This window comes from Heterocephalus glaber, unplaced genomic scaffold (assembly GCF_053883595.1).
Source record: "Heterocephalus glaber isolate CG9 unplaced genomic scaffold, H.glaber_assembly_v1.0 deba00001461, whole genome shotgun sequence".
NCBI classification, from domain to species: domain Eukaryota; kingdom Metazoa; phylum Chordata; class Mammalia; order Rodentia; family Bathyergidae; genus Heterocephalus; species Heterocephalus glaber.
The window spans coordinates 20928415-21000503 of record NW_028258308.1 but is presented as its reverse complement, the minus strand read 5'-3'; positions in this window follow the sequence as shown (position 1 = coordinate 21000503).

Below are 72089 nucleotides of genomic sequence, written 5' to 3'. Positions count from 1 at the left end.
ACACTTCCATCTCTATTTCCATATCTGTCCATTCATGTTCCTATTTATCTTCTAGTCTATAGGCATAGTTATAAATCCATTTATTTTATGGGCATATAGATTTTAACATAATGAAAATATTACACAGTCTTGAAACCTTTTTTGTTTTAAAAGTTGATCATATATTTGGACATTTTCACATTAGCAAATATTTTACTTCATTTTTTTTCAGTTCAAATTATTTCACTATATGATCACATAGTTTTTAAAATTTATGGCTTCCTTAATGATAGACATTTAGGTTATTTCAAAACTTGTCACAATTATCTCCCCTGGACATTTACCTCTGTGTTAGTTTCTAACACAGAATCAGGTGAGATCCAGCGGATTCAGGGTGGTATGAAAGCTCCTAATAGGAAAATTGAAGAGACATTTCAAAAAAAAGCACGTAGCTAGAGAAAAAAATGAGGAAACATGATTTTAACTAGATAAAATATTTAATGTAATCAAAGTCACAACCACACTGCATGGTAATATACATATGTGAAAAACCTTCATATCCAAATTCTATTCAAAATCCAGATAGTGAAATTTGCCATATTTTAAAATCAATTTAACCTTGATTATATAATTCAAGTAATCATTCTAGATGTTGGTAGTTGCTATGCTTAAGCTCAAATGAAGATGGGTTTATAAAACAGGCAGCATTTTTGTCTCAGCAAGAATTTTTTCTATATTTTTTATTAAATTCTTTTATAGGTACAATGTAGGTATACAACACAATTACATTTCTCATTGGGAATTGGACCTTTACATAATGCATCTTGGTTCTTATGTTTTCCCCATTCCTAGCCCTCCCTTCATGCCCTCCACCCTTCCCTATTTACAAAGACTTTATTTCCATTTTTTCCATTTCTCATCATTTTTTCCTTTCCCTTCTTTCCTTTCCCCTGCCCATCCCACTACCCCTACCCCTTTGGACCTTTTCTTCCTATTTTGCATTATTGATTATTCATTCTAATCATTGGTACATTTTAGATATACAATATAATGACATTCATCATTGGAAATTTGCACCTTTACATAGTCTCTCTTGGTTCTTATTTTTCACCCTTGTCCAGCCCTCCCTTCAACCCCTCCAGTCCTCCCTATTTACAAAGATTTTGTTCCTATTTTTTCATTTTTTCATACTACTACCATTCCCTTCTATCCTTTCCCCTAGCCCTCCCACTTCCTTCCCCTTTGCCCCTTTTCTTCCTATTTCACATTACCCATTATATATTTTAGTCCTTATTTACACTTTCAGTTTCTCACACCAGAGAAATTATTTGATATTTATACATGTGTGTCCTATTTATTTCACTTAAGAGTATCGCCTCAATGTGCATCTACTTAGCTATAAATGTCTCTAATTTCTCATTTTTATGGCTGAGTAGTACTCCATTTTATAAAAAAACCACATTTTCTTTATCCAGTCTCCAGTTGATGGACATTTGGGCTGTTTCTAAGTTTTACCTATCACAAACTGTGCTGCTATGAACATAGGTGTACATATATCACTGTGGTATGATTCTTTTAATTCTTTGGGGAAGATCCACAGAAGTGGAATAGTGGGGTCAAATGGGACTTCCAGTCCTAGTTCTTTGAGGTATCTCCATACTGATTTCCACAGTGCTTGCACCAGTCTACACTCCCACCAGCAGTGGTGCAGGGTTCCTCTTTCCCCACAGCCCCACTAGCATTTTTGATTGGTGGACTTCATGATAGCAGCCATTCTTTCTGGAGTGAAGTGGATCTCAGCATTGTTTTCATTTGCATCTCTCGAATGACCAGTGATATTGAACATTTTTTCATGTATTTATTTGCTATTTCTACTTCTTTGTCTGAGAAATGTCTGTTCATTTCAATGCCGATTTTCGGATTGGGTCTTTACATTTGGGAGGTTTGATCTTTTAAAGTTCTTTATAGATTCCAGATAGTACACATTTGTCTGAGGAAGAGCAGTTGAAGATATTTTCCTACATTGTGGGTTGTCTCTTCACACTGCTGGTGGTTTCTCTTGCTGGGCAGAAGCCTTTTAATAAGAAGAGATCCCACTTGTTGATTGTTTGTGCTACTTCATGGGCAACTGAGGTTTTGTTCATAAAATCTTTTCTTACACTGATGTCTTCAAGGGTTCTACCTTACCACTGTTCCAACTGGTTCAGAGTTTCTATTTTAATATTTAGGTCTTTAATCCATTTTGATTTTAGTTTAGTGTATGGTGAGAGATATAGGTCTAGTTTTCATCTCTGGCAATTTGAAGCCCAATTTTTCCAGCACCATTTATTAAAGAGGCTATGTTTCCTCCAGTGAGGGTGTTTGGCTCCTTTGTCAAAGATGAGATGGCTGAGTGTGTCTGGCATTTTTTCTGCATCTTCTAATCTGTTCCACTGGTCCTCAGGTCTGTTTCTTTGCCAGTACCATGCTGTTTTATCACAGTAGCTTTGTAGTAGAGTTGCAGGTTGGGGATTGTGATACCCCCTGCCATGTCTCTGTTACCTAGAATTGCTTTTGCTATTCTGGGTCTCTTTTTGCTCCAAATGAATTTTTGGATTGTTTTTTTGAGGTCCATGAAGTGTGCTGCTGGGATCTCAATTGGAATTGCATTAAATCTATATAGCAGTTTGGGAAGTATGGCCATTTTCACTATATTAATCCTTCCTACCCAGAAGCAGGGGATGCCTGTCCATTTTCTGATATCATCTTCAATCTCTCTTTTCAGAGTGCCATAGTTTTCAGAGAAGAGGTCTTTGATTTCTTTCATTTGGATGATTCCTAGGTATTTCAGTTTTTTGGATGCTATTGTGAAAGGAATTATTTGCCCTATTTCTCTCTCAGGGAGTCTGTCATTTGTGTAGAGGAAAGCTATTGATATTTGTGTGTTGACCTTGTAACCAGCTACTTGACTGAATTTGGTTATTAAGTCTAGAAGCCTTTTGGTGGAGTTCTTGGGGTCTTCTATATAGAGTATCATGTCATCTGCAAATAATGACAATTTGACTTCTTCATTTCCTATCTTTATTCCTTTTATTTCTTTCTCTTGTCTAATTGCCGTGGCTAATGTTTTCAGAACTATATTGAACAAGAGTAGTGATAGTGGACATCCTTGTCTTGTTCCTGATTTGAGTGTGAAGGATTTCAGTTTTTGACCATTTAGTATGATATTGGCTGTTGGTTTTTCATAGATGGCTTCTATCAGTTTGAGGTAGAGACCATCTATTCCAATTTTTTGTAGGGTTTTTATCATAAATGCATGTTGGATTATGTCAAATGTTTTTTCTGTGTCTATGGAGATAATCATATGGTTTTTGTCCTTGGCTCTATTGATATAGCATAGTACATTGATTGATTTGCATATATTGAACCATCCCTGCATCCCTGGGATGAATCCCAATTGATCAGGGTGTATGATCTTCTTGATGACCTTCTGCATTCTATTTGCCATTATCTTATAAAGGATTTTTGCATCTATGTTGATTAGTGAGATTGGCCTATGGTTCTCCTTTTCAGTTGGGTCTTTCTCTGCTTTGGGGATCAAGGTGATGCTTGCTTCCAGGAATGAATTTGGGAGTATTGCTTCCCTTTCAATTTCACTGAAGAGTTTAAACAGTAGTGGCAGCAGTTCCTCTCTAAATGTCTTGTAGAATTCAGCAGTGAAGCCATCAGGGCCCTGGCTTTTCTTAGTTGATAAGTTTTTAATTACATTTTCAATTTCATTGCTTGATATTGGGTTGTTTAGAATTTTTAGGTCTTCTTCATTCAACTTTGGTAATTCATATGTATCTAGCAATCTGTCCATTTCTTCTGTGTTGTCCATCTTATTGGCATATAGATTCTGGAAGTAGGTATTGATGATCCTCTGGATTTCTGCTGGGTCTGTTGAGTGAAATTTCACCCTTTTCATTCCTAATTGCATGGATTTGGGCCTTTTCTTTCCTTTTTCTGACAAGGTTGGCCAAGGGTTTGTTAATTTTGTTGATTCTTTTGAAGAACCAACTCTTGACTTCATTGATCTTTTGTATCATTCTCTTAGTCTCCATTGCATTGATTTCTCCTCTGATCTTTATAATTTCCTCCCTTGTATGAGCTCTGGGGTTGTCCTGTTCTTCTTTTTCTAGAAACTTGAGGTGCACATCAGGTTGTTTAATTGGGCTCATTCTGTTTTCCTAATATGCATATTCACTGCTATGAATTTCCCTTGTAAGATTGCTTTCATTGTGTCCCATAGATACTGATATGTTGTATTGTCATTGTCATTTAAATGAAGGAACTGTCTGATTTCTTCTTTAATTTTCTCTGTGACCCATTGGTTATTCAGAAGTGTGTTGTTCAATTTCCACATGTTTATGAGATTTGAGTTTCTTTTGCTATGGATCTCCAATTTCATTGCACTATGGTCTGATAATATACAGGGGATAACTTCAATTCCTTTGCACTCATTTAAACATGTTCTATGTGTGAGTATGTGGTCTATTTTGGAGAATGACCCATGTGCAGCTGAGAAGAATGTGTACTCTGATTTTGTGGGGTGGAAAACTCTGTAAACATCTGTTAAGTTCATTTGTTCAAGAGTTCAATTGAGTTCTAGTATTTCATTACTTAGTTTTAGTTTAGTTGATCTGTCTATTTGTGACTGTGGGGTGTTGAGGTCCCCCACTACAATTGTATTAGTGCATATATGACTTTTCATGTCCATTAGTATTTGTTTTATATAGTTGGGTGCACTAGTGTTTGGTGCATAGATATTTATGGTTGTCATCTCTTCCTCTTTGATTGTTTCCTTTACAAGGATGTAGTGTCCTTCTTCATCTCTCTTAATCAGTGTTGGTTTGAAATCTACTTGATCTGTAAAGAGGATAGCTACTTCTTCTTTTTTTTGGGTTCCTGTCACATGGAGTATTGTTTTCCACCCTTTAACTTTCAATCTGTGAATCTCCTTTTGAATTAAATGTGTTTCTTGTATGCAGCATATTGTTGGATTTTGCTTCTTGACCCATTCTGCCAGTCTATTTCTTTTCATTGGTGAATTGAGACCATTAACTTTGATGGTTATAACTGAAACGTATTGACTTGTCAATGGCATGACTTTTTCTTTTTGTTGTGTTCTCCCCCTTTCCATTTAATTTCTTGTCATGCCAGATGGGTTCATTCTGCTTTGCTTCCTGGGGTTGTAATCCTCAATGTCTGTTCCTAGGATATTGTGTAAAATTCTTTGGAGTGCTGGTTTGGTATTCACGAAGTTCCTAAAGTGCTCTTTGTCATGAAAGTATCTTATATCCCCATCAATTTTGAAAGATAGTTTTTCAGGGTACATCAATCTGTGTTGGAGGCTGTTTTCTTTTAGGACTTGGAATATGTCACTCCAAGCTCTTCTTGCCTTGATGGTTTGTGTTGAGAAGTCTGCTGTGATTCGGATGGGCTTTCCTTTTTATGTGATTTTTTTTCTTTTCTCTAACTGCTTGTAGAACTTTGTGTTTCTGGAATCTTAACAATTATATGCCTATGTGTAGATTTTTTTTGATCAAGGCTATTTGGAGTCCTATATGCCTCACTTATCTGTATGTCACGTTCTTTTCCCCTCCTTGGGAAGTTTTCTGCCTTTATTTCTGTGAAGAGTTTTTTAGGTCATCTGCACTCTCTCCTGCTTCTTCATTGACTCCAATCAGTCTTATGTTATTCTTCTTTGCACAATCTAGCAGCTGCTGGATTGATTTCTGATGTTCCCTTATAATTTTGAAGCAATTTTTCTTTTCCTGGTCATTAATTGCAATCTTATCTTCTATATCTGAAATTCTGACCTCACATTGGCTCATTCTGCTGTGTAGACTTTCAATGGAGTTTTTCATGTCCTGGAAATCTATTTGCATCTGTTTTATGGATTCCATTTTTTTCCTATATTGGGATTCCATCATGTTCCTGAGCTCCTCTCTAGATTTATTAATCATGTCTTGCAGAAGGGGCACAATTTCTCCTGTTATCTGAGAAATTATTTCTGATTTCATTTTTTCCAGATCCCCTTTTGTTGCCAGTTCAGTGGGTCCAGGGGGTTGCGTATCAGAGTGTTCCATGTCATTTCCCTTTGTGGTTGCTGTAGGTGATCTGGAAGTCTGGTTTCGAGACTTATTTACGTGTTTTCTCATTTCAACTGGGGTTGGGGGTCTGTTAGCATCTGCACAGATTACCTCCTCTGAGCTGGGAGAGGTGGGACAGGGGCCAGGAGCAGCGGTAGGGATGGTGGCCCAAAAGCCCTTTCCTGTGGGTTGGGAGCAGCGGGAGGGATGGTGGCCTGGAAGCCCCTTCCTCTGGTCCAGGAGCAGTGGGATGATGGCTCAGAAGCCCCTACCTCTGGGCCAGGAGCGACAGGACAGAAGCCAACCCAAAAGCCCTTTCCTCTGGGCTGGGAGCACCAGTAGTGATGGTGGCCAGGAAGCCCCTTCCTCTGGACCAGGAGCAGTGGGACAGTGGCTCAGGAGCCCCTACCTCTGGGCCGGGAGCAGTGGGACTCAGTACCATGGTCTGGTGGTCCAGTGTCCTCTGCATCTTTGTAGTGTGGAACTAGGTGGCTCTACAGAGGAGCGAAGGAGGATTCCAGTGGATTGTTGCCGGGGCATGGGCCGCGGGACTCAGGACCTCAATAGGGTGTCCTCAGACCTGCCTGTCTGCAGCGCGTTGTTTTGGCATGTTTCGCGTGACTCAGGACCTCGGTAAGGCGTGCACAGACCTACCTGTCTGCAGTGAGCTGATTCCAAGAACTTTTTCTTTCCCAGAGTCAACAATGAGTCTGTCCAGGAACTGAGACCTGCCCTAAATCATTCTCTGCTTAATTGTTTTTTCAAACTTCCCAACTTGCCAATGATACTTTTATTTTTCCATTAAGTTTATTGGTACAATTTAGGTATACAATACAATTACATTCATCATTGGGATTTTGTACCTTTACATGATGTATCTTGGTTCTTATTTTTTCCCTATTCCCCTGCCCTCCCTTCATCCCCTCCACCCTTCCCTATTTACAAAGACTTTGTTTCCATTTTTTCCTTTTCTTATATTTTTTTCTTTTCCCTTCTTTCCCCAATGATTCTTTTTCTGAAGTCTTAAAATTCCTGTAGACCTTTGGTCAGGACAATAATTCCAGTTTGGAAAAGCTAATTTACAATACCTTCAAAATCCATTTGGAGTACATACCAAATTTGTAAACCAGTATAAAAATAGTATTGTGGGGATTTTTTCTTTGTTTATTTTTTTTTTGGTACCGGGAATCAAACTCAGGATCTTGTGCTTGTGAGGCAGGTGGCAGCACCACTGAGCTAAATCCCCAGCCTCAAAAGTAATGTTTTTCATAAGAAAGGCAAGAAAACAACTGCTAAATTTTTGTAATATTGACAAAAATCTTTCATATTAAACATATTTAACAGAAAATTTCAAACATTTTAGTTATATAATCAATGATGAGGGTCAAAATGGGAAAAAAGATAATATCTATTTTCCTTTTGGGATTTTTAAAGTACTTATTCAGTCTTTAGTGTTGTGAATAAGGTACCCTTTAGGGCGGTACCTGGGACTGAGGAAAGTGTGTCTCTGTGGTTATAGGGTATGTAACTGGCCTCTTTTCCTTCCCTGGTGGAAGAGTAGAAAGTAACTGAGAAGGTGTAAATTAGCCATTCCAAGGAAGACAAGCACTAGCAAGACAGCTAAAAGAAAGCAATGCTTTATTTTTGAAGATGGTGGGTATAACTAGGTGATTAGTTTTTAATTTTTCACTTACACATGAATCACATATGGGTCTTATTAAAATGCAGATTCTGATTAAGCAGTTGTACATTTCTAATAAATTCCTAGTGATACCAATATGATCATGCTTTGAGGAGCAGAATAGTATAGAAATGAGTGGCAAAGCTGGTAGAAACTGTCAATTTATAGTGAGAGTTAATAATTTCATGAAAAGCTAATGCTAATCTGTGACAGTAAACATTTTTTAAGACTGTTATTCAATTATTCATTTTAATCATTTTCATCCTTATTTGCACTTTCAGTTGATAATTTGAAATAGGAAAAGGTCCAAAGGGGTAGGGGTGGTGGAAGAGGAAGGGGAAAGGGAAGAAAGGAAAGGAAAAATTATGAGAAAGAGAAAAAAATGGAAACAAAGTCTATGTAAATAGGGAAGGGTGGTGGAGGTGAGGGGCACACAGGTAATGGGGGAAAAAATAAGAGCTAAGATGCATCATGTTCAGGTACAAACACCCAATGATAAATGTAAATGTATTGTATGCCTAAAATGTACCAATTAATATATAAATTTAAAAAATAATGTTATTCAATGTTTAGGAATTTCAGACTCTGAAGAAAAAGTTTTTGGCAAACAATAAGGGAAAAATGAAGTGTAAGTGTGCATCCAGTTCTCAGAACACTACTTGGACCTAGAGTTATGATTCCTCTTCATTAGACTCCTGAGTATGCATGCAAAGTGGATTGAAGGAAACCAAAAGAATGAGATAAAGGAATAGTGAAAGTTGAAAGAAAGTGACCCCCAAATGTCAACAATACCCCATTCAGACGTAACAGAAATGTTAATGGCTTTCATAAATAAAGATTTATAACTTGCTATCAAATAGGTATTTACTACATCTACATACATAAATCAATTTTATTGGATCAAAATATAATTTATGTTTATTCCTCTCAAGTGCAATGCCAGATTAATGATTTAATGCAATCTTTCAGTTTTAAAGCAGTTTTTCACATCATTTTGGCAAAGGCATATACTTTTTAGTTTGGGTATTTTTAAGCAAGGAAAATGACAGAAATTGTGCCCCACGTAGCTGTAATTCTTTCATATATTGTCATGTGTTCTGCTAGAGCTACAACTAAATATGTCATGAACATTGCATCTAAATATTCATTAATACCTAATATTTTGCAGTTGTTGAGAAAGCATTTTTAAATTACTTCAGTAGTATTCAAGAGATTTCAGAATGTTTGTATTTGTTGAAGAGAGTATAAAAATAAGCACATTGACTTCAAAATGTTCTATTTTAAGCCCTTCATATTTAAACATTTTTATTCCTATATATTTTACAATTAACATTCACATTTTGATCAAAAAATGGTGAGCCCTGCAGCTTAATCTTGTTATTATCAGAAATATCTATGCTTGGAACTTTCCATTTGCAATCAAATTTTAAAAACTAGAAGTAATGCCCTAAAATTAGATCAACATGTTCACAGAGAAACATCATATGATTTGACTTTTTATAGTAATATAATTCCTCTTATTTTTCTCTATCTCTAAATAAGTTTACTGTTCTCAGACTCTTCTGGTAGCATAATTGAAACATCTTATATGGTTTCCAACTAACTTAGCTCTGAGATGTCAAAATATTGAAGCTGGGAAATGTACCAAACACGTCTTCAGTTTTTTCCCTATTTTCAAAGTGGGTAGGAAGCAGTCAATCAACCACATTTATTGAGCTCTTACTGGATGTTGTAAGTAGATTATATAGAAACATGTTCTAAAACCCTGAGGCATGTCTAGAAAAGATGATTTGCTAATAGTCCTACAAAAGAAAATGCTTTTGATATCAGTGAAAATTCAGAAGAATTACAGGTGAGAAATTGACACAGATGCATAGTTAATAAAAATATAAGTAGATTAACACCAAAAATGTGGTGATAATAGTGTTGAATAATTTAAAAATTTGTCTCTCTGTATCTGGAAATCCTAGTCAAGAAAGAAATAAAGATGTAGCTATATAAAACCAGTTATCTATCTACTATCTATCTACTAATTTTCGTTGATTCAGAAATGGAATTTAAGTAGAATGAAAATTTCCTCCCAGCTTGATTCTTGTTTGGTGATTTATCTTGATAGGATTACTATATAATTATAAAGAGGATAATCTAGTCTTCAGTGGCACAGAAAGGAAAGAACAGTTCCATAAAGCTGTATCAGATCACCATACACTAATGTTGGTATTGTTTGAAAGTTATCATATTATATATGGCTTCTTTAAAACAGAATATTTGCATTTTTATTGTGCATCATTCAAATCAAGGTTTCCATAGTTGTATTTAACTTAGTTTATTTTATACAGTTAAATCAGTAAATAAAAATTAACTAAAATACAATTTTTTTAAATTTTAAAACCACATTTAAAAAGTTGTTGGTACTCTACTAAGTCAAACCAGGAAATACACAAATAAAAAAAGAACACTCAATCAAAATTCTACATATTGTTTGACTTATGAGCTTGACTTCTCAAGTGATGTCATTGCAATGTTAAAGAGCAAAGTCTTTATGCATTGTCTCCCATCTAGCAAGTGGGAGAGTTTCTCAATTTGCCATCACATTAGTATTCTAACTATTACCATTAGTAGGTGATTAAAGTAACACTAAATGGAATGCATAGACGTGGTATTAACTACTAAAATTCTGTGCCACATTCTTCAGGTTAACACATACAAAGTAGCGCTATCAAAATTTTTAAAGCAGAAATGGTGTGCACATAGGCATGATGTCTACATGCACACTGGAAATCTTTCTTTCTTTGAAATAAGTATTCATTATAGGTACTGTTTATTGCTAAATTCGCTGGAAAACATTGTCAAACCAAACAGTACAGTTAATTTCAAGCTCTGCTATGCTTGTTTTATAATATTATCTCTATTTGCTTAAAACACAATATACAAACACTTAAAATTTTTGAGGAATAATTATTCATGTTTTTAAAATTTACATCTTTGAATTTGTACCATGTATCTGTGAAAGCAACAAAATACAGTTTAAAATATATCTTTCTTCTACTTCCAGGGTCATGATACACTATTCATTTCACTTCTCTTACTCTCAGTATCTTTGTTTTTATATTTTTATGAATTCATATAAAAATGAGATTCCCCCCTTTCTCTTTAGAGATGAGCAAGGACTAAACTCAAAAGTTACAATGAAAATTTGCTTTATTTATTTATCTGCTTCGGGAAGGAATGGGAGAAGACTCCAAAGTGATCCACATTTTTTTTCTTTTAAACATGATGAACAAAGGCATTTTGATTTATTATTTTCTTTCAAAGGACAGGTGACATTTCCTGCAACATTGACTTTAGTTTATAATCCCCTCTTGGCAAGCCAAAGAAAATTACAATTGGAAAGATTTTCACAGTCAGATGCTCCACTAAAATGAAATGCTATAGAGCGCTACACTTCATCCAAACCAGCACAATCCTTCCTTTGCCAAATTTTCTTTTATATTTTTAAGTTGGTCTCTCAGCACAGTTTTGATTCACACTATTTAAAAATAAATCTGATGCCTGCAAAGCAGAAAATTCAGGCTCTGTTGTCATAGTATCAGTATTTCCATTTCTATGCTTGGAGAAAACCTAGACTTCTAAAGAGAGCTACAGTTCTTAATTCTATGGTAAAGACTAATTTTATTTAAAATCTATATATGTTATATGAACAAAGGAAAAAATATTGCATTTATTACATGGCACATTAAGCATTTTTATAAGTGATTTACTTCCATAATAAATGTGTACTTCTAGTAAGAAGAGGTGTACTTCATGGCAACAATTGGTTTTGAGATACACAACGGAAATAAGAATTGAGTTCAGTACCAATGTATTATTTTGTTCTTACTGTTCATAATGATTTTACCATTACCTACTTAAATATCAAGTTCACTATTGGATGTATTTTCCTGGCATTTTTTCAACTTTAAAGACTATCCTTAACAATTCAACAATTCTGCTTATGCTCCCTGTGCACGCATGACTCTCTGCCCATCAACAGGTGACTTCTAGGCTGGGCCTGTGACTGTTTTGATCAAGAGGAAGTGCTGTCCTGGAGTGTGATAGATTTTACTTCCTCTGTCTTAGAACTTTTGGCCACGACATGTGTTAACAACTGGTGAGGGGTGCAGATTATAAAGAGAGGTCTTACAGGCTAAGAAAACACTTAAAAAGTAAGGCCCCAGGGACTGGAGATTTAGTTCAGTGGTTCTGCCACCTGCCTTGCAAGCCCAAGGTCCCAAGTTCAATCCCCAGTACCAAAAAAAAAAAAAAAAAAGTAGGGCCCCAGCTGTCACAGACAAGAGAAGCTTAAAGATACATGACAACTAAATATAAAATGGCCTCTGGAATGAGAATCTACAACAGAACAGAAAAGGGCGTTCAGCAAAAACTAAAGAAATCTGAAAAAACTATGATCTTCAGTGAATAATACTGAATCTATTAGGTTCATGTACAAACACTAATAAAGGTTCTGATAATATGGGGAAATTTGTGTGGAATATGTATAAACTTTCCATACTCTCAAGTTTTCTGTAAATCTAAAACAGTGCTGAAGATAAAGCTTATTGAAAATAAATAAAGCCACAAGAAGGAGCATCAGAGAGTTAGACATTGGATGCACAGTGGCTCCAGCCAACCTTTGACTTAACCTGTATGGAAACTCCACTGGGGAGCAGCAGATGAAGCACCCAGGTGAGCCCCAGCCCCAAGATCTCATGAAACAGCTGTCTATGCTTCCGATTTGGGGTGTTGTTGTTCTGTAATAGATAAAATAAACAGTATGCTACATTAACTTGATTATATCTATGAGATATACATATTTTATTATGTTAATTTGAAAAGAAGAAATCATTAAGTTTTATTCCATTGAATAGAAATGTCTGGAGAAGAGGGTGCTTTCTGGGAAACATGGTAGTTTAGTATGAAATATAAATGTATAGGTTCTGGGGGTTCAGAGTTTTGAGTTACCTCCAACCAACAGTGTGTAGTAGGAAAAATTGTTTTATCTCTTATTAAATAGGAGCTTTTAGAGCCGGGGATTTAGCTCAGTGGTTTTGTCGCCTGCTGTGCAAGCGCAAGGACCTGAGTTCAATCCCCGGGACCAAAAAGAAAAAAAAAAGGAGCTTTTCATCTTTTGCCAAATATGCTACAGTGTTGTAAACACAGGCTGATGATTAAAAATGATACTGCATTTAGACGCCCAACACAATTTTGGGCACAGAGAACTTGCTGATTGAATGATCACTGTAGCAGATGTGATAACTAGGACATGATGTCAAGCTTTGTCTCTAACCTATCCATAAGGCAACACAATAGGCCTCCTTTCCACTGCTCAGTGAATTGCAGAGTAGGCCTAGTTCTACAAAATCTATGAGCAAATATTAAACTCTCAGTTTAATTTAACATTAGTGTATGACAAGTATTTTATATACAATATTTCTTCATAACTACTATTTAAAATGGATATTTTAGTCATCTTTCATCCTTCAAAATTTTTTGCTTTGGAGTATTTAAGTTACCTATCCAAGATCAAATGGTAATCAGTGGGATCTAAATCCAGCCATTTGATTTGCAAGCCCATTAACTGAAATGAACCATTCTTTATGATTTCTATTTGTAAGACTTAGTCTTTTCTTTCCTTATTAATTAAGTCCTCCTCTATAATGTACCCTTTTACCTTGGAAATATTGGGATTATTTTGTATAATGATAAAAAAATGCTTCACATCTTTAGGTTATAAAGTTAACATATCACAAGGCATTAAAATTGTTTTGCCCATATAAAATCAATGAGCTAGTTTAGCCTAAGTCAAAATTTCCTTTAAATGCTTGGCTGTGACACTCCATCAGAAAAGAACACATGAAAATGTATACATTACTTAAATTGGGAATACCTAGAAATAGAATACTCAAGTAGTGGAAGAAAATATTTTTATATTTAAAGAAATACTCTGCAGAGCTAGATAAAGGTTAAAGGAATTATAACTCAAAGTTCTGAAATGATTGAGTTGAGGAATAGAGTTAGATTGTGATGAAGGGAAACACATGATAATGATAAAAATATGAAAGGAAAGAAACAGTAGGAGTGATTCAATGGTCTGCTAAAATTAGCACTGTATTCAAGAATTCAACTACAGAAAGAGAACAAAAGTACATAACTAATTTCTGATCATAATCTTAAAGAATAAATAAAGAAGCTACAGGAGAACTTCTACACAAATATTTCACAATATAGCATTTTTAAAAACACTCACACTTTATTATCCACACAAGTAGCAGAGTGCCCATGTCCATCAGACTAGGAGATATATTTCTTGAATATAAGAAATGACCTGATGTCTATAAAATAGAATTTCCATTTCATTTTTGCTGCTCTATAAACTGCTGCAAAAACATGAATAAATGAACAAAGGGAGATCAAGGCACAGGAGAACAGTCCATTTTAAGAAGAAAAACATTTCTTTTCTAAAAGCTTTTTATTCATGAAAAGAGGAATTTATATTATTTTCTTCTAATTAAATATTCCTCATTGAATTTGTAGTTTCTTATAGCAAAATGTACCTTCTGCTTTATGTGGCTGTTATTTATATACTTGCTTTATTTACTTTCCTATATATTAAAAAAACTTAGTTGAAGTTTCCATAGGCAGAATTATGCCTCTTTACAAATTGCCCACACCCCAGTGCCTGGAACTTCATACACCATGTCACATCCAAAAGGGACTTGTAGATGTGGTTGAGGTATGGACCTTTGGACCTGCAGAGTGTCCTAGATTGTCACAGGAGGATCCAACATAATCATAGCAATTCTTGAAACCTGAGAACCTTATTGATGGATCAGAGAAATTTGATGTGAGAGAGTCTCAACCTGCTAGCCCAGCTATGATGATGGAAAACAGCACAGGAGGCAAGGAATTTGGAGGCCTCTGGAAACTGAGAATGACCTTGAATTTACAGCCAGTACAGAAACAGGAAACAGAGTCCTACAATAAGAAATGAAGTCTGCCAACAACCTCTATGAGCAAGAAAATGGATTCTTCACTAGAGACTCCAGTTAACCTAGTCATGTGGACCTTGACTTGGAATAAGCAACAGACTTTTGACCTAAAGAACTTCAAAACAATATTGTTTTAAACAGTTAAATTTGTTATAACAAAGGAAACTTATATAAGGTTAATTATTACACCTTGTCTAGCCTACATTTTTACAGAGCATAGTACAGTGTGTTGATTAGTGAAGAACTACAATTTTGCTGATGTGGAGCAAGTAAAATTAGGTACAGATGTGTGTGTGTGTGTGTGTGTGTGTGTGTGTGTGTATTTATTGTCCTTTTATTCTTCGTCTAAGAACAAACACAACAGAACATAGCAGTGTGATCATCCCCATTTTATAGATAGGAAAACTCAGTTTAGAAAGAACTGAGGGAAAAGCTTAGGCATTTCTGCTTTGGATTTCCAGAGTTATAGAAATCACTCAGAAGTGTGTCCACTGTGATGGATCTAATTTAAAGAACTTTCACCTAATAGTAACTAACCACCCACATTTATGTTAGTTATATAGACATTTATCATACTTGTGTAGGTATAGACTACGATTTTTTATCAAAGTTAAATTTAAACAATTTGATTTAATTTATTTTAAAAGCTAAAAGCATTGATGTAGGTACTCAAGGCTTAATGAATCAATCAAACTTTATAATGATTTCTCAGAACTGATTTTATTTATCACTACCAAAACACTCCCAACCTAATTAACATTGTACTTCAAATTGAAATAAATTATATCTGGTCTGAATAAATGTTCTTTAATAAACTCTTGTCTTTTACTTCTTGTGCATCATATCTCCCTCCCTGTAAACAGAGAAAGTTATAAATATATTGTTTATTTAAGTACGAAATCCAGCACATGCAGTGTAATTACTTAGTAAAGAAGCTTGAAGATCTGTTTAGAAATATTATCTATGTATCAAGGTTGGTGATTACCCAAGGTTAAAAGATATTTAGAATAAGAAAGAAACAAACACATTTTTATCCAGTGAAGAGCTATAATTTTGCTTGTGTGGAACAAGTGAAATTAGGCAATTCAACTTCAGCATACAGCTTCCTATGATTAAGGTAATGAAAAGGAAGAAGAACACAACAACCTCTACTGAAAACATTTTATACTGATTTCCTCACAAAATTCCCCATGAAATACAATAAGCACCTCTAGTAGCATTTTATAAGCATGAAAATCCAGGCTTTGCAAGGCTGTACATCTTGTATCTAGGTATAGATAAAAATGTAAAGTGTTGATGTTAAGGTTTACAAATTTACCAAGCTCCTTGTTTATACATTTCAATTTTTTATGGTTCCTTTCACTACAAAAGATTGTATCCTGAAATTACTTCAGGTCTCCATTAGGGCAAAAAATATAATTAACCTAATAAATAAATGTACCAATCTTTTTTTGTTGTTATTTGGAAATGTGGCATTGCTATGATTCTTAAGGGAATTTTATCTTTAGAAATGTTTCCATTACTTTTTGCTTTTAGCTAAGTCCTACATGTACTGATCTTTATTTTTGCAAAATAATATAACTGTGTCACAAAATAAAAACATGTGGTACATATTTCCAATTATTATTAAGATAATAATTAATAGATATGCTGGGACAGACACTAGCTATATGTGTGTACATGTGCATACATATATAAAATACATACCTTAAATATATTTCTGAATGATACATGACAAGTACATGTGACAGTTAGACTTGATTTTTCAACACGGATTGCATTAAGGGATTAGTAAAGCGCAGTTCTAGATGAGTCTGTGGATGTGTTTCCAGAGGTGAGGGTCAGATAGGTCAGCAAACTGAGAGGAAAAGACCTGCCCTGTTTACCCCTCACATGTATTAAGAAATTGGAAACATTAATTATTCAAGAAGATTAGAAGTGAAAAAAATATATTTTAAAAGGTTGGTAGCAGGACTTATTCCAGTAGGAAGACTGAATAAAAACTTCTCAGGTGAAGAAGTAGAAACAGAAAATGAATATATGAAAAAGTGTACAACATCACTGGTCCTTCGAGGGATGCAAATTACAATGCTGAAATTCCATCTCACTCCAGAAAGAATGGCAATTATCAAGAAATCATCCAATAACAAATGCTGGAGGGGCTGTGTGGGAAAAAGAACCTTTTTCTACTGTTGGTGGGAGTGTAGACTGATGCAACCACCATGGAAATCAGTGTGGAGATGCCTCAAAAACTAAAACTAGAGACTCCTTTTGATCCAGTTGTTCCTCTTCGGTATCTTCCCAAAAGGGTTAAAAACATGATGCCCCAAAGATATATGTACACCCATGTTTATAGGAGCAAAATTTGTAATAGCTAAATCTTGGAAACAGCCCAAATGCCCATCAACTGATGTATGAATATAGAAAATGTGGGGGTTTTTATACAATGAAGTACTACTCTGCCATGAAGAAAGATAAACTTGAGATATTTCAAGGTAAGTGGATGCACTTTGAGATCATACTCAAGTGAAATAAATCAAACACACACGTAACTATCCCACTGTTTCTCTGGTGTGAGAAATCAAAAGTGTAAATAAGGACTAAAATGTATACTAGATATGAAATAGTAAGAAAATGCTCAAATGGGAAGGGGAACTAGAGAGGGAGAAAGGAAGGGAAAATGAAAAGAAATGAAGATGGAAAGAAATGAAGCTAACAGGTTGTATTAGTGAACAATGTAAGAGACAGGAGGCAAAATTGTCCCAAAGACCAAAAGCTGAAGTAAAGGAGAAGCTCCAAGAGAGTGCTGGAGGCCTTATGGTTGCAAATGCTGAAAGGGTCAGCCACAACAGTAAATATTTCTATGACCCAATGAAGCATTTGCCTGCACTACTCATGCTTTGGGAGGTAATTACTGAGCATTTACTACAAAGTGGGCACCAATCAATAAAACAGACCCCAAAAATTCTTCTTTGAGCTCCAGTTTTTCTGTGTGCTTAGATCTAATTTACAGGATAAATAAATAGTATTTGACATATAACAGCAATGCTTAAGAACTGAAGAAAGTTGAAAGTATTGCCTAGAGTTCAAGAGTTCATTAGGCAGATTATATATTATACATTTTGATCCTCATTTACACTTTGTTTCTCATATCAGAGAAACTATTCAGTATTTAGACATGTGTGTCCTATGTATTTCACTTAAGAGAATCGCCTCATAACAGATAATGCGAAATAGGGAACAAAAGGTCTGAAGGGGAAGTGGGAGAAAAGGGGGAAAGGAAAGAAGGGAAAGGAATAAATATGAAAGGGAAAAATGGAAACAGTCTTTGTAAATATGGAGGAGTGGAGGGGTTGAACGGAGGGCAGGGGAATGAGAAAAAAATAAGAATCAAGAGATATCATGTAAAGGTACAATTCCCAATGAGGATTCCATCATATTGTAAACCTAAAATGTACCAATAAATTTAATTTAAAAAACCAGAAAAGAGCAATAAAAAAGAGTTAATTAGGCAGAAAGTTAAGTGATTACAAGCTATAATTTTCAACTCTAGCTGGTGCAGAATTTCTGGACCTCAGCATTATTGCAATTTGGGGTGAATAATTCTTTGTGTGAAGGGCTCTGCTGTGTGTTATAGGATGTTCTGTATCCTGGCATATACCTACTAGATGCTTCCAAGACCATCCCACAGCTCCTCAATCACAATTTGACAACCAAAAGTGTCTCTAGACATTGCCAAATGTTCTCAGGTGAGAAGCCTTGAACTGGAGAGATCGTGAATATGACTGTCAGTGGTCAAGCTGTGAAGCTGTGGGGGGAGAAGAAGGCTAGAGTTATAGAAAATAGAGAAGACAGGCAAGAGAAGTCATCATGGTGGCAAACAGCAGACCAAGCATGAGCTGTCAGGAGAATTAAATGATAAGGGTGTTGTCAGCAGCACCAGGCAAAACTTGGAATCGGGAGACCTGGCTTGAGCTTGGATTCGGTACAAGTCACCTTGAATGAATATTACCTACTGAGCCTCAACCACTTCCTCTATAAAATGATGATACTATTATATGTTGGTTTTTTTAAAGTTAAATTTAAATACTATATATTAAATTGTTTTGTGCAACAAAAAATGTTCTAAAATTAACTCTCATCAAGTCCAGACTGTGAGAAGAAAAATGTCAAAAGTAAAGCAAGGAGCTTTAGCTATTTCACATGGATGCTGAAAAACATATGCAACAATTCAAAGATGAGTAGTTTATAAATCCTCAACTCTTTTTTGATTTGGTCATCTGCATCTGAAAACTTTCTAATGCTTTCAGTACTTTCAGCATAATCATGACAGAAGACAGATTTTGGATCAAATTAGACTATATGGTTTGGATGGTGGCCTAAAACTGTGTGTTCTTTTTGTGTCCTGTGAATTTAGAAATAGGACATTTCTGGTTTACTTTAATGTGTTTAAATGTGTGTGAAGTGGGGCTATATTTAGATCTGAATATCCTGTGTTCCTACCACCTCTGTAGTCTACACTGACTAAAAATATATCACTTTTAAAAAAGGATTTCAGTGCCTAGTTCCTGCCTGAGTTTTATAGTCAGCTTATAAACTCCAGATGATATAGGTTTATGATAGAAATGCTGCCGAGTGCTTAGGTCCACCAGTTCTAACATTCTGGCAGTGGCTTGCAGGCCTGCAAAAAAGTGACTGTTAAAGGTTATTATATTCTGTCCAAAGGAAAGACTTTGAGAAAGTGAGCTTGGGTGAATTCACATCATTCAAAACAACATGTTTTGACATTTAAATTAGTTTAATATAGTACTCTTTTGGTCCTAATTCAGGATAAATGTCAGACTATTTCTACCTTAAAATAAGTCACTTTTTCCAAACAGGTGGGAAGAAATTTATTTATTTTCTTTTTGAACCATTTAAATTAATTAATTCAGTTATTTTTTTATTACTACATGTTTGCAGTACGTAATGTTTGCATTCTTTGTGTGGAGTTAATGCACATATATAACACATCTTCATTCCTTTTTTACATCCCCCTTCCCTCCTCTCCCTTTCTCCTCACTTCATCTCTTGTTTCCTATTTCAGAAACATCTATCTCCCTACTCCGTATTACCTATCTTATACTTTGCTCTTTATTTATATTTTGGGTTTCTCATATGAGAGAAACCATGAGATATATAAGCTTGTGTGTCTGATTTATTTCACTTGACATTATGGTCTCAAGGTGTACCCACCTTTCTACAAATGACTTAAGTTTATATTTCTTTATGGAGAGTAGTACTCCATTTTGTGTAAATACCACATTTTCTTCATTCATCTGTTTATGGACATATAGTTTGCTTCCAAGATACACTTATGAACTGTGCTGCTATAAACAGGGCTATGCATGTGTTACTTTAATACAATGACTTTAACTCTTTTGAGAAGGTATTTAGAAGGAGAATAACTCATGGGGTATTCACAGCTATAAGCTTGCCTCTTAGAACTGCTTTCATTGTGTCCCATAAGTTCTGATATGTTCTACTGTCCTTTTAAAGGCTAGAAACTGTTTTATTTCTTCTTATATTTTTTCTGTGACTAGTTGTTTATTTAAGAATGTATTGTTAAGTTTCCAAGTGTTTGAATTATGTTGTTTTCTTTTGCCAATAATTTCTAATTTCATTGCATTATGATCTGATAATATGCATAGTATAATTTCACTTCTTTTGCATTGATTTAAAATTGATTTATTGGCTAGTACATGGCCTATTTTTGGAGAAAGTTCCATATGCTGTTTAGAAGAATGTATATTCTGTTATTGTTCCATTCCATAAGTCAGTCTGGTATACTTGAATATGTCCTTTCCCTTAAAAAATCTACTAGAACTCGAATTGTTTCATTGCTTTTCTGGTGTTCTTCTGCTTGGATTTCATAACAAGCAAATCTCCCCTCTGGCTTACATTTGCAGTGTAGTTCATTCTTCTTTGTATGTAATTAGCTTGAACAGACCTCCATGTGTCAGCAATCCAGCAGAATGGCAGAAGGATAAAGAATAACTAATTTCATGAGTGTATTAGACAAACACTTAGTGTTGCTTTCTTTAGTAGTAGAACTTTTAAAGTATAAAAACTACTTATAAGTACATAATGCAATTTTACAAATAAATCCAATAATTTATCAGTTTCATACCATTACCATTAACATAAAAATTTATTTGCGACTTAAACTTCAGAACTGCCATCAAACTACAGCAGTTACCATCTTTTGGAACTTGTGTGCATGGCAGGAATGAGCATTAGGAGATAATAAATCAATACAGAATGTTTGTAATATAATTTTCCAAAACACTTATTAAGATCTCTTTTATAAAACATAAAAGATATAATTTCTATATATCATAAGGGATGCTATAATCAGTTTTTCTAGTGTGTATTTCTTGTTTGTAAAGTTGTAATATAACCGACTTATTTGTCCATGAAATGACAACAAAACTTTATTAGTATAAAAGATTTTTACTGAAAAAGAGATTTCACATTAAAATGCACCTGAACCACTGAAATAATTTTTTTTAGTTGGATTCCTATTCCTGCACTTTATAAATAGTACATGAAAGGAAAAAGATACTGGATATCCTTGGTGAGATATTTTTGCTATTCAGGAAGACCTCTTTCCTGTACTAAATTTTCTCTTATCAAATAACATTTGCTATAGCTTCAATATAGAGACTTCTTTTCAATTATTTTCCGAGGTCCTTGTGTTAGGATTTTGGCATTCTAAATACAAAAATCTTTTTATAGACTCCATTCCTTTTTCAAGCCTCCTATATTATTCTGAGCACTCTCTATATCACCCATTGTTTGTTTGCAGATCTTCTGGGCATTTTCTCCAGCACCATACAAATTGTATCCTAAGAGACTTTTCTATTGAGTGTCTCTTTCATTATTGTTTCTTCTATTCATTCCTAAAAGCAAGTTAATATTGGATAGTGCCAAAAGATTGTATGAAAGCCATGATTGCATTGCATAAATACATTTTTCAAGAAAAAGATTTATTGCAATTTTTAAGCCAGCAGTATATAAATCAGGATGGGAAAACTGAAGTATTTGAGAAAACATATGATGCTATGATGATTTCGATTTTTATGGAAAGTCTGTCAATTTTCACTTTATTTTCTTTGTTGGGGTGCAGGGTGCTGTTGATATCAGACTTACCTGGAAATGATCTACTCTATTTTAAGCTACTGTTTTTAGCTAGTGAGCTCCAAGATTGTATGGGAGTGCATACAAATACACATCCAAAGCAGAGGCACCAGGACTTAATTGTCTACAAACTTTTTCTAGAACCGTTATGAGTCATTACTTAGGGATTGCCATCTTTCTTAACAAGGATCATGATATTTTTATCTCCTACATTTCCAATGATTTCAGATGTCATTTACAATCTGTAACTTATGTCCTGAGCATAATTTAGCTATACTGCCTAATTCCAACACAGTTAATTGGCTTAGATTCGTGAATATGATTAATATCAGTAAGCCAAAGCACAGCTAAATATCCCATTTCAAATATCTTTCTGTATTGTGCTGCTTCTGAAAATTTGACAATCACATAGTTTTTCTACTTTTCTTTTTCAACTCTTTCTCTTCAGGATTGGTTTTGGTTAAAAACTGTAATGTCTTTCAGCTCTGTCCACTACGCACTGTCTACTAAATTGTGATTTAATTTAGTATTTCTTCCTATTGTCTCTCTTAATTAATTCTATTTTCCAACTATTTTCAGCATTAGCTCTACTTACATCGCACTATTACCCAATGAATCATTTAGTGCTATTTCAGTAGAAAGTGACAGAAATTCAACTGAAAGTTACTTATACAAAAAAGGCATTTTAATGACTTGTACAAGTAAAATATCTTGAGATGAAACTATCTTCAGGTGAAAATTGATTCAGTGTCTTTAGCCACATCCCAAGGGGATAAGTAGCAGAGAGAGCCATCCTTTTAGTGTGGGGTATGGTATACCACTTGCATGTTTAGAATCATTACTATATAAGGAGAATCAAAAACCTAACTGCACTTATTTTTTTACCTTTATGGATTCTGTTTCTCTTGGCATAATTTTATTAGTAATGAAAAATATATAGATGGATTTATTTAAAAATATTTAGATGGATTTTAAAGCATAAAACATTAAAAACAAGTAGAGTTTCCATCCTCTTACATACCGTATTCCATCTGTCTCCATTTAGGTGATCATTGTTTCATTTTAAAAATACATATGCATATTTTTGTACATCGATGGGTACAAAAATGTATGCATACACATAAACAGTAAATATATACCCATACAAGATAGAATAATATGTAAGACTTTATTTTGTAATGACTATGTAAATAGTCCATTTTCATTAATTAGCCTCATTAATAATGAAAATTTGATTAAAATACCTTATTTACAATAATATAGAAATGTATATAAATACATTTTTCTAATCTTTCAATAATTCTATGTTGTTCACAGTCGCAGAATATTTCTCAATTATACACAATATTGTTAGTTGTTGTTTTTTTTTAACAGTTCTCTTCTGTGGCATTTCCAATCTATGATATCAGAAAGTAAAACAAAATGAGTTTTTCTTCTATCAGAAAAATCTTTAAGCCATGTTTTGTTTTTTTTTTAAATATCAAAATCCTTGCTGAAGGGCAGAGGTAGTTATTTGACAACGAGTGTGCTTAAGTATCATGATAAATTAATGTTCATCTTTGTGATTTATTTTTTATTAATTATATTGGTACATTTAAGTTATACAATATAATAACATTCATCATGGGAAATTTGCACCTTTACTTAATCACTCTTGGTTCTTACTTTTCCATATTCCCCTGCTCTCCTTTGAACCCCTCCATCCCTCCCTATCTACAAAGATTTTGTTTCCATTTTTTCTTTTTCTCATATTAATTCCATTCCCTTCTTTCTTTTTCCCCACCCCTCCCACTTCCCCTTCCCCTTTGCCCCTTTTCTTCCTATTTCATATCATCTATTATACCTTTTTGTTCTTATTTACACTTTCAGTTTCTCACACTAGAGAAACTATTTGGTATTTACACATATGTGTCCTATTTATTTCACTTAATAGTATCACCTCAATGTGCATCCATTTAATTATAAATGCCTCTAGTTTCTCATTCTTCATGGCTGAGTAATACTCCACATTTTATTTTTTTGGTACCGGAGATCGAACTTGGGACCTTGTGCTTGTGAGGCAGGCACCAGAACCACTGAGCTACATCCCTGGCAGTAATACTCCACTTTATAAAAAAACCCACATTTTCTTTACCCAGTTTCCAGTTGATGGGGAATTGCATTGTTTCCAAGTTTAGCTATCATGAATTATGCTGCTATGCAAGTGGGTGGACATATATCACTGCGGTATGATTCTTTTAATTCTTTAGGGAAGATACTCAGCAGGGGAATAGCTGGGTCAAATGGGACTTCCAGTCCTAGATCTTTGAGGTATCTCCATACTGATTTCCTCAGTGGTTGCACCAGTCTGCACTCCCACCAGGAGTGGAACAGGGTTCCTCTTTCCCCATAGCCCTGGCTGCATTTGTTATTGGTTGATTTCATGATAGCAGCCATTCTTTCTGGAGTGAGGTGGAACTTCAGCGTTGTTTTCATTTGTATCTCTCGAGTGACCAGTGATGTTGAACATTTTTTCATGTATTTATTTGCTATTTCTACTTCTTTGTCTGAGAAATGTCTGTTCATTTCAGATGCCCATTTTCAGATTGGCCTTTAAATTTGGGAGGTCTGATTTTTTAACTTCTTTATAGATTCGAGATAGTAGACCTTTGTCTGAGGAACAGCAGGTGAAAATTTTTTCCCACATGTGCGTTGTCTCTTCACATTGCTGGTGGTTTCTCTTTCTGTGCAGAAGCTTTTTAACAAGAAGGGATCCCACTTGTTGATTGTTCATGCTAGTTCATGGGCAACTGAGGTTTTATTCATAAAATCTTTTCCTTCACCAATGTCATCAAGAGTTCTACCTAACCTCTGTTCCAGCCAGTTCAGCATTTCTATTTTAATATTTAGATCTTTAATCCATTTTGATTTTAGTTTAGTGCATGGCAAGAGATATAGGTCTAGTTTTAATCTTTGACAAGTTGAAACCCAATTTTTCCAGCACTGTTTATTAAAGAGGCTTTCCTTCCTCAGGTGAGGGTGTTTGGCTCCTTTATCAAAGATGAGATGGCTGAATGTGCCTGGAGTTGTTTCTGCATTTTATAATCTGTTCCACTGGTCCTCAAGTCTATTTCTTTGCCAGTACCATGCTGTTTTTATCACAGTAGTTTTGTAGTATAGTTGCAGGTTGGGGATTGTTATACCCCCTGCCATGTCTCTGTTTCCTAGCATTGCTTTTGCTATTTTGGGTATCTTTTTGTTCCAAATGAATTTTTGGATTGTTTTGTCAAGGTCCAAGAAGTATGCTGTGGTGATCTCAATTGAGATTGCATTGAAACTGTATAGCAGTTTTGCAAGTATGGCCATTTTCATTATATTGATCCTTCCTGCCCCAGAGCAGGGGAAGTCTGTCCATTTTCTGATATCATCTTCAATCTCTCTTGTCAGAGTGCCATAGTTTTCAGAGAAGAGGTCTTTGATTTCTTTCATTAGGTTGATTCCTAGGTATGCAGTTTTTTGGATGCTATTGGGAAAGGAATTATTTGCCCTATTTCTCTCTCAGTGACTCTGTTGTTCTTGTAGAGGAAAGCTATTGATTTTTGTGTGTTGACCTTGTATCCATCTACTTTACTGAAGTGGTTATTAAGTCTAGAAGACTTTTGGTGGATTTCTTGGGGTCTTCTATATAGACTATCATGTCATGTGCAAATAATGACAATTTGACTTCTTCCTTTCCGATCTTTATTCCTTTTATTTCTTTCTATTCTCTAATTTCTGTGGCTAAGGTTTCCAGAACTATATTGAACAAGAGTGGTGATAGTGGACATCCTTGTCTTGTTCCTGATTTTAGTGTGAAGGATTTCAGTTTTTCCCATTTAGTATACTGCCTGTTGGCTTTTCATAGATGGCTTCTATCAGTTTGAGGTAGAGACCGTCTATTCCAATTTTTTGTAGGGTTTTTATCATGAATACATGTTGGATTTTGTCGAATGCTTTTTCTGTGTCTATGGAGTTATACAATCTTACGGTTTTTGTCCTTGGCTCTATTGAAGCAGTGTATTACATTGATTGATTTGCATATGTTGAACCATCCCTGCATCCCTGTGATGATACCCACTTGATCATGGTGTATGATATTCTTGATGGTATTCTGCATTCTATTTGCCAGTATTTGATAAAGGATTTTTGCATCTATGTTCATTAGTGAGATTGGCCTATAGTTCTCTTTTTCAGTTGGATCTTTCTTTGCTTTGGGGATCAAGGTGATGCTTGCTTCCAGGAATGAATTTGGGAGTATTTCTTCCTTTTCAATTTTAGTGAAGAGTTTAAACAGTAGAAGCAGTAGTTCCTCTCTAAATGTCCTATATAATATTCAGCAGTGTATCCATCAGAATCTGGGCTTTTCTTAGTTGGTAAGCTTTTAACTACATTTTCAATTTCATTGATTGATATTGGGTTGTTTAAAATTTTTAGGTGTTTTTCATTCAACTTCAGTAATTCATATGTATCTAGGAATCTGTCCATTTCTTCTGTGTTTTCCATCTTATTGGCATATAGGTTTTGGAAGTAAGTATTGAAGATCTTCTGGATTTCTGTTGTGTCTGTTGTAATTTCACCCTTTTCATTCCTAATTGCATGGATTTGGGCCTCCTCTTTCCTTTTTCTGATAAGGTTAGCTAAGGGTTTGTCAATTTTGTTGATTCTTTTGAAGAACCAACTCTTGGCTTCATTAATTTTTTGTATCATTCTCTTAGCCTCCATTGAATTGATTTCTCCTCTGATCTTTATAATTTCCTCCCTTGCATGAGTTTTGGGGTTTTCTTGCTCTTCTTTTTCTAGAAGCTTGAGGTTCAGCATCAGGTTGTTTAATTGGGCTTACTCTGTTTTCCTAATATGTGCATTCACTGCTATGAATTTCCCTCTTAAGACTGTTTTCATTGTGTCCCATAGAATCTGAAATGTTGTATTGTCATTGTCATTTAATTGAAGGAACTGTCTGATTTCTTCTTTAATTTCCTCTGACCCATTAGTTATTCCGTGTTGTTCATTTCCATGTGTTTATGAAATTTTTCCTGTTTCTTTTGCTATAGATCTCCAATTTCATTACACTATGGTCTGATAATATTCAGGGGAAAACTTCAATTACTTTGCATTTACCTAAACATGTTCTATGAGCGAGTATGTGGTCTATTTTGGAAAATGACCCATGTACAGCTGAAAAGAATGTATATTCTGTTTTTGTGGGGTAGAACATTCTTTAAGCATCTGTTAAGTTCATTTGTTCAAGAGTTTGATTGAGATCTAGTATTTCATTACTGATTTTTTTGTGTAGTTGATCTATCTATTTGTGACAGTGGGGTGTGGCGGTCCCCTACTACAATTGTATTTGTGCATATATGACTTTTCATATCCATTAGCATATGTTTTATATAGTTGGGCACACTAGTGTTTGGTGCATAGATATTTATGACTGTCATCTCTTCCTGTTGGATTGCTCCCTTTACTAGGATATAGTGTCCTTCTTTGTCTTAATCAGTTTTGGTTTGAAATCTACTTGATCTGCAAAGAGGATAGCTATTCCTGCACATTTTCAGTTTCCCATCACATGGAGTTTTGTTTTCCTCATTTTAACTTTCAGTCTATGAGTTTCATGAATTAAGTATGTTTCTTGTATGCAGCAAATTGTTGGATTTTACTTCTTGACCCATTCTCCCAGTCTATTTCTTTTGATTGGTGAATTGAGACCATTAATATTGATGGTTATTTCTGATACACATTGACTTATCATGATCATGACTTTTTATTTTTGTTGGATTCTCCCCCTTTATATTTAATTTCTTGTCACCCCTTGATGGGTTCATTTTTCTTTGCTTCCTGGGGTTGTGATCCTCATTGTCTTTTCATAGGATATTGTCTAAAATTTTATGGAGTGCTGCTTTGGTATTCATGAAGTTCCTAAGGTGCTTTTCATCATGAAAGTATCGTCTTTCTCCATCAATTTTGAAAGATAGTTTTGCAGGGTACATCAATCTGGGTTGGAGGCTGCTTTCTTTTAGGGCTTAGAATATGTCACTCCAAGTTCTTCTTGTCTTGAGGGTTTGTCTTGAGAAGTCTGCTCTGATTCTGATGGGTTTTCCTTTCTATATGATTTGTTTCTTTGCTCTAACTGCTTGTAGAAGTTTCTTCTTCTATTAGATTTCTGTAGTCTTAGCAATTATATGCCTATGTGTAGAGTTTTTTTTGATCAAGGCTATTTGGAGCCCTATATGCCTCACTTATCTGTATGTCAAGTTCTTTTCCCCTGCTTGGGAAGTTTTCTGCCATTACTTCTGTGAAGAGTGTTTTTATGTCAACTGCACTCTCTCCTTTTTCTTCCTTCACTCCAATCAATCTTATGCTTTTTTTTTTATTTGTATCATCTAGCAGCTGCTGGATTGATTTCTCGTGGCCCCTTACAATTTTGAAGCAATTTTTCTTTTCCTGGTCACTAATTGCAGTCATATCTTCTATATCTGAAATTCTGTCCTCACATTGGCTCATTCTGCTGTGTAGACTTTCAGTGGAGATTTTGATCTCCTGGAAATCTGTTTGCATCTGTTTTATGGGTTCCATTTGTTTTCTATGTTGGGATTCCATCATGTTCCTCAGCTCCTCTCTAGATTTATTAATCATGTCTTGCAGTATGAGCACAACCTCTGCTGTTATCTGAGAAATTATTTCTGATTTCATTTTTTCCAGATCCTCTTTTGTTGCCAGTTCAGGGAGTCCAAGTGGTTGAGTATCAAATTTTTCCATTTCATTTCCCTTTGGGGTTGCTGTAGGTGATCTGGAAGTCTGGTTTTGAGACTTATTTATGTGTCTTCTTATTTTGACGGGGGGGGGATGCTATTGTCACCCATGTGGCTCACCTCCTCTGGACTGGGAGCAATGGAACTGTGGTCCAGAAGCCCCTTCCTCTTTGCTGTGAACAGTGGAATGGTGGTCTGATTGATAGATTTTGAGAGTAGGGTATTTTTGAGAGTAGGGTATTATGTTTCCCCACTACTATTGTATTAGTGCCTATATGATTTTTTAATGTCTGTTAATATTTATTTATTATACTTGGGTGCACTAATGTTTGGTGCATACATATTTGTGATTGTCATCTCTTCCTCTTGGATTTTTCCCTTTACAAGGATGTAGTGTCCTTCTTTGTGTCTCTTAATCAGGTTTGGTTTGAAATCTACTTGATCTGCAAAGAGGATGGCTACTCCTGCTTTTTTTCAGGTTCCTGTGGCATGGAGTATTGTTTTCCTCCCTTTAACTTTCAATCTATGAGTTTCTTTTTGAGCTAAGTGTGTTTCTTGTATGCAGCATATTGTTGGATCTTGCTTCTTGACCCATTTTACCAGTCTATTTCTTTTGGTTGGTGTATTAAGACCATTAACATTGACAGTTATAACTGGTAAGTATTGAGTTATCATTGTCATGACTTTTTCTTTTTGTTTGATTCTCCCCCTTTGCTTTTAATTTCTTGTTTTGCTGGTGGATTCAGTCTGCTGTGCTTCCTGGGGTAGTGATCCTCATTGATTTTTCCTAGGCTTTTGTCTAAATTTTTTTGGAGTGGTGGCTTGGTATTCATGAAGTTCCTAAGGTGCTCCTTGTCATGAAAGTATCTTATTTTACCATCAATTTTGAAAGATAGTTTTGCAGGGTACATCAATCTGGGTTGGAGGTTGTTTTCCTTTAGGGTTTTGAAATACATCACTCCAAGCTCTTCTTGCCTTGAGAGTTTTTGAGTTGAGAAATCTGCTGTGATTCTGATGGAGTTTCCTTTGTATGTGATTTGTTTCTTTTCTCTCACTGCTTGTAGAGTTTTGTTCTTCTGTTGGGTTTCTGGAATGTTAACTATTATATGCCTATTTGTAAATTTTCTTTAATCACAGCTAGTAGGAGTCCTATATGCCTCACTTATATGTATGTCAAGTTCTTTTCCTCTATTTGGTAAGTTTTCTGTCATTATTTCTGTGAACAGTATTTTTATGTCATCTGCACTCTTTCCGGTTTCTTCCTTGACTGCAGTCACTCTGAAGATATTCTTGTTTGTATTGTCTAGCAGCTGCTGTATTTATTGCTCATGATCCCTTATTATTTGAAAGAAATTTTTCTTTTACTGTTCACTAATTGAAATCTTATCTTCTATATCTGAAATTCTATCCTCACATTGGCTCATTCTGCTGTGTAAACTTTCAGTGGAGTTTTTAATCTCTTGGAAATCTGTTTGCATCTGTTTTACAGATTCTATTTGTTTCCTATGTTGGGATTCCATCATGTTCCTCAGCTCCTCCCCCCTTTTTTTTTATCTGTGTCCTCTCTAGATTTGTTAATCATGTGTTGCACTATGGGCATAATCTCTTCTGTTATCTGAGAAATTATTTCTGATTTCATTTTTTCCAGATCCTCTTTTGTTACCAGTTCATGGAGTCCAGGTGGTTGAGTATCAAATTGTTTCATCTTGTTTCCCTTTGGAGTTGCCTTAGGTGATCTGGAAGTCTGGTTTTGAGACTTATTTACCTATCTTGTCATTTCAACAGATGCAGACTACTGTGCCTTTGTTAAGTTGACTTTTTGCTTGCCCAGTGGTCTTGAATTCTCAGCAAACCACCAAGTAGCCCTTACTCTGTTGCTCGCCAGTACACAAGTTCCTGTGTTCTGAGTGGTGGTCTTCTAGATCCCTGAGCTGATTTCTTGTCTGGGCAGGCTTCTCGCTGGGGTCTGAGCACACTTGGGATGGTATCTAGGTGTACCTCTCATCAGTCCCCTATATAGCTATTGTCTGGGAGGCCCTCTGGTTGGTGGCTATGCACCCCTGTTTCTGTTGCCTGCACAGGCTTTGGCTAGGATCTCCTCAAACTTATCAGTGGTATCAGGATGAGCCACTAAGTATTGTTTGTATGCCTGTACAGCTCTTCTCCAGGTGGGTCCCTGGCTGTGGTCAATGGTGTGGTGAGCCTCCTGCTGAAGCCCATGTGCCCATGTAGCCCCTTTCTGGGTGGGCCTTTGACTTGGGTGGATGTGCCCAAGCTTCTGGGGTTGGTGCTGAGCCCCAGTTGGGATCTGCTTTCAGCCTCACTGGTCCAGGGCACAAAGCTGCTCCCTAGGATCTGCATGCACTCACTGATGGAATGGCAGACCTCAGGTGAGAGCCCGGGTGCTGGAGCAGCTCCTTTCTGGTCAGGCTCCTTGCCTGGGCAGGGGTGGTGTTTGTGCGTGTGTGTGTGCCTGAGCTTCTGGTGTTGGGGCGTACCTCCAGCAGGGATATGCCTGTAGCCACACCAGTCTGGGCCACAGAGCTCCTGCCCAGGATCTACATGCACTCACTGATAGAATGGAGGTTCTCAGGCCAGAGCCAGTCTGCCTGTGCAGCTCCTCTCTCCATCTCTGTGGTTTCTTCTTATCACATAAATTCATCTGTTGCTCATGAACATCCAATTACCCTCAGCCTTGGATGGCTTCCTCTCAATGGTTAATTCACACTTTAATACTTTACCTACAGGCTTGTTCAAATAAACCTCTTTGATCTACCTTCTTGCAGATGACATTTCAGAATTCTTCTGTACACTCTAAATATGCCATGTGCAAATGTCATTCCTTGCTGTCATTCTATGTTGTTAAATATCTATTTCCCTTCTATCTGATTGAAGTTCCTCTAGGAAAGGACTGTTGGTCCTTTTCAACACCTTCAACACTTAAGAGAGTACCTGCCACAGCAGATTCATTAAAATTTATATATTCACATAGTTTTGTCATATTTATGTTTATCCTCTGATGTGCCCGTGAAAATGCATAAACACTGATGGACTCAAGGCATCTTTCCTGAACTACAAGGGTTAACTACTAAAAGAGAAAGTAGCCTCTATGTAGGTTCACTTAGCATTAATGCCTCCATTTTTACTTAATGCTATAAGAACAGACCTTACCAAAATTGTTGAATTATAGAAAATAGGTATGAAACCCAATCTGTGAGTTTGAAAATACTACAATAACAACACATTACCCAGAGATAATGAGATTTCGTTTATCTCTTTTCCTTAGCCTGCAGTTGCAGTGCTTTTTCTAGGTCATTCTCCCAAGAATTCTGAAACATTATCTCTCAAGGAACTGAACATCATTCAATCCTTTTCTTCTGACTATAAGAATGAAAATTTATCTAAAAATATTTGAGAATATAGGAGGATGATCATACCTATATATTTTAGAACATGAATAACATTGAAGAAATAAATACAAATGATTTTTAGTAGATTAAAATTTTGGATTTTGAATAGATTTAACATGACTTTCTTTGATAGTTTTAAAAAGAATTTGTTCCTTTTTTGCCCAAATATTGTATTACTCTGAATTATCTTCACAAAGTTTATAAATTTCTTATGTTAACTTTTACTCCCTTAAAATTAACTTGAATGTAAATACATTTTACAGAAAAATGCAATACTTTGATCTCATTTAATAATGGAAGTGAGATATATTTTATTTCTAGAAGGACTGAGGTTGAGGTAGTTTATCAGAAAATAACAAAGATAACATTTTTCCTATGGAATCCTTTTCTCATTTGGTACTATATTTATATACTCTTCTTAAATTCCCTCTTATAAATGGCTCTTAAAACTGAGTGTTCTTGGATTTTAGGAAAGGTACTCTGTTGAGTCTTCAGTTTCTTAGATTTTGTAGGCAGTAAAAAATAATATTTTTTATATTAATGGGTACATTTTAGGTATACAATACATTTACATTTATCATTGGGTGTTTGTACCTGAACATGATGTATCTTAGTTCTTATTTTTTTCCCTCATTACCTATGCACCCTTCACCCCCACCACCCTTCCCTATTTACATAGATTTCATTTCCATATTTTTTCTTTCTCATAATTTTTCCTTTCCTTTATTCCCTTTCCCTTTCCCTGCCCACCAACCCTCCACCTTTGGACAGTTTCCTATTTCAAATTATCAATTATTTGTTTTAATCATTTTCATCCTTATTTACACTTTCAGTTTCTCAGGAAAGTTATACCTTCCATGTTGAATATATTATTGTTCTTAGAAGCCACTCATATACTTGATATATGAGTATACTTGAAGCCACTCATATAAGCTATAAAGATGCTCATATATAGGGAACTGAAATCCCCAGCCAATATGCATGGCAGAACTGAATCTTGCCAACCCACATACCAGTAAGCTTGGGAAAGAATGCTCTTCCATTCAAGCTTTCCTCAGAGACAGCATTGCAAGCTGATAGCTTGGACCTAATCTCATGAGAGAACCTTGGACCCAGATCATTTGGCTAAGTTGTTCCTTGATTATACAAATGTGGGACAATAAATGCTTATTGTTTTAAGTTGCTGAAAAAAAACAAAAGTAAGTAAATGAGTATTGGTTATTTCAAAAAAAATAATAATCTTAACTTTTCACCTTGAATTAAGGATTCACAATCATCAAAACATTTTGGTATAGCCTCTTTTCTAAACAGTTTCTAGGTTTTATTTGCAGGAACTTAAAGAGATGATATTTCATCATAATTATCTTAGTTGTATATGTATTTATAAGGCCATCAATGGAAAGTAGTATTTTTTAAATTAATTGTTACATGTAATATTTTAATGTGCTGCTCTTTTGCTGTGGCTGGTTTAGATTTTATTTGTATTCTGTAGTGAGAATTTTCCATGTGCTTTTTCCATATCCACCCAACTCCACCTGCTTTTTGAGCCTAAGGGTCCAAGTGATACAAACTAAATCAGTGGCCTCTGCCCCATTTGACTCCCTGTGGGGCCAACAAGAGGTATCAGTTGGAAATCATGGCAGGAGGAGTGAGGGCAGGATTTTTATTTTCTGGTTTTCTGTATAGCAGGCATCCTGACAGTCCAGAGAAGAACACAGCTCCTCTCAGTCAGTCCTCTACATCCTAGGATCTTTGCAGAATTTGTTAACAAATACATTTAGGCTTAGCACCAACCCCTGACTATTCCAACTATCCATGGTTTTTCCCAAGTTCTATCTTCACCTTTGCAACCAGTCATCTATGACTCTCTTTTTAAACAACCAATTTGAGTAAGCCATCTGTTTCCTGACAGGATCATCACTGATACATGCATCTTTCTGTATATTGTCCATAAACATTGATATGCAGTCTTTTAATTTTTATGGAGATTTATTAGTGTTTATACATAACAGCTTCTAAATAAATACCTAATTGCAAATTTACAGACATCTATAACACAAATAAAATTAAGAAATAGCGATACAAGATAGACTAGCTAGGCATATGCTCTGTATCCTATAAACTTTATTCAGAAGCACACTATTTCATTTGCAGTTATATTTCTCATTTTTAGAATACAATTAAAATTAGCTTGCCTATTTACCATACCTAAGACAGCTTATAAACTGCAAATTGGAATGTAAGAGGCTAAAAGCACCCTAACAGCAAAATTAAGTGACAGATGACAGCCAAATGGCAGGAAAGGTGTCTGAAAACACAAACAGAAGACAAAAATCCTTAAAAACCATAGCTGTCTAAAGCAAAAGGAAAAATAAGCACTTGCAGACACCTTGAAAGAATCCAAGAGCATCATTACACTCTAACCTAAAGGATAGACTTATGTTCCTGGTGATCCCAAGCTACCTGAAGTGTGTCCTCAAATATAAGCAGGCAAAAATATTCGAAAAACCCTGTCAAGGACAACTAAATTTTGGTTAAAATGTTTTAATCTTTAAGTAGTATTATTTAGTTATCTGAGGCCCAATGCTCCCCCTTGATATCTCCAACTGATGACTAGTAGATAGGTCATTCTCACACAAAAATTCTGACCACTTGATTTCTACCTCGCTAACACTCGGTCTAAGTGCAATCTTTCTAACTCGGGTTATAAAAACTCTAATTGTTCAAGTGAAGAACATTGGAGTCATCTTTGAATTTTTCATTCTATAGCCCATATCTACTACATCAGAAAATGAATTTGACTCCATCTTCGGAATATGTCCTACATCTTGGTCTTTATTATTTTCTTATCTCTCTTAAGCTACCACAATCTCCTTCCTTTATGTCGATAGTTCTCTCTACTTCTTCCCTTGTATTCACATGGTATTTTCTCAACACATAAACTAAAGTGATCTTTTTTCAGCGTCAGAGCATGCTAATCTTTTCAAAACCCTTCTAATTTTATTTACAGTAAAAATCTGAAACCTTGCAATGATCTACAAGTTGCTGCTCCTCCATTACCACTCTACTAAAATTGTTCACTATTTCTTCCTTCACACATTCTCCCTGACCTGATCTCCTCTTACTCTTCCTCAAACATGCCAGCCTTACTCCTGCTGGGGACCTTTACTCCAGCTTTGCTCTCTGTTGGTCTCTGTTAATTATTGCATAACTAAGTTCCTCTCCTGCTCTAAGTAGTTTCACTTAAAATCCTTCTCAATGAGTGGATATCTTGACCATGATATTTAAAATTAGTCTAAAATCAAAACCTTAACTCTCCCTATTGTATTTTATTTCTAATTCCTCCCAAAATTACTACCTGCAAACATACTACACAATATATTTACATTTATGTGTATAATTTATTATCTGTCTCCTTCCTATATAGGATGTAAATTTCCCCAAAAATAGACATTTATTTTGTTCCTTGATACATTCTAAACACTTTAAATTTGTCTGGCACATAGTAGGTGTTGAAATATTTATTACTGTGCTAGAATTAACTGATTACCTAAGAGGTTTAAGTTGTTTATCATAAAAGATATAATGAGTGTAACCTTAATTTCACTATGAAAATCATCTTAGAGTTTGTCAGCACAGTGCTAAGTAATTTACATGTGCTGCTTCTATTAATTATCTTGACAATTATATCAAGTGTAAAAGAGTCCATATTGTATGTGTGTGTGTGTGTATATATATATATATACATGAAGCTTTAAACTAAGATGAGAAGAATTAAAGTAATTTGCTCCAACAAGATGCCTGAACCAGTATTTAGACTTAAAATTTCATGACACAAAGCCTGTAAGTTATCTCTCATAATGTGAAAAGCAATTGCAATTATTTAAGTAGGAAATTCAAGTTTTACTGATGTTCAGTACTAGAAAATACTATTTATTAATTTAGGGGCACTGCTTTCAAAAAACACAAGTTCTCATGATAAGTAGGTTCCAATTCAACAAAAATGTGCATAGTAATTATTTTTGATATGCAATCTAGAAATTTATACATTCTGAGCATAACTTGTTCTCAGCTTTGAAGACACCTTTGGGTGCTCTTTACCAAGAACTTTCGCCTAACTTTTATTGTACGGCACACTAAATTGCAGATGTAAAATAAATGTTCCTCATTAGTGGATTTGAGGTTATCAGTCACTAGTTGTTGACTCTTTTAAGAGAATTAAAATGCACACACACACACACACACACACAAACAACTGTTTCCAGAAGGAAAGAGAAATTCCTGTAATTCACAATGGATATAAAGTTGAAGTAAAAAAAAAAAAGTAGCAAGAAAGTCTATCTATGTTCACAAAATTGTGTAGGCTATCTCTAGCAGTGCAAAGTTTAAATGTTGGGAATCTATAATTTATCCTCACCATTGTTAATGTCACCGAGGAAGTATAGAAACAAATATACTTTGTACTGGGTGAATCTTTATGAAAAATGAAAAGGGAATTCTTCCTGTATAAGACACCAAAAGCACAGGATGTGGAATCACTAGCTGCAGTTGTAAAGCCTTGGAAGACCTATGGGCTGACAATCTGGCTTTGCTCAGATATAGTTCCTGCATTTTATCTGGAATTATCTACATGTAATTCCCAATCTGGTTTTGCTCTGAAGATAGAAGTGAAGAAATTCATTTCAAAACAAAGAAAATATTACTTTTCCCATGGTATTCATTGATCCTAAAAAAAAATCTACCTAATATTATTGTTAAAATAAAATTCAGTGATTCTCAACAATCATCAAAAGAATCAATTAAAACTGAACAAGAGTAGATAAGGTATATAGTATAAAAGAAAAATATAAGGCTACATTTGTTGTGTTATATTTTTCAAAACTAGCAAAACAGGCCTCTGATATATTTGAAATTTGCGTTATTGTGATGATATATATTATTAAAGGTTAAAATAAAGTTGAATGACCTGTTTGCAAATTTTTTGAAATATCTATAGAGTTATGCTCACAGTTTGCTATGATCTGTCCTTACAATAACTTTTCTGAGATATAGTTTATATGCCATAGCATGTGCCCATTCTAAGTGTACAATTTGATATTTTTATTATATTCAATGCTATGCATCTATAGCCACAATAAATTGCATAACATTTTCTTTATCCCTAAAATAAACTTCATAGCCTGCAGCTATCACACAGCTACCCCACCCTGTAAAACCTTAAACAACCACTAATCTACTTTCTATCTATAGATTTGCTGATTCTGGCCATTTTATATAAATAGAACCATGCAATATGTTGTCTTTTGTGACTGACTTTTCACTCAGCCTGTTCCAAGGTTCATATATGTTTTAATATATATGAGTATTTCATTCTTTTTTAGTGCCAAATAATTCTACATTGAATTGATGTACCACATCTTATTTATTCATTAATCAGTTAAAGAACTTTGGGTTGTTCCCAGTTTTTGCTATGATGGTTAATGCTACTATGAACATTCATATAGAAGTTTTTCTATGAATATGTTTTCATTTCTCATATATATATATATATGGGTTTAAACACTGGATCATATGATGACTTTTATTTAGGATTTGACAAACTGCCAGACTGTTCCGGTAAGTTGCATGCTAGAATGACATCTTAGGTTGTGGGTGTGTGTGTGTATATATATATATATATATATATATATATATATATATATATATATGTATATATTTGTGAATATTTTCTTCCATTTTGAGTGATCTTCATTTTCTTGATAGTATTCACAGAAACACATTTTTTTTAACTTTGATAAACTTCAACTTAACTTTTGTTTTATCATTTGTACTTTGAGAAGACTTTCCTTTATTGATATCCCAGCGATGTCTGTTAAAAAGACTTTGCACTCCTAAGACAAATCCTTCTTAGTAATCATGCATAATCATACTGTATGTCACTGAATTTGATTTCCTAGTACAATATTTTGTTGACTATTTCCCGCCTCTATTATTCATAAAAGATATTGATGTGTGGTTTTCTTCCCCCTGTTCAAGATCTTCTTTTAGAGTAGTTTTAAATTTAGAAAAGAATTGAGAGAAAGGTGTAGAGATTTCCCATATACCTTCTGCCTCCAAACATGCACAACCTTTCCTCTCATCAACATCCCCTACCTAGTGAATCCTTCATTATGACTGATGAACCTCCACTGACATCATAATCACGCATGTTTTACATTGAGGTTCACTCGTGGTGTTGTACATACAATGGGTTTGGACGAGTGTAAAATGACATGTAATCATCACTATGTTTCATACAGAATATTTTCACGGTCTTAACCATCCTCCATGCCCCAAAATTCACTTCCACCTAAAACTATTAATCTTGATTTTTCAACTTTACTGTATTAAGTAACACCTGGAAAATTAGTACAGCATGCTCCTTGATCTGTCTGGGTTGATCATGGAGGCATGACCTTGGGTACTAGTGTATGTGGTCCCTTGCCCTTTCTTCTCTGGAATTGTTCCCCTGCTCTGTTTCCAAGCCACAAAGAACTAAGCAGCTTTGCTCAGCCAAGCCCTTCTGCAGTGATGTTTCTGTCTTGGAGCCAGCCAGTTATGGATTGTATAGTTGAAAATGCATGCCAAATTAAACCTTGCCTCCATTAAGTGGTAGTTATTGTATATTGCATGTCAGCAATGGGAGAGTTGACTAATACACCATGTCATCCAACCTCTGGCAACCATTGATATTTTTTGACTCAAGGTAGTTGCCTCTTCCAGAATGTCATATAGTTAAAATCATACAGTATATAGCATTTGCTGATTAGTTAGTTATGGTATTCTATGTCTCCATAGGAATTTCTCTATTTCATCTAAATTACCTAATTTATTGGCACACAATTATTTGTACTATCCCCTTATAATATTTTTCTCACTGTACGTTCAGTTCTTTTATTCCTGAGCTTGATAACTTATGTTCTGTTTTATCTGGGTAAATCTACTTAAGTGTTTTTGTTTTTTTCATTGTATTAATCTCTTCAAACATTATTTCAAAGTCAGCTTTTTTCTGTGTTGATTTTCTTTATTGTTTACCTATCCTGTACCACTGATTTCTTCTCTAATGTTTATCAATCCTTCATTCTGCATTAGATTTAGTTTGCTCTACTCCAGAGCCTTAAAATTTGAATTACTTATTAACAATCTTTCTTTGTAAACCTAATTCTTTCTAGAAATAATTTCTCCCTATGCAAGATTTTAGCTGTATCCTATAAATATTGATATATTATATATTCATTTTCATTCATCCTACTATTTACATTAATTTCTCTTGTGATATTTTGACACATTGTTTAATTAGGAGTGTGTCAATTTCTGCTAATTGTGGATTTCCCAAATTTCTATTTTTGATTTCTGATTCCATTACACTTTTGTTTGGAGAATAACCTACCTATGGTTTCAATCCTTTTATATCTGTTGAGGCTTATTTTATGGTATAGTATATACTCTGTGATGTTAAATGTTCTATGTGCACTTAAAAATGTGTATTTTGTTCTTGTTTAGAAGATTTCCATAGATATCTGTCAGATATAGCTGATTTATAATGTTTTTCAAGTATCCTTTTTCTTTGATACTCTTCTGCCTCATTGCTAGATTTTTGAAAGTGCAGTCTTTATATACCATGTATTATTATTAAATTTTCTATTTTACCCTCAGATTTTGCTAACTTTTGCTTTGTGAATTTTGAGGCTTTATTTTTAGGTAAGCATATGTATATGACTTGTTAGGTGAGTGTATGTTTGTAAATGTCATGTTTTCTTAAAACGTTGACCATTTTATCATTATAAAATGTCGCTTTATATCTAGTAGCAATTGTTTAAAATTTGTCTGATGGTAACACAGACATTCCAGTTTTTATGTACTTGCTGTTTGCATGATATAGCTTTTCTGCTTTCAAATAATGAGGATTTCTTCCTTGATCAAACTGATGTCAGGCTCCTCTGAGCCCTTTCTCAGTGAGGCCTCAGCCTTGATTTGCTGCTTGGCTTTGGACTTCTCTCTTAGTCTGTTTTATGTTGCTGTATCATGTGAAACCAGGTACCTTAGGGGAAAAAATGGGAAGAAATATACACTGAAATATATTTTATAGTTTATAATTGTATTTACTCATATTTGTCCCATATTTTTTAAAAACTAAAAATTTAAGATAACATATTAAAAGAGTTTTGGATATAGAGCCACTCTTCCAGAGCTTGTCATTTTTTACTTATTTATTTATTTATTTATTTATTGACTTACAGTGAAATCTATTTCTCCTGCAGGGTAAAGCCTCTGATGTCACTCTTCGAGGCACAGCCTGGGACACGTCTTCAGTTGCCCTGTGGTAATTATATTTAGCAATGCTCTCTGTCTCTTTTTCTCAATTCTCTTACAGTGTAGGCCTCTGGTAGTATCAAAACTAGTTAGGCTACACTAACTGCTGGCTGATTTTGATTTCTTGTTTTTGACAATGCTCTGTGGTATAAATTATTCTATAGTTTGACCCAATTAAGTTCAGGGCCTTTCCAGTGGTTGTTTCTGATGTCAGTCTTTGGAGTTTGTTCTGACCACAGGTGGTATCTGGTGAGCTAGTTCTTTCCCTTGTTCTTTCTACGAAGCTTCTGGCTTATGGATTAGCTTGGTGCTCTTGAGCTTAATTATAGGCTTAATTATTTATTACCAACATTTCCATTGATTTGCTAAATGTCCCTAGGCTCCACTTTCTTCTAGATTTTTTATGAGAGCTTCTGAACTTTTTGTTGTTATGTCCCACCACTCCCTTTGGTCAAAATCCCTGAACCAGGGCTAGAGGGCTAGAGCAGGGCAGTGGCCTACTTTGTTTAAAAACATATTCCTGTCTTATGGGCAGAGAACTGGAGATGGTGCAAGCCTCTGGTCTTCTTGACTTACTATTCCCAGGTTAGAACCTGTGACCTATGAAAGAGATAGGAGCAGGGCAATACCAGTGTAACGAGCATGTGGCACTTGATTTAGTCTTCATCCTATAAATAATGTCCTAGAAGGGAGGGCCCCAACTTCTTGTGCATACTTGCTTGGAAATTAGCTCTGTAATATAGAGCTGAGGGTGGGATGGAGCTGAGAAATTCTGGCTCTTAACTTTCCCAGAGTTTGGAAGGAAGTGGGAAGACCTGTCGTCTTGGCCTCCTATAGTGGACCTTCTATCACGCTAAACAGGGTTGGGGCAAGAGTATGTTAAATTTAGCCCCAGTTTTACATCAAGTTAATCTAAGTGAAATTTAATACTGTCTAAGTAAATGTTTCTTCATTTACTATCTGTCTTTTGAAGCATTTTGGGTAACTTTAAATTATTGGATTTTTTTCTTTAGTCACATTCACCAGTTAGAGTGAGATTTGTGGGTCCAAGGAGCTCTTCATGATACCAGTCTAGAATTGGAGCTACAATACGATTTTAACACCTTTTAAATAATGGTGAACTTGATATCAAATTATGATTTTAAATGGCCTCAATATATAAATATATTTGTTTAAAAATTATTGCTTAAATTAGTCTTTTAAGAATATTTTATTTATAGCAATATGCATTACACAGATTGAGGGGGGGATGCTTGTTTGAATGGGTGGATAGAAAATGAAAGTATGATGTAAACTGACCAGAATACAATCATTTTCTCCACCAGTTTTTTTCTAGAAAACATTGTGGTTTTGTTTTTCAGATTTAATTGTTTCAAATACATCTATGTAAATATATTTTAAATATTTATTAAAATTGTTTATATGTTACATCATTTAGCTTGGGACCACCAATTAAAATTTTGTTTTAATGTCTGCCTCTGCCCTATTACCTATTAAGTAGTCTCTAAGTAATTTAGTGTTCTTATGTCTTTCTTTTGTGTTTCCTAAAATTATTTTATTTTATTTATTTATTTTTGGTACCAGGGATCGAACTTAGGACCTTGCACTTGCAAGGCAGGCACTGTGCCACTGAGCTAAATCCCTGGCCCCCCTAAAATTATTTTATTTAGTCTTAGCTGATTTTTGCCTTTCATCAGAATTTCTTTGTTAATAAGTTGTCTTCTTCTTTATTATGACAGTGATCCAGTGTTCCTCTTAATTTTTATGATTTTTATCTTCGAGATCTTATTTGAACTTGTATTCATATTGTTTTGCTGAAGTAGTATTCACACTTACAGAGCAGCCTTCTCCTTGGTGGCTCACATAGAATGGTGTTGCCCTGCTTATACTAGATGAGACCATTTCCACTACCAGCAACAGGAACCCAGGCCCCAGTCAGGAGCATTTGTTGTATTTTCCACACCCTATTCTTCTCTCTTCTTTTTAAAAATTTTGCTATGGCATATTTTTAAATTTTTTAATTCTTTCCTTCCTTGTTTCTTTTCTCTCTCTTTTTTTTTTTTAAATTACCTTTTCCAATACTTAAGACTGGCAGATTCATTCAGAAATTCTACTTGTAATTATATAGTGGGAGGATTCTTATTTATACCTTTATACAGTTTCCTGTTGCTATCTTGGTTAGTCTAGCCAGAACACACTTTTTGTGATGTATTAGGTAACAAGTAATGACATAAATTTAGAAAGTCTTTAGTGTGAAGTTTTATGTTGTTCTGTCTAGGAATTCAGCCATGTTTAATGTTTCACATAGAAGCAGTTGCCCAAGGCTCCAAATACATCTAGTTGTATATTTTGTCTCTCCTGTTGTCCCTGGGTTTCTCTAAGAACTCCTGCCTCAAGGCAGTATACATCTTCCATCTCTTTTAGTTATAACCCACAGTTATACAGAAGCTCTGCTGATGTAGTAGTAAGGTATGTGTTATGGCTTATATCTAGATGGCCCCTCAATGCCTCATGTGGCCATAGGTGGGGCTTTTCAGAAGTGGATGGCTCTAGGGTGTGTAGTGCTGGGATAAAAGACTGATGCTAGGATTGATTCACATTGAGATATGAGGATGTCAGGATTAAGGGCTACCCTTAGGGCAGGTAGCCTGAATAAGACATAAGGAATAGAAAAAGTCCTGGTGCAGTCACTTGCTTTCACTGTCTTCTACCTACCATGAACTGTTTCTCCTCTGTGAGGAGAGAGTTATAATCATAAAAGTGAATGCCACACAGAAAGTTGATCTAAGGGAAGTGGAGAGTAGAATAATAATTACTAGAACCTGAGAAAGAAGCAAGACTGGGAGAGATAGAGAGCAATAATTAACAGGGGACATTTGAATAAAAAGAACAACTTGTAATATTCTACAGCACAGGAGGATAACTATGGTTAGAAACAATTAATTGTGTATTTCAAAATAGCTACTAGAGAGAATTTTAAATATCCCAAATGCAAAAAAAAGTAAATACAATATTTGAGGTGATAAATATACCTTGGTCTGATCATTACGTCCTATTTGTGCATTGAAATGTTTCACTCTACCTCATAATTATGTATAATTACTGTATTGTGTCAATGAAAATATAAAACATATTTTAGAAAATAATGTTTCATAGTTATTTACTCAGACACCTAACAGCAACAAGATACTCACTTCCAAGCATCACCATTGACTTTGAGATTGCTTTTTTTGTGTCCTACTCACTAGTGAAATAATTCCTCCACCTCCCAAAAAAAACATGCTTTCCTTGGCTTTCTACCAGGACTCATGTGTATGCCTATCTAAATTTTACCAATCCTTCATGGTACGAAAGATAAGAAAGCTTCCTTGTTTTTCTAAGTAGAAGTAAGAATATTTTCTGTGTATTTATTGTGAAATTTGTTATTTATTGTCATCTTCATCTAAGAGCCATACTATTCCTTACTTATTTTTCTTAACCCTAAGGGCATACTTCATACTAAATTTGGTTTTCTATACTATGCAATGCCTTGCTCATAGTAGGAATTCAGTAAACATTTAAAAAATAAATGAATAAAAAGTGAATGTTCTATGCTGAGGGATCTGTGATACAGAGCAACACTAGCAAGTTTTCAGGAAGGGGCTGATATAAGGAAATAGTCATAAAACAACTCAGTGACTTGGTATTTCTTCTATAAGGCAAATGCAGTTGCTCAAAAAATGTGATGCTTATTTTCATGTAGTTTTTCTGAATACACGTGAAACTCCTCCAATCCTTGCAGAGATCCACCCATAAGGATGGATCTATTACCCTATGGAAATGTGATTATTAAGGTAAAAAAGAGAACAAAGTGGCATGGAGTATGGGGGGTACAATAGCTACTTCATATGTGGACACATTTTGGGAACTGTACAAGGAAACTAACACACAGAGATGAGATTCTTCTCCCACCTTAATTTCTATTCAAGTAACTAATTGCCAAACTTCCCTTCTTATCAAAGGTATGGGTAAATCCTACTTAGCTTTTGTTAGAATAATTTATCTGTTATTCAAAGAATATCACAATATCTTAAAATTTTCCTCAGAATTTTTCATAGCTGTGGGAGACATATTGGCTGTTATTTAGGGCATCACCCTGTTGAGATTCATTAATTAAACTGCACCTTCTGAACCTCTGCTTCATATTCCTAGATCCTTGAACATTGTCTAGCCATAAATAGCAGCTCTTTTGGTATTAGTACCATGTACAGGTATGTATAACTCAGAATACACTGTATATGTGTGTACGCTATAATGGATGTGCTCCTCTCACCCAAAGCATGTGCTTCATGATCCTAAGTTACCAGTAAGGCCAAACTATTTGTCAGACTGCTCACTGGCACTTTATAGGGACAAAGGATGTATGTGAGTATCATCAGGATGTTGGGAAAGGTGACTGCAACATTCCTGCTGCACAGAAGGAATACTTCTCTAATGAGGCTGCAGATTTAATTCTGCTTAGACTGTGCTGTACTCTGACAAACTTTATTTCTGCTTTTCTAGACCATTCCTCTCCAGCTGGTACAGTATTTCGATAAATGGTGTAGACACTATTTCCCTGTCCCACTTCCCATGGATGTGGGAGATAGCATATGTTTTCCTCCGTGGGATTGCTTTATATTTATATTTAAATCTAACCTTCATGGACGAGAGCACTAGCTTCTGAGTACTATGAAATTCAACTTCATGGACTGTCCAATTTTCTCTCATTCTTTTGTGTTTTCCAGTAAAATAGCCACCCTCAACCAGGGACTTCTATTTTTAAGATTCCTTTAAGTTTTGTTTCAAATTTCAGCTCTTTTCCTTCATACATCTCTCCAAAGATGATATGAATTATTATTATTTGTTTGCTAAAAAGCTTCTTTTTTTCTCTTTGGAAAACCCCTAGAATCTTCTTACATAAGCTTTTCTCAACTCAATTAAATAATAGTTATTCCTCTTTTTTTCCTTTTAGCAGCCAATTCCCATATTACGAATAACTTCATAATCTGGAAACATACATACAAGGCTTTCCTAATTTATGCCCTTGTTGCAATGCCTATGTTTTTACATTGACTAGTCAAGAGATAACAAAAGATTTAAAATCTACATTTTGTATACAATTCTTTATAATATTCTGCTGTATGCTCTATGTTGGTTCAGTCAAACTGTACCATACTTTTTGTCCATTTGGGAAAACTGGAAAGCTTAAAGTTAGTTACACTTCCCATACTCTTTTGACAATATAATTATAGATTGATGCACTAGTGAGAAATTTGGGAAGCAGAAGCAAGTAAATAGATTGTATCTTTCTGAAAGTTTTGAATGGTGTTGATGGCAAATAAGCTCAGGGAAATATGAAGTTTCTCCAATGACCAGGAAGTGGCCATTGTGTAAGCCCCTAGACCCTGAGAACCGTAGTCGCAGTGGAACCAGATTTAGCTTCTTATCTCTTCTTTTTAGCTTCAGTAAAGTGATCTCAGAAAGAGCATCTCTGTATTGTCCTGTGTTCCTTTGAGTGTAATTTCAAAAGCCTAAACCTAAATCTATCTCTTGCACTTTCTACAGATCCTAAATACAGAATCTGGCAAAAGAAAAAAATGTATATACACTTCAGCAGTTGACCATACTAATAAATGTCTGGAAGTTAATGGTCACCACTTTGAGCACTTCTTGTAATTGTGAAGGTCAAAGGTAACTTGTATTAATCTCACTATGTCTTAATAAATTTAGTATTAAAATATTTATACAAGTTATTATATATATATATATGACAGAATCTATATATTGCTTTGACATATTAAATGTCTTTCTGCTTAAAATACCTGGAGCTATTTGTGGTTCCTCTACCAAACTCTGAATGATTCATTGTCTAAACAGAGACATACCCAGCAGCTCTTTCCAATCAGGCTTCCACCAACCTCTGCAACCTCAGCTATTAGTATGCTTGCCAGCCTATTCTCATTACACTATTTATAATCTATTAAGTTCCTCCACATTTCTGTGCTTTGGATATGCATTGCATCTCCTTCTTCTTACCTTTTCACTGCTTCATTTTCTTCTGCACACAACTTAAATGTCTTCATTTGTCTTAAGCCATTAAAGCAAAGCTAACTGCCTCTAATATAAACATTATAAATTCTATTAATGAGCTTGTCATATCATATTGCGGATGTGCATTCAAATTTCTATATCCTTTTCTAGACTGTTCTTTGAACTCAGGCAAGTTGTATAACACTTGCTTTCAAATATCTAAAAAGCAATGATAATAAATTTTCAATGAGTAAAGGTAAATTCACTGTTGCTAATTATCTTTATATAATTCTTATTTTATTTGATTAATTTTATAGCTACTTATAAATAATAGCAGATTGTTAAATGGAAATGTTGCCCAGAAATGAAAGAGATAAAGCACTAAAGTTTTCATGGCTGATTTTACACTGATCTTTCTCCCCCTTGAAGCATATACATTTGAATATGGTGTGTTTTGTAGCATAATTCTCAGAGGAGAGAAACAGAATCTGGCTTGCTTGTGTGGTATAATACTGTGCATGTAGGTCTTCAAAAATACAACTGGAGAATAATTTAAATACTCAAAGGAATGTTCTCATCAGACTCTTGTGTTTAAACAGAGAAATTGCTGTATTTATTATTTGAGGTGTATGAAGAGCACTCAAAACTGTCTCATTTTGAGGGGAAAAATTAGAGCAGATGTCTATCACACTCCTTCTGAAAAATTGGTATTGGGATTAATATTTAAACATGGCAAGGTAGGTTTTATTATAAACTTCTTTATTATAAGACTATACTGAAGTGTGCTACATTTTTTTGTATTAAATTCTTTTATTGGTACATTGTAGAAATACAACACAATTACATTTCTCATTGGGAATTGTACCTTTACATAATGTATATTGGTTCTTATGTTTTCCCCATTCCTAGCCCTCCCTTCATGCCCTCCACCCTTCCCTATTTACAAAGACTTTATTTCCATTTTTGCCATTTCTCATCATTTTTCCTTTCACTTATTTCCTTTCTCCTGCCCCTCCCACTACCCCTACCCCTTTGAACCTTTTCTTCCTATTTTACATTATTGATTATTCATTCTAATCATTGGTACATTTTAGGTATACAATATAATGACATTCATCATTGGAAATTTGCACCTTTACATAGTCTCTCTTGGTTCTTAGTTTTCACCCTTGCCCAGCCCTCCCTTCAACCCCTTCATTCCTCATTATTTACAAAGATTTTCTTCCTATTTTTCCATTTTCTCATATTAATCCCATTCCCTTCTATCTTTTCCCCTAGCCCTCCCACTTCCTTCCCCTTTGCCCCTTTTCTTCCTATTTCACATTACCTATTATACATTTAGTCCTTATTTACACTTTCAGTTTCTCACACTAGAGAAACTGTTGGGTATTTACACATATGTGTCCTATTTATTTCACTTAAAAGTATCGCATCAATGTGCATCCACTTAGCTATAAATGTCTCTATTTCTCATTTTTATGGCTGAGTAGTACTCCATTTTATAAAAATCCCACATTTTCTTTATCCAGTCTCCAGTTGATGAGCATGTGGGCTGTTTCCAAGTTTTAGCTATTACAAACTGTGCAGCTAGGAACATGAGTGCACATATATCACTGTGGTATGATTCTTTTAATTCTTTGGGAAAGATCCACAGCAGTGGAAAAGTGGGGTCAAATGGGACTTCCAGTCCTAGTTCTTTGAGGTATCTCCATACTGATTTCCACAGTGCTTGCACCAGTCTACACTCCCACCAGTGGTGGAGCAGGGTTCCTCTTTCCCCACACCCCACCAGCATTTGTTATTGGTGGATTTCATGAGAGCAGCCATTCTTTCTGGAGTGAAGTGGAATCTCAGCGTTGTTTTCATTTGCATCTCTCGAATGACCAGTGATGTTGAACATTTTTTCATGTATTTATTTGCTATTTCTAATTCTTTACCTGAGAAATGTCTGTTCATTTCAGCTACCCATTTTTTGATTGGGTCTTTAAATTTGGGAGGTCAGATCTTTTTAAATTCTTTATAGATTCGAGATAGTACACCTTTGTCTGAGGAAGAGCAGGGGAAGATTTTTTTCCCACATTGTGGGTTGTGTCTTCACACTGCTGGTGGTTTCTCTTGCTGTGCAGAAGCCTTTTAATAAGAAGAGATCCCATTTGTTGATTGTTTGTTCTAGTTCATAAGCAACTGAGGTTCTATTCATAAAATCGTTTCCAACACTGATGTCTTCAAGGGTTCTACCTAACCTCTGTTCCAACTGGTTCAGAGTTTCTATTTTAATATTTAGATCTTTCATCCATTTTGATTTTAGTTTAGTGCATGGTGAGAGATTACAGGTCTAGTTTTCATCTTTGGCAAGTTGAAGCCCAATTTTTCCAGCACCATTTATTAAAGAGGCTATCTTTCCTCCCATGAGGGTTTTTGACTCCTTTGTCAAAGAGGAGATGGCTGAGTGTGTCCGGCATTGTTTCTGCATCTTCTAATCTGTTCCACTGGTCCTCAGGTCTGTTTCTTTGCCAGTACCATGCTGTTTTATCACAGTAGCTTTGTAGTAGAGTTGCAGGTTGGGGATTGTGATACCCCCTGCCACGTCTCTGTTACCTAGAATTGCTTTTGCTATTCTGGGCCTCTTCTTGTTCCAAATGAATTTTTGGATTGTTTTCTTGAGGTCTATGAAGTATGCTGCTGGGATCCCAATTAGAATTGCATTAAATCTATATAACAGTTTTGGAAGTATGGCCATTTTCACTATATTAATCCTTCCTAACCAGGAGCAGGGGATGTCTGTCCATGCTCTGATATCATCTTCAATCTCTCTTTTCAGAGTGCCATAGTTTTCAGAGAAGAGGTCTTTGATTTCTTTCATGAGGATGATTCCTAGGTTTTTCAGTTTTTTGGATGCTATTGTGAAAGGAATTATTTGCTCTATTTCTCTCTCAGTGAGTCTGTCATTCATGTAGAGGAAAGCTATTGATTCTTGTATGTTGACCTTGTAACCAGCTACTTGACTGAATTTGGTTATTAAGTCTAGAAGCCTTTTGGTGGAGTTCTTGGGGTCTTCTATATAGAGTATCATGTCATCTGCAAATAATGACTATTTGCCTTCTTCATTTCCTATCTTTATTCCTTTTATTTCTTTCTCTTGTCTAATTGCCATGGCTAATGTTTCCAGAACTATATTGAACAAGAGTGGTGATAGTGGACATCCTTGTCTTGTTCCTGATTTTTGTGTGAAGGATTTCAGTTTTTGACCATTTAGTATGATATTGGCTGTTGGTTTTTCATAGATGGCTTCTATCAGTTTGAGGTAGAGACCATCTATTCCAATTTTTTGTAGGGTTTTTATCATAAATGCACATTGGATTTTGTCAAATGCTTTTTCTGCATCTATGGAGATAATCATACGGTTTTTGTCCTTGGCTCTATTGATATAGTGTAGTACATTGATGGGTTTGCGTATATTGAACCATCCCTGCATCCCTGGGATGAATCCCACTTGATCAGGGTGTATGATCTTCTTGATGATCTTCTGCATTCTGTTTGCCATTATTTTATTAAGGATTTTTGCATCTATGTTCATTAGTGAGATTGACCTATAGTTCTCTTTTTCAGTTGGGACTTTCTCTGTTTTGGGGATCAAGGTGATTTTTGCTTCCAGGAATGAATTTGGGAGTATTGCTTCCCTTTCAATTTCACTGAAGAGTTTAAACAGTAGTGGCAGCAGTTCCTCCCTAAAAATGTCTTGTAGAATTCAGCAGTGGAGCCATCAGGGCCCTGGCTTTTCTTAGTTCATAAGTTTTTAATTCCATTTTCAATTTCATTGGTTGATATTGGGTTGTTCAGAATTTTAGGTCTTCTTTGTTCAACTTTGGTAATTCATATGTATCTAGGAATTTGTCCATTTCTTCTGTGTTGTCCATCTTATTGGCGTATAGGTTCTGGAAGTAGGTATTGATGATCCTCTAGATTTCTGCTAAGTCTGTTGTCATTTCACCCTTTTCATTCCTAATTGCATGCATTTGGGCCTTTTCTTTCCTTTTTCTGACAAGGTTGGCTAAGGGTTTGTCAATTTTGTTGATTCTTTTGAAGAACCAACTCTTGGCTTCATTGATTTTTTGTATCATTCTCTTAGTCTCCATTGCATTGATTTCTCCTCTGATCTTTATAATTTCCTCCCTTGTATGAGCTTTGGGGTTGTCCTGCTCATCTTTTTCTAGAAGCTTGAGGTTCAGCATCAGGTTGTTTAATTGGGCTTGTTCTGTTTTCCTAATATGCATATTCACTGCTATGAATTTCCCTTGTAAGACAGCTTTCATTGTGTCCCATAGATTCCGATATGTTGCATTGTCATTTTTATTTAATTGAAGGAACTGTCTGATTTCTTCTTTAATTTCCTCTGTGACCCATTGGTTATTCAGAAGTGTGTTGTTCAATTTCCACATGTTTATGAAATTTTTTGAGTTTCTTTTGCTATGGATCTCCAATTTCATGGCACTATGGTCTGATAATATACAGGGGATAACTTCAATTCCTTTGCACTTACTTAAACATGTTCTATGTGTGAGTATGTGGTCCATTTTAGAGAATGACCCATGTGCAGCTGATAAGAATGTGTATTCCGATTTTGTGGGGTGGAAGACTCTGTAAATATCTGTTAAATTCATTTGTTCAAGAGTTCAATTGAGTTCTACTGCTTCATTACTTATTTTTGACTAGTTGATCTATTTGTGACTGTGGGGTGTTGAGGTCCCCCACTACAATTGTATTAGTGCATATATGACTTTTCTTGTCCTTTAGCATTTGTTTTATATAGTTGGGTGCACTAGTGTTTGGTGCATAGATATTTATGATTGTCATCTCTTGCTCTTGGATTCTTTCCTTTACAAGGATGTAGTGTCCTTCTTCATCTCTCTTAATCGGTGTTGGTTTGAAATCTACTTGATCTGCAAAGAGGATAGCTACTCCTGCTTTTTTTCAGGTTCCTGTTGCATGCAGTGTTGTTTTCCACCCTTTCACTTTCAGTCTATGAGTTTCATTTTGAATTAAGTGTGTTTCTTGTATGCAGCATATTTTTGGATTTTGATTCTTGACCCATTCTGCCAGTCTATTTCTTTTGATTGTTGAATTGAGACCATTAACATTGATGGTTCTAACTGAAACATATTGACTTGTCATTGCCATGACCTTTTCTTTTTGTTGTGTTCTCCTCCTTTCCATTTAATTTCTTGTCATGCCAGATGGGTTCATTCTGCTTTGCTTCCTGGGGTTGTGATCCTCAATGTCTGTTCCTAGGATATTGTCTAAAATTCTTCGGAGTGCTGGTTTGGTATTCATGAAGTTCGTAAGGTGCTCTTTGTCATGAAAGTATCTTATTTCTCCATCAATTTTGAAAGATAGTTTTGCAGGGTACATCAATCTAGGCTGGAGGCTGTTTTCTTTTAGGGCTTGGAATATGTCACTCCAAGCTCTTCTTGCCTTGATGGTTTGTGTTGAGAAGTCTGCTGTGATTCTGATGGGCTTTCCTTTGTATGTGATTTGTTTCATTTCTCTGACTCCTTGTAGAACTTTGTTCTTCTGTTGTGTTTCTGGAATCTTAACAATTATATGCCTATGTGTAGATTTTTTTTAATCAAGGCTATTTGGAGTCCTATATGCCTCACTTGTCTGTATGTCAAGCTCTTTTCCCCTGCTTGGGAAGTTTTCTGCCATTATTTCTGTGAAGAGGTTTTTTATGTCATCTCCACTCTCTCCTGTTTCTTCATTGAGCCCAATCAGTGTTATGTTATTCTTCTTTGCATCATCTAGCAGCTGCTGGGTTTATTTCTCATGTTCCCTTATAATTTTGAAGCAATTTTTCTTTTCCTGGTCACTAATTGCAGTCTTATCTTCTATATCTGACATTCTGTCCTCACATTGGCTCATTCTGCTGTGTAGACTTTCAATGGAGATTTTCATGTTCTGGAAATCTATTTGCATCTGTTTTATGGATTCCATTTGTTTCTTGTGTTGAGATACCATCATGTTCCTCAGCTCCTCTCTAGATTTATTAATCATGTCTTGCAGTAGGGGCCAATTTCTCCTGTTATCTGAGAAATTATTTCTGATTTCATTTTTTCCAGATCCCCTTTGTTTCCAGTTGAGTGGGTCCATGTGGTTGAGTATCAGAGTGTTCCATCTCATATCCCTTTGGGGTTGCTGTAGGTGATCTGGAAGTCTGGTTTTGAGACTTATTTACATGTTTTCTCATTTCAACTGGGGCAGGGGGCTGTTAGCACCTGCCCAGATTACCTCCTCTGAGCTGGGTGAGGTGGGCCAGGGACCAGGAGCAGCAATAGGGATGGTGACCCAAAAGCCCTTTCCTGTGGGTTGGGAGCAGCGGGAGGGATGGTGGCTGGGAAACCCCTTTCTCTGGACCAGGGGCAGTGGGATGGCAACTCAGAAGCCCCTCCCTCTGAGCCGGGAGCAGTGGGAGGGATAGTGGCCTGGAAGCCCTTTCCTCTTGGCCAGGAGCAGGGGACAGAAGGTGGCCCAAAAGCCCTTTCCTCTGGGCTGGGAGCAGTGGGAGGGATGATGACAGGGAAGCCCCTTCCTCTGGATCAGGTGCAGTGGGATGATGGCTCAGAAGCCCCTACTTCTGGGCGAGGAACCGTGGGACTCAGTTTCTTGTTCTGGCGGTCTGGTGTCCTCTGTGTTTTTGTAGTGTGGAACCAGGTGGCTGCCTGTCTGCAGCGGGCGATTTGGTGTCTTCTGCACGACTCAGGACCTCAGTAGGGCATGCACAGTCCTTCCTGTGTGCAGCGGGGTGATTTCTGTGCTACATGTCTGTATAAAATTTTACTTTCTACTAACCTTATTATTGTGTCTGATCATTTCTCTTTAAAAACTATATGCATTTATCGTTATGCCAAGCCAAAGAATGTATAAATATTTACTTGTCATTGCTTAATAGAATTTGAAAGAATTTAGTTTTTCTGGCAGTATGTACTTCTAATTTTTTTAAGAAATATGAATTTCTTGACTATGTCTTTTCATTAAGAGAGATGTTTTTCTAAAGTAACATAAAGTAACTTTATTCAGCTGAAAACTGGAAACACTGTTTCATGATTTTATGTTTTCTTTATATCTCACCCAAAGTCAAAAGTCAGTAATGAATGCAACATATTTATTAGAAATGAAGGTATAAAATCTGGCCATAATAGAATACTAACACATTTTATATTGTTTTCATAAGCATTTCTAAGCTCCCTAAAGAAATATATATTCCCTCCAGGAGAAATATATACCAAATGCATTTTTGTAAACGTGTAATTTTCACATGATGAGTATTCCAAGCCACTTTTAGAAACCAAAAATCTTTGCATGTTTCAGAATGAAAGTAGGAATTTGCCTACTTACTGGGTAATGTGGGAAAAATTAGCATCAATGCACAAAGTGAATTTTGGTATATTTATATTAACTACATGTCTATTTTCTTTAAGCTCTGTTTGAGTGAGGAGTTATTTTCTATGGTTTTAATTTTAAATAAATTTAAAACACCTTTTTAAAAATACATCTATTTAACTTCAAAGTTATCAGTGATTCATCATTGTTTTCATTTATCCTGAAGAAACATATTGATCCTCAGGCAAAATTTGCATGGGGTCAAAGACAATACCCTACATATACTGATAGATTAGGAAAAACTTTACTTCCACATGAAATATTTTGAGGAGAGCCAGGAGAACTACCCAAGCAGATAAAAAACTGAGGTAAGATAGTAAGGAGAGAAGAAAGGTTTGGGCTAGGGTGAAGTTTCAATGGCGTGATCAGAAATTCCTGCTAAAAATCAAAATGAGGGCTGGGGATTTAGCTCAGTGGTTCCACTGCCTGCCTCACAAGCACAAGGACCTGAGTTTGATCCTGGGTACCAAAAAAAAAAAAGAAAATCTAAATGAATGCCTAGACTTTGTTTTCAGTGTGCCAAAATGTAGAGCAAGAGGAAAGGAGGAGGAGGAGGTAGGTTTAAGCTGTCAGCAGTCAAATAGCACAAATTAAGTCAAACTCTACTATAATCAGCCTTGGAATTATCTCCGTTTATTTTATTATTGAGCTCCTTTAGGAAGTAGCAATGGTTGATCTCACATAAAGTGCCCACTTTTGGCCAACCTGCCAAGCATAGCCAAGTGAGGTGACATGTCATCTAATATGCCATGCTGGGTGGAGATTCCAATGCACCATTCTTTACCCTCCTAGATCAAACTTCTTAATCTTTTTTAGTTGTTTTTGCTTGTTCATTATTAAATGAAGGGCTACAGTGAAGAATGAATGAAAGTATATGGACATAAAATGTCTGCTGCCCAGCAAGTGTTCGGTAAAGAGTAGCTATTATTATACTTTACTCAAGATTTTCTTAAATATTAAATCCCGTAGCACTTATGGCAAATTTGAATAAGCTAGTGACAGAGCAAATAAAACCAAAATGAAACCTTTATCAAAGGGAAACAAAGCCAGGCACTAGTTAAAGTAGAATGGGCAGACCTTAATCAGCAATAACTGTTGTAATAAGGGCAGAAATTGAACTGAACTCATTTTAATTTGTGCAGAGGTGACTGGGCATTTGAAAGGGAAAAATAGGAAGTAGGGAATGGGAATCATGTGGACTTGAGCAAAGTCAGAGAAGTGAGAATTTGTAAAAAGCTGAAAGTGTTGGTCCATAGAAACTCGTCTGGGTTTGTTAACTGGTATTTACCAAGTTGAGGCCCCTATCACCACACAGAGATTCAAACACAGAGGAACTGTTTTCAGGTGTTGGATGGAACAAACAGTAAATTCTTTTGGCAGTTTTGGGCATTTTTTTTTCAGGAATGCACTTTACAGAAGAAAAAGATCAACCCAGGGAGATGAGTGTGAGCTGTTAGGAACTATATTATGCTTGTTCAAGCCTTTCTCGTCCAAAGGTGGGAGTTTAGTGAAGAAGAGAGCTAAAAAAAAACTAGGTAGAGCACTATCATCTTTAAAAAATGAGAGAAATGGTTCTGGGAAAATTTTACAAAATGTTAAAATTGTTGAAGTTACTTACTAACATAGATGCAAATGTTTTTAGTCTTCAACACAAAAATCTCGGCCCATAGATTCATTTGTATCAATATGAATGAGGTTTACAAATACGAGTTTTTCTTTTCTAGAGAGAGTTCAAAAAACAGTTAAGAAAAAAAAATCTTTATTTAAAATAATTACAAGCCTGGCATAGTGACCCATGCTTGTAATCATACCCCTCTGGGAGGCTAAGATAGGAGGATCACAAGTTTGAGTCTAATCTGAGCAACTTGGCAGTTTAGTGAGACCCTGTCTCAAAATAAAATTTTTTTTAAAATTTTAAATAAAAAAGGACTAGGGATATTGGCTGTTGGTTTTTCATAGATGGCTTCTATCAGTTTGAGATAGAGACCAATATCATACTAAATGGTCAAAAACTAAAATCCTTCACACTAAAATCAGGAACAAGACAAGGATGTCCACTATCACCACTCTCGTTCAATATAGTTCGGGAAACATTAGCCATGACAATTAGACAAGAGAAAGAAATAAAAGGAATAAAGATAGGAAATGAAGAAGTCAAATAGTCATTATTTGCAGATGACATGATACTCTATACAGAAGACCCCAAGAACTCCACCAAAAGGCTTCTAGACTTAATAACCAAATTCAGTCAAGTAACTGGTTACAAGGTCAACACACAAGAATCAATAGCTTTCCTCTACATGAATGACAGACTCACTGAGAGAGAAATAGAGCAAATAATTCCTTTCACAATAGCATCCAAAAAACTGAAATACCTAGGAATCATCCTAACGAAAGAAATCAAAGACCTCTTCTCTGAAAACTATGGCACTCTGAAAAGAGAGATTGAAGATGATATCAGAGCATGGACAGACATCCCCTGCTTCTGGGTAGGAAGGATTAATATAGTGAAAATGGCCATACTTCCAAAACTGTTATATAGATTTAATGCAATTCCAATTGAGATCCCAGCAGCATACTTCATAGACCTCAAGAAAACAATCCAAAAATTCATTTGGAACAAGAAGAGTCCCAGAATAGCAAAAGCAATTCTACGAAACAGAGACACGGCAGGGGGTATCACAATCCCCAACCTGCAACTCTACTACAAAGCTACTGTGATAAAACAGCATGGTACTGGCAAAGAAACAGACTTGAGGACCAGTGGAATAGATTAGAATATGCAGAAACAATGCCAGACACACTCAGCCATCTCCTCCTTGACAAAGGAGCCAAACACCCTCACTGGAGGAAAGATAGCCTCTTTAATAAATGGTGCTGGAAAAATTGGGCTTCAACTTGCCAAAGATGAAAACTAGACCTGTAATCTCTCACCATGCACTAAACTAAAATCAAAATGGATTAAAGATCTAAATATTAAAACAGAAACTCTGAACCAGTTGGAACAGAGGTTAGGTAGAACCCTTGAAGACATCAGTGTAGGAAATGATTTTATGAACAAAACCTCAGTTGCCCAGGAACGAGCACAAACAATCAACAAATGGGATCTCTTCTTATTAAAAAGCTTCTGCACAGCAAGAGAAACCATCAGCAGTGTGAAGAGGCAACCCACAATGTGGGAAAAAATCTTCACCTGCTCTTCCTCAGACAAAGGTCTACTATCTCAAATCTATAAAGAACTTAAAAAGATCAGGCCTCCCAAATTTAAAGACCCAAGCTGAAAATGGGCATCTGAAATGAACAGACATTTCTCAGACAAAGAAGTAGAAATAGCAAATAAATACATGAAAAAATGTTCAACATCACTGGTCTTTCGATGCAAATGAAAACAACGTTGAGATTCCACTTCACTCCAGAAAGAATGGGTGCTATCATGAAACCCACCAATAACAAATGCTGGCAGGGCTGTGGGGAAAGAGGAACCCTGCTCCACTGCTGGTGGGAGTGTAGACTGGTGCAAGCACTGTGGAAATCAGTATGGAGATACCTCAAAGAACTAGGACTGGAAGTCCCATTTGACTCCGCTATTCCTCTGCTGGGGATCTTCCCCAAAGAATTAAAAGAATCATGCCACAGTGATATGTGTGCACACATGTGTAAATACCAAATAGTTTCTCTGGTGTGAGAAACTGAAAGTGTAAATAAAGACTAAATGTATAATAGGTAATGTGAAATAGGAAGAAAAGGGGCAAAGGGGAAGGAAGTGGGAGGGCTAGGGGAAAGGATAGAAGGGAATGGGATTAATGTGAGAAAATGGAAAAATAGGAAGAAAATCTTTGTAAATAGGGAAGACTGGAGGGGTTGAAGGGAGGGCTGGGCAAGGGTGAAAAATAAGAACCAAGAGAGACTATGTAAAGGTGCAAATTTCCAATGATGAATGTCATTGTATTGTATACCTAAAATGTACCAATGATTAGAATGAATAATCGATAATGTAAAATAGGAAGCAAAGGTCCAAAGGGGTAGGGGTAGTGGGAGGGGCAGGGGAAAGGAAAGAAGGGAAAGGAAAAAATGATGAGAAATGGAAAAAATGGAAATAAAGTCTTTGTAAATAGGGAAGGGTGGAGGGCGTGAAGCGAGGACTAGGAATGGGGAAAAAATAAGAACCAAGATGCATTATATAAATTACAATTCCCAGTGAGAAATGTAATTGTGTTGTATACCCACAATGTACCAATAAAAGAATTTAATACAAAAAAAAAAAAAAAAGGACTAGGGATGTAGCTCAGTGTGAAGGCTGTGGGTTCAATCACCAGTGGAGAAAAAGAACTTTATTTTAAAATAATTATAGAGTCACAAGAAGTTACAAGGAAAGTTCTAGAAATTGTGTGTACCATTCACACAGCCTACCCCCTGTAGCATGTGACACAATTATGCTGCCATAGCAAAAGCAGGAACTGACATTGGTATAATCCACAGAGCTTGTGCCAGTTTTCTGAGTTTTATTCTTATGTAAGAAAGTTAGTACTGTATTCTAGTCATACAGGCATACTTTATATCTAACTGCATAAAAGAAAAGCTTGTTAGTTTTTATTTTTCTGTGTCAAGCTTGGACAAAAGCCTGTGACATAGGGCATGATGTTCCAGAGCCTTTAATTCTGCCATCGTTGCATTATAGGCTAAAATTTGGCCGCCCATGTTTTTGCTGTAATTTGCTTTAAATTTTACATAATTCAGACTCATATAAAAGTTGTAAGAATTGTACAAATAATTTCCACAGAGCATTTGCACAGATTCCTCAGATATTTATGTTTCACTACATTTGCTTTATCCTGTTTTGCCCTTCTTTCTCCATCTGCATGTGCAAGCATACACACTGAGCCCCAACACACACAGAGCAATGGTATGACATGGTGAGAAAAAGATATGCGATCTTCATTCCTCTTTCTCTCTCACAGGGCTTCTAAAATTCTTGTAGTTACCTGGGCCAAAGGATGCTAGGCAGGGCTTTTGTTATAATATTTTACTTTAGGCCATGGATCCCGACACAGAACTCCTAATAGCTTGGAATGTTCTCAGTGAAGACTGTAATATTAAGTGAAATAAATCAGTCACACAACCCTAAATATCGCATAATTTCTCCTATATGAGATACCCAAAATGGAAATAAAGAGGATGATAAAGAAAGATAATAGAAGTAGGGATATCAGTCTTTTTCAAATAGGAATGAGATCAGAAGATGGGAAGAGGGGAAGGAGATGAAAAAAGAATAAGGATGTGTGATGTACATGCACCAATTCCCCACAAGGAATGCAATCATTATGTACAGCAAAGACTAATTTATACTAATAAAAACTAAAAAATATTTAATTCTAATGCACCATTTTAGGTAGGTTCCTGGATCAAAGGGGCTGAGGGCCTGGCTACTTGAAAGGCCAAGCCATGATTAAAAGCTTGGAACTTTCACCTCCCACCCACCTCCTCTGGGAAGGGAAAAGGAACTGGAAACTGAATGAACGATCAGTCACGCTTAAGTGTTAACTGATCTGTGCAGTTCAGAGAGCTGAATGGCTGGACATGTGGAGGCTCCTGGGGTTGTGTTCCTGGGGAGGGCATGGAAGCTCCATGATAAGCTGCACATCCCTTCCATTGGATGCTCACATGTATCCTTTACAATAACAGGCAAACATCAATAGTGTTTCCTTGAGTGCTGTGAGCTGTCCTAGCCACTTACGGAACCCCAAAGGGGTTGTGGGAACCCAGATTAACAGCTGGTCAGTATACAACATGGATCAAAACCTAGGACCTATGTTTGATGTCTGAAGTGGGGGACAGCCCTGAGGGGCTGCTGTGACTCCAGTTAGCATCAGAAATAAGTTAAGGTATAGGAGACGCAGTCAGTGTCTGCTAGAGAATTGGCTCTGGGTGGGGAAGAATCTCACACATTTTGGCCACAAAAATATTCTGGTTTGTGTTGCCTGTGTCAAAAAAATAAACTGTCCATCTGATACACGTGGTTTTACTTCTTTTCTTGCATACTCCAATGTTTATTTCAAAACCAACATTCTTTTTCCTAACCATGGTGTAAACGTAAAATTTAGGACATTAACATTCACACAATAGTATTATATACAGACTACATTCAGATTTGTCCTAAGTGTCTTCTGCAGCAAATGCATTTAGTTATCATGTTTCTTTAGTCTCTTTTAATCTAGAACAACTCCTCAGTATTCCTTTGTCTGCCATGACATCGACATTTTAAAAGTGTACAAGCCAGTTTTTGGGTTTGTTTTTTTGTTTTTGTTTGTGTTTTTTGTAGAATGTCTGTCAATTTAGGTACGTCTGATACATCCAAATGACTAGATTCAGGTAATACATTTTTTTTTTTTTTTTGTATTGGGGATCAAACTCAGGACTTTGGGCTTGCGAGGCAGGTGGCAGCATCACTGTGCTAAATCCCTGGCCCACAGGTAATACATTTTTAAGCAAAGATACTGTGTATATAATATTATGTTTAAATTTTTCATATAGGGAGGTGGAAAATATTCTTTTTTCCCCATGATTGATTATACTTATTAACTTTGATGTCTTAAGATAGTTTAGACAGATTTATGTATTTTACAATTATTATTTTTTTCTGTTCATATTTATTAAGGTTATGAGAATATAAGCCTGTTTTTCCTTCTTGTCCCTCAATCATTTAAGGCTTACCTTAAATATTTCTTCTATCAAAATTTTCTATTGTATGGCTATCCTACTAAGACTGACTTCTTTATAATGTTCATTATATTGAAATGTAACTATTCCATTTTCTAGGTCACTTAATAGATTAGAAGCTTTTGTCTTCAGGCACTTTATTTTATTAATCATTTATTGCTCTAGAAAAGTAGAAGCTTCTCAATAACTATTAATTTAATAAGCTAGTAAATAAAAATGAATTTTAAGAGGAATAAGGGAGAGATATTACCATCTCCATTTTATAAAGAAACATTAAGATCAGCACAATGTGATTAAAAATATTACAGCAAGTTCTGAACATAGCACATATCAACCTTATTTTATTTGAGCCTAAGAAGTTACTTAAATATACCCCAAGAAGAGAGGGAGGAAAAGACTTTTTTATGTCTAGTTTCAAAGTCAAAGCAGGATTAAAAAATGTTTCTTGACAGCTGATTGCACTTAGGCAGCAGCTAGTGGAATAATAATGTTATGAGATAAACGACTCATAACTTAAAAGACAGAAAGCCACACTCAGGCATATTTAGGGTTATCTGTGGTCAGCTGATCGAGACTGAGCTCTGTAAGGCTAGCTCCAAGCTTCACATTAGATCCAGTTATGCTCTACTTGCCTTTCATGCTTCTTGGATCAGCAGAGGCCACCCAAGACCTGCAGAACAATAGAGGCAGATCATGACATGCAGTGATTCTGAAGACTCAAGCTCAGAACCAGCACTCTGTAACTAACTTTCCCCTGCTGATTGTCCAAAACAAATCACAAGGCCAAGCCTGTGGCAGGAAAATGGCAAAGGATGTGGATATTAGACAGGTAAAGAATTGAGAAAAGTAATGAGAATGATTCAATCTACCACAGGAACACAAACAGGAATATGTATAAGCTAAGGTCAAGCTGATGAAGGACACAGAAAGACTGCAAAGTACCTGAGAGTTCTCTCAGATGCCTGTCTGGGTGAGGATAGCATGTCCGGCTTTCCCTGTATACCCTATTCTCCAGCTGTATCCTTATTCTGGGTAGACACAGAGGTCCTGCCTTTGCCAGTGACCACACACACATGCAACTTCATGCATTTGAACATTTTGATTTCCACTATATGTCCAAGATGACTTTCATTGTCATTGTGAGAATACAAAATCATAAAAGAGAAAAACTGAAAAAATGTCAAGCACTAGACTAATGTCATATTAGTATTACCATTATTTGCTGATCAGTCCAGATAGCAGGATGATGCCCAAACCTAAAACATTAGAACTTCCTCTCTTCCTCTCTCTTTGTCTGTTAGCTTGTACTGGACAGAAAAAAATCAACTCTGTAATTTCTGTAGTTCTAATTTTCTGATACAAAAGTGAAAGAGGAAGAAATTTGGAAAGCAAAATGATATGATTCAGATCTTAAATGTCCCCCTAAAGGCCCTTATAGTACAGCCTTGATCCCCAGCTTGTCACTACTGGTAGGCGGTGGAGATTTTAAGAAGCGGGGAGGTCTTCAGGTACTGGGGCACACACTTGAAGAGGACTGTGGGAGCACAGAAACCTTATCTTCTCTCTCTTTCACTTCCTGGCCATGAGCTGAGCAGCTTTGCTCCCACTGTGTTACCCCAGTCCCTTGCACCTGAGATCTAAGAGCAATGGGCCTGTCAGTCATGGACAAGAAACTCTAAAACTGTGCCTAAAACATAATTTAATTTTTCTCTTTTTAAGTTGATTAGCTCAGGTATTATATGTATAATATTATAATATATTATATTATAATATTAATATTATTATATAATATTATAATATAATATATTATAATATTAATATTATTATATATAATATATTGCATATTATAATATTATATATTTTATATATATGGTGACAGAGCTGTCCAACACAAAAAATATTCTTCCCTACAGTGCCAGTTTTCAACAAATATTTTCAAACTGAGTGCTATTTGAAATATAAACCATATCTTCAAATACAACACAACAAAAGAAGAAGTATAATAAATTTTGGTAAAGTTCACTAGCATCTCTACCTGCTTTATAAAAAGCAGATACAAATCTTTATTCCATTAAATCCTATAACTACAAAGGTCATGGTGTGCTCTTATGGTTATATGGGTGATTTTGGAGATTTTATTTTTTCCTTCATGGAGACTGAAACCAGGGAGCACTCAGCACACCTCGCTCCTTTGTAGAATTCTGAGACAGGATCTTTCTAAATAGCCTATGTTGCCCTCATACTTTCATTCCTCCTAAATAGCTGGAATTACAGACATGCACTCATGCCCTTGACTAATTTTTTAGGTCTTCAGTATAAGAATGTGAAATGAATGCTTTGTTTTGTCATGTGGTAATAACCAGTCTTTACATTTAAGGAAAAAGGCAACCAAACTGCAATTTGACAGTTTCATCAGAAAAAAAATCTATTATTGTTGGTTTTGAAAAGAGAAAGTATAAAAAATTTATTTACTCTACTATGTAAAAAAAAAAGTAAATAGAGCAGAAGGGATGAGTCTGTAGAACACAAACTCAGGAACGATGTTTATTATCACTATGAGCTCAGTCACCCAATATAAAAACATGCACATTCAAAGCCTTAAGGTTAGCTTTCAGTAATGCCAACATTCCGTTCTGCTTATTATCAACCAACTTTTTATTAGCCATTTGCTCTGGTTTCTTTCTCAGGGAAATGACTGTGTAAAGAATAATAATTTCAGGGTTTCCAAGGAGCTTTTATAGACTAGATTGGTCACTGGTAGAACTAAATGTGTCTAAATTTGTCATTCTCATATTCACAGATGCTCTTCTGGGAGTAGCTCTCTTAAATTGTTTCTCTTTCTCAATCTAAAATGTTTTCCATAGATACCATAAGTGTATGTTCAAGACTGACTTGAAACATCTTCCCCAATTTACATTTTGGTGATTTGCATTCTGGAACAAACACATTTCACACAAATATAATAGTAAATATAATGCCTACAGTTAGTGAAGCCAGCCAGTTTTTCCCAATTACATCTTCAACTTCTTGCCTGTCTGAAAGTCAACATTAATACCAATCATTTTCAGCATGTAGTATAGCTCTCCGCCAGAGCCAAATAAATCTCTAGGGAAAAGTGCAGCATGAATAAGAACACTATAGTGCTCATTTATAGAGAATAGGATACATAGGCTTCTAGAACTACCTTTAGATTTTATTCATATTGCGGCATATGATAAAATTCCCTTCCTTTTAAAGCTGAACACCGTTCAATTGTTGATGTAAACCACATCTTCCTTACCAATTCATCCCTCAGTGAACACTTGAGTTGCTCCCACCCCTTGGCTGTTATGACTGATGCTGCAATGAACACAGATTATCTCCTCAAAAAACAAGATTGAAATGATAGGAACTTCAAAATGTTAAGTCATCTGGACTAAAGCTAGGGTATACACAGTGTGATGACAAAATATGGTGAATGGTGTTCTTTTGCCCAGCACAATCCAATGCAAAAGCAGGGATCTTCAATAGGAAAAGTGACATGTGGAACCTTAGCAACAATATGTGACAAGTATCAACTCATTTATTTTATTCAGTTGGTTGTGAGCTACTGGTAATAGAAGGTATATTTGTAAGTGTCCTGTAAGTCCTAGACCATGAACAAAGCATTTCTTTGGAGCTTCAGGATCATGATGCTTCAGGTTCCATATTATCATGAGAGGTGAAATTTGGCTTTGTGGTTATGATTCTGTGAACAAAGTTCAGTTCTCCATAGAAATCACCCAGTTCTTGTGACAAAATGTATCAGTTAAGATCCAACATCAAGGTGTTGTTGATTGTGGTTTTTGACCTTGATGGACTAGTGCAAGCTGAGTTGGTACTCTATGGTGAACTCTGAATATTCTAAGGGCTTATTAGAGTACTTAAGAGAAAATGTGTGTAAAAAACAACCTGAGAAATGGATAACTGGTTTCATCCTCCATCATGACAACACTCTAGGTTACACGTCGGTTATGGTATGGCATTATCTGCCAAATAAAAACATTATGGTTTCCATCTTATTCCCTGGATCCAGCACCATGAGACTTCTGGCTCTGCCCAAACTCACAATGACCAAGGAAGGTAAATGTTTTGTATCAATTTAGGAAATCTAGGCTGCCACAACATCTCAAGTACACACACTTACAAAAAACAAAACAAAACAAGCAAAGAAAAAAAACCTTCCAGAACTGCTTCAAAAAATGGCAAGAATGATGGGATAAATGTATTCAAAGTGAGTGAAGTGTCTTGAATGGGATTAATGGCAATGAATCTTACTGTAATAATGCTTTTACTTAAAGATGCACTGTATTGTTTGATTACACTTTGTATTGTCTCTATTTCTCTAATGCACAACAAGATAAAATATTCGGGATTAAATATTTCAACCTACAACTAGTAATTGAAAGTGACATACATGTTAGATTAAAGATTTACAAGTTAAAGTGTATTTTTCTAGGTTTTACTTACATGGCTCATGAGGAAACATATTTTACAGCATTTGGGAAGGGTTGCTCCAATGTCCTCCTTCCCCTTAGAGGCCAAAAGCTGACCTTTACTGTGTAGGCTCACTCCACTTAGAAGAGGGATCTGGTTGTTCTAAGTGGATTCTTGACAAGAACTGTTACTTGACTATGATGTGCAGGATTGCAGAGTGTGAAGATATACTTCAGGAGCTTGATTTGTTGCTGTGGCCCCTAAAGTCATCTACTAATACGTTTTCCCAATCATATCTGTAACCAGCAATTAAATTTAAGGAGTTCACAATAAGATGAAAAGTCATACCTAGGAAGAACTACTTTAAACGCTATTCAAAGAGGCACTTACACCCACTTATGTGGTATCATGATAAACGTTCATGAGATTATATGATTTACATTATGTTGCAATGATTTGCTTTCTTGTTGGTTTCTCTTTTTAGATTACCACTTCTTGGGAGCATATATTCTATGCTTTATTCAACAAAGTATTCCATATGTAATGACACTGCTATTTAGTCATAATTTGATTAATAACAATAGGATATGAAATTTGAAACAAATTTCAAAACCATTATATTGTACATGGATAATGGTCTGTAACATGTATTTATTTAATTATTACAGGTAGTAAACTACTTAAGAGAAGACTCTGACATACATTCTATTTAGAAAATAACAACATATTCCACTGTCAATGAATTTGATTTTCTAAGTTCTACAAAGCAATTTCTAGACAATGACAAAGAAAAACTATGCACTATTTGTAAAAACAAATGATGTTTGAGGCCTTTAAACATCATGTTTACCCTCATAAGTATTATGCATTCCTCATTGTAAAAAATCATATAGCTTATAAAGTGGTTTATATGCTACAGAGAAGTGATATTACTAGGAGGCATTTTTTTAATGTCTCATGATTAATAGTCTATATATTGAACTATAAATTGTGCAGATTAATATGATAATTGAGAATGTTTTTTGGAATGTGTAGTTAATAGAAAAAAAATAAAAACTATTTCTTCAGTTCTGAGCTTAGTAATAATCCAGTTATTTAGAATCTCATTTACTCTCCCAGGGTATTATCACCAGGGAGCCACATTTTCTGACAGGAGAGAATCCTGTTTTTCCTAGGAAGGCTACTACTACTGTTTCATAAATCAAGACACTAATGGCTCGGGCGAAGGGAAGCCGCTGTAGGGAAACAAAATTAAACCGCTCTTTGAAGGTAGCTTGTGAAGACAACTAAATCCATTTATCCCTTCACAAACTTCACTCTTATGTGTGTTTCCTGAAGCTGTATCAGAAAAACAATTACAGATGTAACTTCTGCACTTTGCTTCTATCGCTGAGGAGCGGCGAAAGTCCTATAAACACTACTCTCTTATCTCATTAATTGAAGAAGCACAAGTCAAAAGGGAACTGTGTTTACTTTCAAAGTAATTAATAGAAATGTCTAAAAGGATGGCTATTGATACCAACCTGCCTGCCTTTCAGAAGATGAATGACCTCAAATTTCCATCTAGCATTCAGTTAAATAAATTCTCACTAGGGAAATGAAATATTAAGATGTAAGAGTAGTTCGTTTGATATACGCACGCTTGTGCGTGTGCACACACACACACACAGGCACATATAAATGTATAATTTAAAGAAATTTAAAGAAACGTTGTCTCAAACATAAAAACAGAACTTCAAACAAATAGCTAAGAAACATAGGAGCAGCCTAACAATTTTTTAAATTAGAAATAAAAACTCATAAACAATTCATAAACAATGCATAGAGTAAGGGTAGAGCAAAGGATTCTTTTTGTGAGTAGGTATAATTTCAAAAGTCCTTTGGGTGATTTTTGAATTGGCAATTTCAATGGACTATATAATTTATTCTAGAAAAATAGAGATACTAAAATTTCAGAATATGAGAAGAATAATTCTTAGAAAACACAAACTCAAAAACACTAAAATAAATTTTCGCAAAAAATGAAATTTTCCTTGAGGCACGGTAGCAATAATTTGCCTCGATGGTATGAAGTAGTAAATGTGTTTCCCTTTCGAATTGTGAATGAAAAGTAAATGTTGTTACTTACATATAAAAGTGCCTTTGGTGTAAGTTACCAACAGCCACATATAGTACATGGTTTCAGCTACTTGAGCAGTCTTTTCAGGATCTCTGCATTAGAACCCCAACAATTTCTATGTAAAGGAACTTCTGGACCTATTTACTTTAAAGTCTCAATGTCATTTGGAACACTTTATGTGTGAAAGTTTTAATTTTTCAAATCATTTTAATGAGTTATTTACAAAAGCAAAGAAGCAACATGATTACCTGTTTTGATCTGTCATATATAAAAATATGAAAAAGCAATAAAAAGCTGAGAATATGTGACAGTATAATTTGGGGTGGTGTTCATTCTATGCTGAACTCTAAACCAAGGATCGTTTTGCCATCAAAGTACGTGATAAGTAATAACATGAATTCAGACATCAAGTTGTGACAATAAAAATAGGCACACAATATTCCTATAGTTTTGGTAAATGAGTTGTAAAGAATAAACCCTGCCAGTGACCCTTTTGCTAGCCCAACTCCACTTGGCTTGCAAGATTCTGTAGAATAACATAAATTCATTGAATATAATCAGAGTTATTTGGCTAATTCTCTACTCCTGTAATAGGTTAACTTTAGTAAATTTGGGGGGTTAAGTAAAACTTGAGAAGAATAGGCAATGATAGATGACTTTGCCTTGTTTTTTACAATTTAATCCTTGTTGCTTTTGCTACCTTTTCTCAGAAAAATTTCGTACAAAATAACACATATCTGTTTGAATTGAGCAGCTTTAGATCTTCTTGTTAGGAAATATACCAATAAATCAGTTATTGACTTTTACAATTAATATTTCATGTTACCTAAGAAAAAATGATTCAGAGAGAAATCAAATATTTAAATGTAGAAAAATACAGGGATCATCCTTTGGATTATTCCTGTACTGTGACTGAGCTGGCTTCAGATTCCTTTTCCAAATGCAAATGTTTCTTGGATTAGGATATGTTAGTACATGAGGCCCAATTATTCTGCACTGAAATTCTGTGAAGCTCTTACCTCATTTCACAGATGGGGAAACCTATAGCCCTACTGAGTGCTGACATTTACACTCTTATCTTCTAACTCCTAAGACTGGACTTTGACCATTTTTGTTGGCTTAAAGGGAATTTTTTAAGGATATAGGAATTTACATGGACAGATTGATGTGATGGATTTAGTCTTTCTTTTATCACCATCTTCCATAACAATAAAGAAAATCACTAGTTTAGTACTAGTGAATTTAATCCAATTAAAATTTATAGGGCATTTCCTATGCTTAGAGGGCTGCGTGCTCAGCACTAAAAGTTACAGAGAGCTGAGAAGATTTAATCCCTGCCCTCAAATAATTTATATCGGGTATGGAAAAAGCATGATTAAATTTAACCAGTCTTGGAGATTTGAATGTATAAGGAAGGCACTGTCCTATATGTTTCTCATTAGGGAAGCATGAAATACTGTGGTGCTGGGAACAAACATTCAAAAATAAACAAATTTTTTCCGGAAGAAAGTGAACAAAGAAGGAGGCAGAGGGAGACACCAGAGCAACATCCCTGAAAATGATGAGTATAAAGGGAAAGGTGGAAGGGAGTTCTTTTGATCCTACAACATTTCTTAAAAGAAATAGAACTGTTCTTTCGTTATACCCATTTCCTTCTTTACCAGGTTTTGTATGCCAACTCTTCTCTGCCCAAAGACAAGGTTAATAGAAAAGAAAGGGGAGAGTTTGGGGACAGTTGAATGAAGCACTAAGTCATAGTTTGGAAGTGAAGAAACAGAAATCCCCCCACTCCTGAGGTACACTGGAAATTAAGAAGTCTTCTTCCTCCCCTCCCTGCCTCCATACCCTATGTGCTTCTTAAATCTCCCTGGTAAACATCCCTTCTCTCCTTCCCCCTCTAGCAAGACTCATAAACCTGAAGTTCAACATATTTTAGAACTGATGATTTGAATGGTGGATGAAGTTTATGCAAACAAAATGAGTATTGTTCTTAGACTACCTGGCCCTTATTAGGTATGTTGAAAGGACTCCTCGAAGCACAAGAAAGAATAAGATAGGACAGGAAAATAACCCAAGGGGAAATGTGAGAGAAATTAGTTTAGAAAAGCATGTAAGCCCTAGAGAAAATGACAGTTCAATGATTGGTTCTGAAAAAGAAAAAAGAAAGTTGGCAACACAGGTTTAGTTGGAAAAGTTCCCATCTGTTAGCAGGAAACAAGAACACTTCACTATGTTTTAGCACTCTTCAAAATTCACAAAAAAATGTCCATCAGCTTCTAAATCAGTCCCTAGGATTTCTAACAGTGGCTTATACATAACTTGTTTCACTGAAGATTAGTTTATTTTTGACAAAGTTTACTAGTTATTAACTTTGTGATTTTCTTCTTCAGTTTGTTTTGAGAAAAATGTAGAGAATATATTATCTCATAAAATCAAATACACAGCATTACAGTGTGTCTTAGAAATGTCACATGTGGAGGTGGAGATGATTTTATCACAGGCATAGAACATAGGAGAATACAGAAGAGATTATTCTCTCCTAGGATGAGTTTCCATGTTTTAAATTAACTCATATAAATTGACAAAAGAATAAATTAGGAGATACAGAAAGAGAATGAGTGAGGAATTTGTGGTCATGACAAAATAAGAAGTGAGCTATTTGAAAATATCCAAATTCTTCCACTTCAACTTAAAATTTGTTAGTAATTATACTTGCCAAGTAAAGTACCATTCTGAGTAGAACAACATGATGAACACTTTTCACTAGTGATTACAAAGTTGTCTGAAAACCTGTGTGAACTGAATAATGCCACTCTCCTATTATAAATGAAATGAGTCCCTGAGAAATTACATAGCTAGTAAGTAGAAGAGTCAAGATGTGAATTTAGTATCATCAGGCTCTTGGTACCACACTTCTGTATTCCTGAGGAGAACTAACTCACAGGCTTGCAGAGGCAAGTGGGAAAATGTGAATTCAGAGCACGGATTCATTCAGGTGGGAGGGAATAGATACTCACAGTGCTTCGCTTAATAGTAGTACCCCCACAAAAAAGCACAGAAAAAACCCTTTTAAACATTAGCTTTGAGGATGAGGATTTAGCGCAGTGGTTCTGCCTCCTGCCTCACAAGTACAAGGTCCTAAGTTCGATCCCCAGTACCAAAAATACCCCCAAAACATTAACTTTGCTAAAAAATGACAGTAGGGGACAAATTTGCCCTCAAGATCATTAGCTTATAACTGTGTCATAATCCACTACTTTATTAGTTTAATTATTCTTATAAGACATGATCTTGAAGTAATTTTCACATGGATTTAAAATTTGCTCTTCAAATAAGTCTGTGTTTACCTGCCTTCTATTATCCAAATAAGTGCCTTTATCCTTAACAGAAAAGCACCTTTGCAAGCAGGCATACAAACCAATCAGATAAGAATCACCGCTAATAGCCTTGCTACTATGTCATAAGAAATAGTGGCTATATTTGAGTTTGGCAGGATTCCATAAAGAAATAAAATACCAAATGCATTAAGTTTAAACTCTCTATGTGGAGCCTTTACTACAACAGCCACAAGGCACAAGAAGCCATGATAAACATATACCAGGTGTCTCCCTTTGAAACCGTATATGTATGCTGACATCACCGTTGCCCTGGGACACTATGTAGACTTCAAGCAGAGAATAAATAATTGTCAATGCACTAGAAATACACAAATGTTAGTTTAAAATCAAAGGGAAAAAGACACCAATGGGAAGACAAATGTATGATAAGAAAAATGCACATATGTTTTGCACACTGAATCAGCATTTGAAAAATAGTTGTTCTTTAAACATGTCCCTTAAAGTAGGATTAACACTTTATTTAAATATGTTTGGCAAAATCATTGAATTTCCATAAAATACCTAATTTAGCAAATGCTAGACTCATCAGAAATCTACACTTGAATCAGATATGCTCTGTTGTTCATATCCTCCACCCTCGTTTGATTTGTTATTACATCTAGAATCAAATAAAATTGCAGTTGCCTGAAGCAACTCTTATAGTAACATAACAAGAGAGGAATATTTTGCACAATTCACTACCTTAATTTTACAAAGAAAGACAAGAATGTCTTTGTTTCTTGTTTCAGCCAGCAAGAATGTCCCAGAATGAAAAGGAAAAGTGTATTCAGGAAACTATGCCTATGTTCTAATTATTGTGATCACTAAAACAACTTTTCCTCCTTTTTAGAAAATTTTCTTTAAAAAATTTTTCTTTTAAATAATAAAGATTCTCTACTAGCACCTCAAACTTCACATTTGTCCTTAAGTTTTCATTATTTTGATCATACAGAATCGTAGGAAGTTCCTAAATGGTAACTTGGATCTTTTCACCACTATTTTTAATTCCAAAATATTCTCTATACTGTTTCAAGTGTTCTTCCTAAAAGAATGGAAAATTAGTCACTTTACTATTAAAACAGGAAGTTCCCAAAGCCTACATTTTCTGATGACGTACAAGTGTCTTTATTTTCAGACTCCCTTACACCTTCCAATTACTACCATATGTACCTGTTATCTCCTAGCTCGTCCCACCTCTCTGGAGACATCAGAGTATTCCAAAATGTGTGCATACCATGCTTACATACTTTCCTTTCTTTTTTTTTTCATTAAGTTTATTGGTACATTTTAGGTATAAAATACAGTTACATTCATCAATGGGATCTTTTACCTTTACATGATGTATCTTTGTTCTTATTTTTTCCCCTTCCCCTACCCTCCCTTCACCCCCTCCACTCTTCCCTATTTGCAAAGACTTTGTTTCC